The following is a 72089-nucleotide window of genomic DNA, read 5'->3' on the forward strand; positions in this document are numbered from 1 at the left end:
ACATGCCTGAGCAGAACACGCGCGCGTGCGCACGCACACAAACACAGACACGCGCACGCATGCATGTGCTTTTACACACACAAATGCACTCACACACATATAAAGATTTCCCAGTTTCCCAGTTATGTTTTCATCAAAGCTTTTCTTTGGCACTACAGAGCAGCGTCAGTATGGTAATGTGTTGTGCTGCCTGGAAAGCTGTCAAAAAGCTCCCACCTTGGATGAGAGACCACGGTAATTCAACTGGGCTCCTGTCTTCTGTGTGTTCAGGTCTCCTCATTATTCCGCTTTGCGGGGTAATGGCGTCTTGCACTGTTTTATCTGTCAGCTCACAGCAAACTATAGTTTTTTAGCCCTGTATATTAGATGCTAACATCAAAGGCAGCTGTCTTGACACAGGAGAGAAAGAAAAAAATTGTTGCGTAAAAAAAATGGAAACACTCCCGGTAGGCGAAAATTGAATCTCTTTACGTCTAGGGTGATGTGTGTATTGAGAATAGATTTGCTGGTTGGCGTCTATGTGTTTGTTCTCAAGTAAACAGCAAGGCTTGTTTGGGTGTAACTGTCAGGTATATGCGTGTGCCCCGTGTGAAAATGGGTTTGTTGGCAAAGTGGGAGTTAGGAAAAAACAGCAACACAAATTCACTCTAGCTGTCTGATCAATGGGGATTTAAGTTACCAGTGACAACTGCACAGCAGATGTCAAGAGACACAGACCCTTCGCATAGCGTAGCAATGCTAGCCGCATATTCTATCCGCAGGTTTTGTGACTTGTCTCTTTTTACCCAGCTGAACGCCTCTGAAAAGTGATTTGTACAGGCACCGGTTTGATCATCTGAGCAAGTTTCAAGAAAAGTGTGCCTCCAAAACTATAGTCTGGCACCATCCTGTTATCCCCCTCCTCTGCACTCACCTCTATTTGGGCATGTGGGGCTTTTGCCCCCTTGGGTGGTGGCAGACTTGTATACAGTATGTGTGTTTATTGCAAGTGTGTGTAACATGAGGTAAGTTTATAGGAATAGATGAATGTGTGTGCATGTCTGTGTGTGTGTGTGTGTGTGTGTGTGTGTGTGTGTGTGTGGTGGGGGTAGGGTTCTTCAGAAGACGCGGGTAGAGCAAATTAAAACTCACCGCAGGAAATGAGCGCCCTTGGCACTCCTCTTCCCAAGCAGCTGCACACACCCCAACCATCATCTGCCATTTTGACACATCCACGGGGCGTAGCAGGCAGCGACAAGGGTGGGGTGAGGTGGGGTTGGGGGAGGCCGAGGGGTGCCAGCGCGACACCCACGGCTGCAAGCATCGCCGGGCCGCAGCCTCCAGCCAAACAGGTGTGTGACATCATGCCGCTGGTTCCTCTTCGGGGGCCCGGGGAGCTGGCTGGGGGACTGGAGCAGAGAGGGGGGTGTGGGAGGAAACAAAGGGAGGTTAGGTCTCTACCTGACAAGCTCATTGATAACGTTTGGGACAAGAGCCCTGAAGTCGATGGCAAATTGCCTCTAATGTCTCCCGGAGATCACGGGCCAAAGTCAGGTGCTGGGCGCTAAATGGGCTCATTAGTTATGATTTTTTTCTTTCTTTTTTGGACTTTGCAAGGAGTTTTACACACACGTACACACATACATGCACACGCACACACATCAGAGATAGTTGAAGCCAGAGGGCTTTTGCAAACTTGGGACGTCATCATAACTCAAGACAGGGTTATAGCTGAGCCCAAGTGTTGAGACCTTTTCCTCACAGCTTTTGTAGCACTTACACGAGACATTTTCGGTTTGGAGTTTGACTATATCAACAGCTGAGACATGCAGAGTTACACCTGGGGAATACACAAGTGAATTCAAAAATGATCTGAAATCAATCCCACACAGGAGGTGAACACTGTAATTTTTTTTCATCAAATTTGTAACCAGAACAAAACTTTACACAGAGATAAATGAAATCAGCACGTACCTATTTAGAATTCTCAGCATGTCTCCTGCATACACCCCTCTTCACACTTCAGTCGAATCCCCCAGCGACAGATCCTGTAACAGAGGAGAAGGAGGCTGTGAGTAGCCTGGGGGGTTCCTAAAGGCACCCGTCTGGGACCTGCTTCATAATCAGTGGACAGAGAGGATAGTGGTGGTACGGCTTCCCAGAGCCACTCTCTCCCCCTGGCTGCCCGAACTCTGTTAAGCACCCCAGGGCTACCTGTTAAGGTGTTCCCCCTGGTCCAGTCTCTCTTCCTGGGCAAAAAAACTCACATGTAGGCTGCTGTCATGAACACGATCTAAGGTCTGACTGCATGAAGGTGTTTTTGCGTGTACGTAAAGGTGCATTATGTATGTGTGACCAATGCGTGCACGTATACAGATACACAGCAGGCACACACACACACATTTCAAGTGTGCCTCTACACATCTTGTGTGTGATTTCTTGCGCTATTAAGAGGAGGTGTATTATTGTTAGTTGTCAAGGAGACATTGCAAGGGAGCTAGAATTACTCACCCACATGGACATAACTGCATGCCAAGAAATAGCCTGGACAATACAAGTCTCTCTGCAGACCTCTTTGGCCCTTATCAACAATAATAGTTGTAAAATGGCTCTAATTAGTCTGCAGTGAAGTTAAGTGCTGTAGTCCAATAACAAATGCTCTTCTCGATAATAAGATAAAAATGCATATTAAAAAAATATTAAAAAAGACAGCAGCTAAGAAATTACAAACCCTAAACTTAAAATTATATCTGTGGCTGTTGGATTTTTATTTTTTTAGCTTCTTAAAAAAGTACATTATGACATGTTGTCTGGGATCTGTTTTATCTGTCTGGGTTTTTATTGTAGTTACTGTAGGTATATGTAACATTGGCTGTTTCTGTTTCCATAGTCAGGTAGAATATTCCCTTGACTATGCCTCGGGGTATCTCCTCCTTTCCGCTTTTCCACAGCAGACCTCAACATCACTGCTGTTGTAGATGCAGAAAACTGTGTAGTGGTAAGCAACCAGGGAGGCAGGTCTGGGGTTGCAGCCGTGGACTTTCTAATTCAGGCCCTGGCCAAGGGATCTGGGAGACATCGTCGATTTTAACAAACACACTGGCCATTTCCAAATCTGCCTTGTGTGCTCAGCCGTCCATGGTTCTCCAAGATATCTGGAGGAGAGGGAGGGTGGGCGTGAGGCTTCTGGGAGGAGGGGTGTACAAGGCAGAGAGAGCCAGGACTGTGCCGTCTCTCCAGTTTGGTTTGGTCCAAGCACAGAGCCAGCTGGCCTCATTAGGACTTGATGGGAGGCGGGCTGGCATGAGACGTGCACATGCATGCACACATCAACAAATGTAGTGTGAAGCGTGGCCTGATGCCCGTGAAAGACCCACACGAAAGTTTTTTTTTTCTCCCCCCCCCCCATCTTTCTTTTTTTTTTTTTTATTGAGTGCACAGTGGCTTATGGGCAGAGAGAGTGCATGATGTGGGAAAACATGATCATTAGTTTATGTCTCTCTTTAAGGTGCTGTCTTTACCTGGCTCACCTGGGCGATCACAGTGCGCTTGAGTGCTTGTTTGAGAAAAGAGCGAACCATGAACAGGGGCGATGAGGGCTGGGTTGGATGGAGTGGAGTGGGTATAAAGGGACGAGAGAATATGATTCATGGTAGGGTGGGTTCATCACGAGAGACGGCCACTGACCTACAGTCTGAGGGCCACTGGACCGGAACCAAGGCCTTGTTCCGACAGAGCGAGTGTAGCGTGAGCTGTGACGGATGGCGCCGGTCTGTTTGAGAGCCCCTGAGCAGGTGTGTGTCTCGCTCACATCTGCAGGCAAGCACAGTGAACCGAGACCAAATGGCAGACGCATGGGGCCCATCGAGTACCTGTGCACTGAGACACACTAATGATTATGGATGCAGGCCTATTAACGGTCACATCTGTAAGGGAGAACAACAACCAGCGCACTGGGAGTGAGTCAGCAGTTTTAACTCCCCTCTGAAACATAGACACGCTGGTGTCAATGTTGGGATAAAAACTCAAGTCAAAATGCTGCCTTAGCCTGAGCTCAGGTACAGACCTTACCTCTGCTCGGGCTCTGCTGAAAATGAGGAGGCTCTCTGGCCTCCTTGAGAGAAGACTTCAGGAAGTTTACTTGTTGAACTTGAAAACTGATACATGCTGAAGGACACTGTAAGTAGCAAAAAAAAAAAAGGAAAGAAAGAAAAAAAAGGCTTCCTGTTACAACTCAACACTAAATTATCTAATGAATTCATCAACTTAAAAACAGCGTTAAATATTCATTCTAAGAGTATAGGTAATAAATTAAATATTACTCATTGACTCATTATTTAAAAATGCATAATATGATTTGCATAGTTTTATCCTGATAGGAAATAATAATGGGTAGTTGTCTTGTAGCGTCTTTCATGACGGATGAAGCTTGCGTCTTTTTGTTCCCTCATCATCCCTCTATCCTACTTGCTTCTCATTAAAGTTTTAACGGAGGCTGTTTTAATTGTCAATCCTTTGACAGGTTGATAAAAGCAACTTGACAATTAAGTTCATTGGCTCTGCTATGCATATTAATTAGGTCTTATTTGGGTTTCTATTGTTATTGGAAGGAGCACTCATGGTGTAGCAAAATGTCATCCATTAACTTCTCTCTTCTCAGAACTTAATGTAATTAAGCTTGCTATTGTATGACTACGAGAGGAGACTCTAGAGAGAGGAACTTTTAGTATTCATTGTATAAATGAGTAATGCCATTCCTGTGACACTGCAACAACGCTGTTTCCCCAAAAATCAGCCATTCACAACTTTATTATCTGTAACAAGTGCTGCCTGCTCTTGTTTGGTTAATGAACAAAGGGGGCTTGCTTTCATGTCGCTACATGTGTGTACGCACATGTGCGTGCGCTGCATGTGTGTGTGCGCTTGTGCGTCTGCACATGGGTTTGTTTATGCCTGTGCAAAGCAGCGATGAAGCGAGAGAGGGAGCGCGTGTCAGAGGGGAAAACGGGGCAGGACATAAAGGGTGCGGAGAGGCTCGGCGTTGGGAGGGAGGGGAAAGAAAAATGAAGTAGCGCTGGGGTTTGAGGTGGGATGGGTGTGTTCTAGCAGATTACCCAGTGCACCTTGCTCAACTCTGCAGGCCCACACACTCACATCAAAGTGGTACCCCCTATCTGCCCGAGGCTTAGTCGGCCCCTGTCCACCCCCCGTGTCACTCCATACATCCTCGTGTTCGTGTTGAATAATTGACAGTTCTGTTTTACATGCTCAGCATTTGCCAGGACATGGAAGTGTGGCTCCAAACAGGGCATGACTCTGAGAGGTGCCGCGTGTTGGTTTGACTTCATTAGAATGTGCCCTACTAATGCTCTGCACGCACCCTGAGCTGAATACCATCAAGCATAATCCACAGAGGAATGTCTGTGGAATCAACAAGGTGGTTGCGGTAATAAAGATGCGTTTTTGCTGCGCTTTTATCGCAACTTAATTGTCCACATAGCTTAAAGAGTTTCCCCTTCCCACATGTGAGCAGACAGCAGGTTTCATTTCCAAGCCAGGTTTATGAAGGGAGCAGCACCTCCCTTCATTACAATGGGACTGTTTCAGCTCCTTCTTTGAAGATACTACGTACTGTCTGGTGTGCACTTACATTCGGAATCTGCTGAACTTGTTGGATGTCACTCAAGACTGCCAGAATGGCCGTGCATAGCAAAGGACAATGACTGCCATGGGTATCTGAAGGGGCTAGAGTGTTTGTGCCAGGGCGATCTCTGAAGTCAAATAAGCCATTATCAGTCTGTCAAGCCAGGTCTCATTTCAGGTCTCTTAATAACAGTTAGGCAGTTTGGTGAAGTCTCTATCAATGCCCCAGTAATTGCTTTTTACAACTACTGTAGAGAAATGAGACAAAGAACTGAAGCGATAAAGCATGGTTGCAACAGGGTGGTGAGATTATAATCTCTTCTTGTGTTTGAACTGAAATAAGTAAAACAAATCTTAAGGAATGCATGTGGTTCTGACTTTGGATCACACAGGTCTGTACGGAAACTTAAGTGTAACAGTAGGAGTGTAGTATGGTATAGCCTAGTACTCAAAGCAAAGAAGGGAAAGGCCTGGCTGTTCATTTGATAGTTTACCTTGACCCCTGAAGTGTGTCGCTCACACCCCGAGGGCTTGGGCTGGCAAAACCTTTCTCAGTCCCCCCTGGGAATGATAATCTCAACGTGGGCGTTTACCACGGACACCAGACACAACACCATTAGCCACAGCTCCGCTGCTGCTCATTAGGACCCCCCGATCGATATAGGCGGCCACAGAAATCGCCAGCGCTGCGGAACCAGCTATCACTCTTCAGAGTTATTATCGTAAACAGCTCTGGCCAAGATTTAGGGCAGTACCCCACTTTTGCTGCTTCTATTGAAAATAGAGGGTTGGGAGGACCATAACAGAGTGACCGAGACCTTTCTAAGGACATTATATTGTATGACTTGTTCTCAAACTTTGTGCTGTGTGGAGTCATTGCCTTGCTATAAAATTAGAAGCAGTCAGGAATCATTACAGTGTACGCTGCGCTGTTCTCTGGGGCCTGGTATTATGACATGGTTGAAGCAGAAAAACACTGACACAGAGGAAGTTCACTCATTACTGCAAAGATATCTGAGCTCTGATGTCTCCCTTATTGAGTGTCAAAAATAAAGGATTCAGTTTAAGCACAGCTACACAATCTGCTGAGTTTGCAAAGCAACTTTCTTAATGGCATATATATGTATATATATATATATATATATATATATATATAGGGTTAAAAAGGGAGCAAGTAAATGTAGAATGACTGGGTGCTTTCAAAATGTTTCTCCACGCACGCTCTGTTTGATATCAACATGACAAGATAATTTAATTATTTTCCCATTCTTTCCCTTGAAACACGAGGTGTGGAGACATTAGTCACAGGAAATTGTAGATGAAAAGACAAAAAAAAGAGGATAACCCATTGGTTTCTGGCAGTAGGAGAGAATAATATTGAGGCAAAATTGTGAAAATAAGAAAAAGGGGAGATGTATTGATTTTTGGTGGAGCCAGGGAAAGAAAAGAGAGGGAATAAAGAAGTGCTCTTTGGCCGATGTGTCCAAATGATGTCTCAGGGGAGGTTCTTAATGGTAGGGGGAGGGGTGGAGGGGGGTTAAGGGGGTGAGGTGGGGGTGACGGGGGCAGGTGCCTACCCTGACTAAGGCATGGAACTGCCCTTAGGCTAGGGCTAATGGTATTGGCTGAGCTTACTTTAAGCAGCTCTTTCCTAATGGCCAACTATGAGTGTGCCACAGGATAGACAGGTATTGATTGGTTCAAATGCTCTTGAGTTGACAAGAACTGAAAGTCCCTCAAGCATATACAATCTTGCAGCAAATTATGTCACATGGAAAGGTGATTAAAAACAGAAGCTTGGAGCAGGCACACTCATTAAAAGTGTATATAATATTTCTCTTGTTGTCCTTGTATCACTGTCTCTTGTTTGTGTTTACTCTTTTTTTTTTCTTTTTGTTGCAGGGATGAGGGGGGGCAAAGCGTTTGTCTCTCTGCTGTTAGTATGTGTTTTCTGAGAAATGTCTGTTTGTACAATGTGGAATTCCACTAGCAACACAGTTTTCAAGCCTATTTTCCATCATAGGGATCCACTGCATTGACGGTTGAACCTCCATTGCATCAGTCAAAGCGGTGCACACATTGTAGTTATGCACTTCATCAGCTGGGCTCAAAATTGTCATTTGAGCAGAGTCAAATGGTCAGACACTCCCCCTCCTCACCATTTAAATGTATGCAGGTGTGACGGTTATATTCACTTTTAAAAAAGGTGCAGCATACGGGTATAGTATACAGAGAACAATGCCATATATTTGCTTTGTTGTCATGCCCCCCTTCCTCATACACACATACAAAAAATGCTGTGTACAAGATTTTCTCTTATTCACAAGGGGCGCTTTCTAGACTGCTTGAGGCATCTGCTTTGATTGCATAATTCCCAAGAGACGAACAACACAAAACAAAAATACTGACTGAATTCAGACTTATAATATACCGAACAAATAACATACCAGCTCCACTCTTCAAAACCATAGTTCTCTAAAGAAAAGGAATTGGAGAGTAAATTCAAAGTTGAAAGCTTAGCTCTTTCGTGGTGAATGCAGGGATGAGGGTAAAAGATGAAACAAACTTTTTCTCCTGGCTGAAAATGTGCAGTATTACTAAAACAAATAGGCGATAGCATACACATTTGCGTACACTTAAACTTAAGAGGCACATATCAGAGATACTATAAAACCCTTTTTAAGCCTTAAATGGTGCAGATATTTCAGGAATGGAAGCCGAGGAAATGTATTATGATGCGGGGGTAACACAACAGGTCCTTTATGTCATCTGGTGCTTTGCCAAATGTAGCATGACAGTTTCAAACAAAGTAAACACTGTTGGTGAAATGAAAATTAAATTAAATGACGGGTCCATTTTCTTCAGGAAAACTCAAAAAAAGAAAAAAAAAGTAGGGGAGATTTTCTGCATCCAAATGATACGGCTGCTCTCAAAGCTCACAGTTTTCTTCTCTTTCGATTAAATGCTCTTTCTCTGGCTGTTTGTGCTTTACAGTGGAGTGTGCTACATCGCTACTTTCTTCTCTACAGGGGCCCCTGGGCTCCCCAAGCAATAGGAGTAAATTAGAGTGCACCTGTTCCAGCTCCAAGATAAGCCATCTCCAGAGGATTTCCTCTGAGTAAAATGAAGTGAGTGAAGAATAAACAGAATATCACAGCATTACTCCGCCAAGGTGAAGTTGCTGCTGCTCTGGGGACACGGTTCGTTTTGCACAACACCCAGCAAAATATCCTCTATAAACCTCTGGATGTAAGACTGTAGGAATGGTCTCTGCTCACAGCGGAGAGAATAGGTGCTGCACTTTTGTGTTCCAACCAAGGCAGCGCGTCTGCTTCTCAACTGTATCTACTCACAACCTTGACTTGAAATGCTGTTATTTGTGGTCTGGGTTTTGTGGTTTGTTTCCAGCATGTTTTGACTCTGTGTCAACACATCTGCGATAGTCAAACATCAAACCACATACTTTCCCTTTTTCCGTTCCTGTACCGCTGCCAAACATTTCTGAAAGTATCTAATTAAGTCAACTAAGAAAATTGTCAGTACATCTTTCCCCTCTTCCCATCAGCTTAGCCACATGAGTAACTCCTTGTATGTTTCTTAGAGGAAATAAAAGCTGTAACCCCAGTGTGATGCCCAAAGACCACTGACCGTAGATGTCTAGAATGCAAAATTCACTCAGTTGGTTTACACATAAAAGCCACGGATAATTAGAGGAAAAATGTAATTCATCATACGTTTGATAATCAGTCTGATTTGGTCTCCTATCTGCACTAGGGCATTCAAATAACCCCCCTACTATTAGCACCCCTCTCTCCCTCACACCAGTAGTCTGTTTTACCCTCTCTTTGTTCCCCTACAACACATTATCATTATTGTAGCTAATTGCATGGTTTGCCTTGAAGTCGGGCTGGAGACTCATGATCTGGGGTTGAAACGTGGACAGGGATCCAGTCTTCTCCACAGCTTGCTTTACTCTGCTAATTGCTGTTACCACAGGATAAGGCGTGCTCCTCGCTGTGGCCAGCCGGACAAGGCTGGAACAAGCATGGGGTGGGTTGGGTGGAGGGATACTATCACACAAGGGTGGTAAGATGTGGGAGGGAGAGCCAAGGGTGGCATAACTGACGTGGGATGGGTAGACCAGATTGGGGAGGGAAAGGATAGCGGTTGGAGGTAAGCGGGGGGGATGGAGCCGGTGTTAGATGTAGGTCAGCAGGAGTGGAGAACCCTAAAGATTACAGTTGGTTAGTGCGACCCCTCTCTGACAGGATCTGAGACCTTATTCCCAGCAGAGGTGGAGCCTGGCATTTGGGGAACCCAGCTATTAGTGAGGCTAATAAAGCCCATGCAGAAAGTTTTGAACCTCCAGTAGCCCAGAGACATTGTCCTGACATGAGTCCAAAGGCTGAATCTTAGTTAATATAAACCTAAATGACTAAAGAGAGTCTTTAAATGACTGTTAATTAGACAGCCGAGCCGTGCTGCGGAGTAAAACACATCTATAGGCACCCATTCTCATTTACAGTCTCTCTTAATAATTGTTTTTACGAGCACCTCTTTTTATTATCGTTGTTTATTAAAGAAGAGTAATTTAAAAGATGAGTTCATCTAACTCTAAAAATCTGAAATCTCTCTGAGCGCTGACAGTTTCCTAATTCATATGGGAATGTTAGTTTTACACCACAGTATCAGCTTCCAACTTTAAAATGAGTCAGAGCTCCCCGATGGGGTTTTAGAAAAGGAAATGGAATCACAGACATAACGAGTGACAAAGCCTCCATCACCTCATATAAGATCTCATTCCATCTGTGAGAACTTTGGGTCTACCCTAGAAAAATAATAAATATCCCCCTCTCATGGCTGCCGCTCTTTTTGTTCAAAAGGTGTTTTCAAGACCAAACAAAAGAAATGGTGTCATTAATGATATATATTATGAACTAGGGCCTCTTAGAACAGTTTCCTACAAATGCATGGATAAGGGGTTGATCTCTCTCCTAACAAAGGATCTCTAAAATATGAAGTGAAAAGCTACCCAAGATGAAGCTGGTAAAGAAACAAGCGAGGAAGAGCCTATTTCCACAACACAAACAGATTTCCTGGCCTTTAGCAGTCTCTTACTGGGATACTTTGAGACATATCCATCAAAACACAGCTGTATTCATTCATATTTCATATCTCCTCCTTCTCCCAGTGCTTTAACACTGTTCTTTGATCAAAGGAGAGAAGTCGGATCACAACAGGAAGGTTCCCTGCCAGCCAAGAAGGAGAAGGAAGGCCAATCCACTACTGTACATGTTACCATATAGCTAGCTGTAGTTGAAGACTTCACTCAATGAAACAAGGGGAGAAAAGTAGAATAAAATAAATGAATGTCTTGCAAATGCAAAACTAAGAACACTTCAGAAATTCATGACTTTCCATAGATGAAATACGAATTTCCACATTTTACAGAGAGCTTAGTTCTCGGCCGTGTGCAGGCCTGCTGCAAAACCGTGCAAAATAAAACACAAACTCAGACACTCGGATCAAAAATGAGCAATTTTCGCAGAGTTTGGGATGATTGAATGAAGCCTTTGTTAGATTTAGAGGAATAACAGTTTCTCCAACTTAAGTGATGGAATTGCTGAGAGATGGGCATCCAGGAGCTGGTTCAAAACACACAGCTCAAGAGTGTCACCATGTGGAGATGAGGCGACATAGCAAAAAAAGGTCCCTGAGCAGCTGTCTACACAAATGCTTTACCTCAGAACGTGGCTCTAGAAAAGCATTAATATTTTCATTTCTTCTATTAACCTTTCCCTAGTTTTTAAAATACATTTTCTCCAATTAAATTTCACCTGTTTTACATTAAGCCTTCAGCCACTCTCTTTACCTGACGTCTACCATATCAATTCCAAGACACAGCCGTTCCAAAGACCCTTTTCAGTAAGGCTCTGGGAAAAAAGTGTTTGAAGACCTCCCTGACATTTAGACTCTCTCTGAAGATGACTTTGCCTTCTACTATAGCCTGCGGGAACATAGTAAGACCCACACTAAACTTCAATTGATATGCAGTGCCAGATTCCTCCAGGGGAAATTATCATTCTGTTCATAATAAGAGCCACAACAAGCACCTGGAAAATGACTTTATTATACACTCCGCTTCAATAAAAGTTTCCTATGACCCATCAGAAACACACACGGTGCAAGGGGCATAATAGTGATGAAATGAAAACTATATTATGCATATGATAGAATGCTTATTTGATGGTAGGCAGCGCGAGGATGCACATCTGCTCGGATGTGCTTGATTGGCAGGTGTGTTAATGCTGCGCCGTAGCCTTGGATGGAGGTGCTCTGAGACCCCCTTTTTCCTGAAGCCATTATCCAAATATGTTCTGTTTTTCAAACAAATGAATGGCACAAAAATCAAAGTATCAAAAATGTATTGCCCTTCATAATGGAATTCCCTCTGAGCAAGGACATGTAACAATGGGCCATTCTCAGCTTCCTGTGCTTTCCCTCTCTATGCCAATGGACGTGACCTCCACTGCTTTAACAATGGGGCATCCAGCAGCATAAGCACTTGGCTTCTCTCGCCGCAGCCACTACATGCAGTAAAGCTGCTTTCATCTTTGTTGTTATATTTAAGGATGACATCCTAGCCTGTCGGCCTCTACTATTGTCTTCGCCGTGATTATTTTCTATCCGTTGTTTAGCCCCAGTTGTGGCTCTTTGATGAAAAGGTCGCCACTCAATTGGAAAACAGTCATTAAAATGCGGTGGGTACTATTCACCAGTGTGCATGGGGGAACCAACTCAACTGAGCTGGTTAATCAAAAGTTAATTATATAATTTTCATGCAGATGAGGGAAACATTCAAATGAATCCCAACTCTACAATCATTACAAAAAATAAATAAAGAAATAATTCTAAAATGCTATAAAATGTTCAGGGACCAGGAGGCTGTAAACAATATGAAGTTTAATTTGAGGTAAACAAAGTGAATATCCACCAGGGGGTCTGGGAAGGAGAAAGTGAGGTTAAATCAAATTTGGAAACATAGATACCAGCAGGTTTTGTTGTCCTGATATACGTGCAATTAGGCAGGTCCTTGATGAGGACACTGGGAGGGAGAAAGTTGGCTTTCACGGCAAATGCTTTGGGATTATTTAAAGGGAATTTATGGGATTTTATGTTTTATCTGTAAACATTAATTATCCCCACAAAAGTGTACCAAATTGAATAAAAACAGTATTTTAGGAAATGTTATAAAAGCACGATTATCTTTTATGAAGATGTTGCAAAATTACTGAAAACGCCACGAAGCATAAACTCAAGTAAATCAATTCAAGGAAGTCTCATCGTGACTTTCAGAAGAAAATACCCAGGATAATAGTTTCCCCCGTAACTTTGTCAAAGGAGCTAAAGTATAATATAACACTTCAAAAATACTTAAGTCTTTCCTCATCAAAGGAAATGATTGTGCTATGCAAAGTACGACCATGAATATTAAACCAATGACGTGAAGTATCACAAATGAACAAGCATTGTTCTGGAAGTGCAATGGAATGTGGTTTAATTTCTCTTTAATTCTATGTGCTTTTATAATGTTCACCTTTTCCCAGTTGTGCCAGCGGGTTTGGGTTCATTGGTGTGCATTACAACCACGCTCTAACAATGCCGGGCCTCCCCGGTGTCAGCACAGTTCATGAATCCTAGCCCCTTATGCACCAGGCGATTAGTATGGTGCTCTGTCTGTGGGGCTTTGCCAGAAAATGAGTTCTCTTTAAAACATATGCCCCCTGCTGATTCTTTTCCTTTCCTGATATGAAATTCCAATTTTTTTAATGAACACCAATTTCCTGTACAGAGAGGGGGGAAAAAAAAGTTCTACTCTTGGTCTGTTTTGGATGACTGCAGTTATCCTAAATTAGCAGAAACCAGTCGCGGACATTAAAAGCAGAAAATATTTAGGTAGGTGTCTAATCAATATTCAAGTGTGAGCAGGAAAATCAGCTGGTGAGATTTTCCATATTGCATATGCAAGTGACTGGTGTGGCAGAAAATGGAATTACCAAAACTGTAACAAATTCAATTAAGTCATTGATTTCTAATAAATTGGCTTAATCACCAGCTGTTGTCATGCTAAGATTGTTGTGTCACAAGTTTGTCATGCTTGTCGGTCGTGTCTGCTTTACAAAGGCAGCTGAATCTATTTAAAGGCTTTAAAAGAGCATTTTATATCATTTAATCTCCAATAACAAGATCAACAAGATCTATAAAAAACCACACTGAGCAATACACAATTAGCTAATCTGGATTTTAAAGTTTATTACAGTTTTACAAGGCTTTAACCACCGATAACAAATAATTAACATCTGCGTAACAAATGATTTGCTGAAGTCACCATCTTGTTGCCGGGCGATCTTTCCCTTGTGCTGCTAATAATGATGTAGCTCTTCAATTATTAGGGAACCTTTTTTTTTCGGTCAAAGTGACTGGAATCATCATTAATCTGAAGAGATTAAAATTAAACACAAGTCAGTCATTCGAGCTGCTTCTTTAAATATTTAATCTAAAAATATTTCAATTTGAATTGATATGTAGGCGCAGTTGATACCAAACAAGAGAGAAAAATTTGCACTACATCTATCACCACTCCCAAAACTAAAAGGAGTCACACCCATATTCTTTCATGCAAAGAGGGAAAAATAAAAACAGTCACTGAGCAGTTTGTATATTGTCATTGCCGCTTTGGAACACACTGGCACACAGTGGTGTAGTGTACATTAATATTGTACAATTGAACTAGACATTGGTGATAAATTATGCATAATAGGCACTTACTATATTGTATGGTCTAAGTCTCTCTTGGGTTTGGGCATTTGCCTCATCGGGAAGAGACACCACCCCTCCTGTGCCCATCATCTACGTAGAGTAAAAGAGAATTCAGAAGATGTACCAATCTGATCCCATTAACAGCAGGTTTGAAGTGTTTTAGTCGTTCCTGTTACATTTTGCCCTTGTTTAACATTTCATTCAGTTCCACATGTAATAATTACTCACCCTAATGGTTGCCTCAAGCTCTCCCACACTTCTCTTTCCACCTGGTAGCCATCCATAGGACCAGTGCTGGGACAGGGTGACCTGAACCACCAACGCCAGCAACAACACCTGCATTATAACTCTGCTGCCTGCTTCCATTAGAACTGCAGGGGAAGCCAAAACTGTAGTAAAACCCCCCAAAAAGAAACAGTAATGCCACAGTATCCTTACTCACAGCTCCTTGGCTTGCAGAGCAGGGACTGTAAAGCATCACCAGACACTAGTAAACATTTTAGATAGTAATTAAGGAGAGGAGTACTTTTAACTTAATGAACATTGAACAAATTTAAGTGACTACTGACTCACCTCTGTATTTGCCTTGTTAGCATGTGTCGCATTAGGCAGTGGGGGGATTTTATAGGTGTTGTACAAGGCTGCTGTCAGGATTATAATCCCCATCTGCAGGTGTGACACATTCACTGACTAATGGGACACAAAATACTACTAATGGAGTTGGCTAAGTGCTCAGATATGCTGACATCACCGCGACAGTTCACACAGCATTAAAAATATAACAACAAACATCACTGCGCTTGCAGTAAAGAGGCAGACAAAAAGACAACATTAAGATGAACTCCGATGTTCTTTACCATCAATTATTTATTGGATTCAGCTTTCAGAAAACAACGTTCAAATCCATACAGATGGAAAAGGCAGAAACATCACTGAAACAAGATGCTTGTGCATTTCTAACATCTGCAGCAAGGTCTCACTGTCAATACCTTTACTTCATATTATTTCTTCTGCATGACAAAAGATTAAAGTCAACATTGCAGTAAACCTTAGTGATGATCACTGGCCACTAGTATTTATGTACAGACTAAATTAACTGAAGAAAATGATCAGTGTGACATGTATGAATCAATCTTACAAAGTTACGATAATGAAAGTACAAACACAGTAGAAAGCTCTTCACCAAAACTCCCGAGCATACTGTTGAAAAATAATTAAGTAGAAGCCTTGCAAAAATATACGCTTTGTTTTTGCCATTTAAATATGAAACCAAGACAACTGTAGCTATTACAGTCAAAAAACGCCAGCGTGTGCATGATTCATATTTTGCCCGAGCATTGTTATTTGAGATCAATGCTTTCTTCTCGCTTCTTGCTTCCTGTGAATGAAAAAGGTTTAGCTGCATCAATTATCAGCTGTTTCTACTGTGTTTTTCCTTTCTTTTCTTACACACTTATATATATAATTTATATTCTGAAAAGTGTCTCTACAAACAGTTAGCCGATGATCCATACATGAGACCACCATTGAAAAACAATGCATTTTTAAAAATGTATATATAATATCTAAATTAAACATACAGTAAACATCTGTCTTATCTTTATTAAAATTGTGTCACTTGGTGACAAGTCTTTCACGACTAGAACTTCTAATCAGTATGGCACTGCATTATGCAAACATGCAAAAAGGTGTATAAAAATGTTTTTTTTAAGTAAAATGTGACTGCAATGATACATTTGAATTCATGTAATAATACAATATTTTCTGCCTGTTCCAATGTGCGCTAATTACATTTTGCAGAGTCAGGCATGAATCCACTAAGTAATATTGCCACAGGCAAAAAGAAAGTTGGTGAAGTTGAATAATATTGCAGCAGGCAGCAGCTGTTAAGTTATTCCCAGACAGAAGTGAGGTAATTTGCAGCGTCTAACAGAATGAAATGTGTCTGAAATTTTATGTTTTACTTTGAAATAAAAGTAGATCATAAATACTAGTTACACATACTGGTCAATATCATTTTTGAAAAAATATTATTAATTGTATCCTACTTTATTTGTGAAACACACTTTTTTGCTCTTTACACCAATTAAACATATTAAGTGTGCAACATAAAGAACAATGTAAACCCAAGGCATTGTGGTCAGTAACTAAAATGAAAAACTGGTGCACTGTACAATGCACTGGGTATTTTCCAGGTTAGAAAATACCTATACACACACACACACACACATATATATATATATATATATATATATATATATATATATATATATATATATATATATATATATATATATATATATATATATATATATATATATACATATATTATTTATATATGTTGATAATGTTGCAGTTCAATTAATACTCCCTTTAACAATTCTAAAATGTTGTATTTTTGCATTATAAAATTTTTTTTTTTTTTACAATTTATCCAAGCCATTTAGTAAAATTACTACATTTTACAATGGGGTACTTGAAGATCAAACATTCTCATAACAGACAGACTTTTTTGTGGACCACATGTTTTCAGTTATATTAAAGTATATTACACCATTTAGTTTAAATCTGTACTCAAGTGCAAAATACTAAAATTGCTTGCTTTAGAAAACAACATTCAGAAAAAAATTGCATATGTTAATTTGACACAAAGCATACAGAGCATTATTACACTATTTGAAATTGGCGTAGTCTGAGAAAATGTCAACAAAATCCTGGACCACTCTGTAGCAGAAGTCGTATTGCTCCTGCAGAGAAAAGCGAAAGAAAAAGTGTCACCGTGCAGAATGATTTCAAACATGTTTATGCACAGCAGGTTTGATGTTATGTAGTTTTTCACCTACCACGGTCTGAACCATGTGTGGTCTCTGCATGCGTAAACTCTTGACTGTCTGAAAAACGTCCAGGAGGCCTTCAGCTTTCACTCTTTCCAGAATGTTACTGAGGGCTATGAAGGTCCCAGTCCGTCCTGCACCAGCACTGAGGTCATTAGGACAAAAATATTAGGAATCTCATCATAAAATGTGGACATTAAAACTGTGCAGAGGAACTACAGATAATTATGAAACACACCGCAGAAGATGAACAACAAGAAAAGGAATTCTAACAAACATTTCTTAAGAGTAAAACTGCAATGAAACTCTTGTAATCTCACCACATCCTTTTTCCATTTAACTAAAAAAAGTTAGCGGGAGAAAAAGGTGACCTCTGTGTAATGGTGCTAATAATTATCCCCACTTAAAGAGAGGCTAATCCAAACGCTAACACTAATCAGTCTGGAAGCTCAGTGTTTGACTGAGTCAATGTTTACAATGATGGTGGGATGGAGGGAGAAAGACAGAGAGAGACAAGGAGTGAGCGCGAGAGCGATGTGCGATTTGGAAGAGAAGTGCAGAGAGACGTTAGGGATTGCAGCGGGTTAGCCCCATTCCCAAGAGACAGAGAAAAAGCTTTAAAAAGCCCCTCTTAGACAAGTGGTGATGAAGGAATAGAAGAGAGTGATGACACCATTTCCTGTCGTTAGCTCATCTTATCAGATTAATCATAGTGGGAGTCAGAGGAGATTTCACTTTGAGAGGTTTTAATTGACTGTGAATCAGTGGATTGGATCAATCCCACAGGGGCATGCTGCTTTAGAATCACTTCACCTGAAGCTAGGTTCTGATCAAAGCTTTCACAGCTAAGTCTTTATAAGGGATCACATAAGTGGTTTAGGCATAGAACACCAAGCCTACTGAGGAGAGGAAAAATGTACAATTTATTGTAACAGACATTTGTAGGAGCAAAAAGTAGGGAAAATGAAATGGGTTATATTAAAAAGCACGAGTGGACAGCCACAAAGTGTAATATAGTGTATATAATTTTCATCTGATGATGTGCACCACGCTGCAGAATTCTCAAATTGAAGTTCCTCACCTGCAGTGCACAATTATGGGACGGTTTCCAGACTGCTGCTGCTGCCTCTGCACAGCGGCAATAATGTCAATCATCCCTCTTCCCTCGGCTGGTATTCCAATCTCAGGCCATCCGTGGAAGTGGAAGTGTCGGACATGTTGTGACTGCTTTTCCTGGTGTTGGGAAAATCTGATTGTTATTTTCATCTAATTAAAAAATGTAAATGGAATGAAATGACATGAACTTTAATTTGCTTTGATGATAACAGCACAAAGAAAACAGGGTGGGAAATTTGTTCAAGTGAAATGTCAATTTTAATATTGTTAAGTGTTTTAATTAAACATTACGCACTGGTCTGTAGGTGAGAACCATGTCTTTGAGAGTCAAGGTTTCACACTGTGTGTCTCCAGTCAGCTCCACCGTATAATCTCCAAATGTTACACTGCCCTCTGATGGCCAATACCGGTAACACTTTTCCTGGTTGAAGAGTTCAAATGGAAACGCAGTTAGACTACAGTTAACTGGTTTATATAGTGTTTGGTTATTATAACATGGAAATTAATAAAGACAAAAGCACAACACACACTGACAATTATGCAAACTGTATGGAAAATAAAAATGAAAAATTGAATAATAAACACATGGTTTAAATGTTCAACTCTGCTTTTCAACCTGTACTTTTGCAAGAACACCATACTGTACCTGCTCCCTCTCTTTGAGTTCGGTGAGCATAACGATTGAATGGCACCTCCACTCCCACACCATCCTCCAGAAGTCCTCCACTGTGTGAGACAGTGGGCCCTGGGTTGCGATAAAATAGTCCTTCTGCCTGTAGCCCTGGAGGGCAGATCATCTGGTAAACAACACTTGAGAGTGCAGCAAACATAATATTTTGCATTGTTTGTAAAGGAAACAATGAGCTTTATATATACTTCTATGGGAAATCTATACAGGAGGTCGTGAGGGAGTGCTTACATCAATAAAGGAGGCATTGATGTAGTCGGTGAACTCCTGTCCTCTTTTCACTGAGAGTATTACTCGGTTGAAATCATCTGCAAACAGAAAAAAGGAAAATGAAACTTTTCACAAGTGATTCCTAATAAAATAAAACTTTGAAAGGGCTGACGAAAAAAAAAAAAAAAAATCCTAGCCGAGCTAAAACTTTAGCTGTGTTATTAAGGCCAAACGCGCTGCAGTCTATATCTGTTTTCAGTGTAAAAAGTTGTACCCAGGCTTACTTTTCCTACTCCAACTGCAACATAAAGTAAAGATAGAAGCCCAATTTAAATGTTACTGATCACAGAGACATGAGCTGATTATCCAGATATCTGTGTACGGCATCTATAAAATCACCAGCAGGGTGATACTTTGATGTTACTTAGATGTGATGTATTATGAAACTGTTCCGAGTATGAGTGAGTCCTTACACGGAATGATCTGAAGCACACGGTTCTTCTTCATGTTGGCAGGAAGGTTCCCAGTTCTCATGTTCTCCTTCATTATGCGAACGTTGGTCAGCTTCTGAAGGGAGAAAACACGCACAGACGGAAATGATGAAAAAGTACATATAGAAAAGTACAATGCTAATAAAGCTGGTGATTTCTTTTAAAAGCAGATGACGCTGGAACATTTCCATACTTGTAACAAGTAAAACCCAAGAAGCTGGACAAAAAACATTAAGGTAGAGACGAAGAAGAGGTGAAGAAGAGGCATTGGGGAATAATTCCTTCTAGTGTGTAGGGAACTGTGAAGATACTTTGTAGCAAAAACGTGAAATTTTCACAGAGCTACAGTAAATTCTATGAGGCAGATGGTGGTGCCTTATAAAGTTTAGTTGATCCAAAGCATTGTTATTTATGTTACTACTGCCAAGAGCTGCACCCTGGGCAAGTTTTCCATGAAAATATACCCATGCAGGGCGCAGGGTGATGGAGACGATTCATTACTGACTGAAATGTTTAAGAGAGAGCTTCTTTCTTCGTACCCTGAACTCCTCCTCCAGGCCCAGCCTGTCGTGGGGAGCCCTGGTGTTGTGAAGCCTCTGCAGATGGCCCTCCAGAGAGCACACATCTAGCTCTGTATCTCCATACAGATAGTACTCCAGCAGAGCCTGGTAGATAAAGGAGTACTGCATCTAAGAAAGAGGAAGACAAGAAGACGAAGTTGTAGAAGTAGTTGCTTTGGTTTGCCAAACTATTTCCCACTATTTTTGCATCACAGACATTGTTGTTTCCTATGCCCTCGCTTGTTTATGCCACGACCAGAGCAGCGAGTTGAGCTGTCAGTCCAAGGTACAACAGGTCGGAAAGGGTCAATACTTACATCTGTCTGGATCAGTTGACAGCGCTGTTCTCGTATTCTGCTCACAAACCCAAAGACATCCACTCTCTGTTCTATGTGCATCATGTCGATCATGCTGTCAATGACAATGAATGTCCCAGTCCGCCCAACCCCGGCACTGAGGAAACACAAACAAGAAGCCTCAAGGTCTTCTCTGTAACAAACAGCAAAGTGTACAGAACACCGAAAAATGTGTTTGGAAAGGGTTGAATGTAACATTATATTTACATGTGCAAGAGCCTTCACAGGAGTGAATGTATACATAACACAAACGCCTGAACATTTCATTTTCTAAGCACCTTTTTTTGGCATACGCTATTATATTTCTCTCAACATAGAAGTCAATTGTGAACAGCTACAACCATATGTAGAAGTACTTCACCTCTGAAGCCCAAGCACAGCCCTAATAAATTTACAGGGGTCATTTCAGCAGACGACACCTCTGGGAGCACAGAGCTTGGATTCCATGGTGGGGTGTTGAGGTCTTTTCAATGGGCCCCATTCAAGAACAACAGTTCCACCTCCCTGAGCACCTGTTGCAGCAGTTGCTACAGTTGGCTGCAGATTTCTTTGGTGGGGCTTAACACCGGTTGGTCAGGCAACATATACACACCCTATGCAAGGATTTTTATTCGTCCACAATGGGCTTAACTGTAGTTTTTATTAAATTTGTTACCTTTACTCATAACTATGAGCACTGAAAAAGTCTTTCCTGCACCCTAACAATGAAATGCATCAACTCACACTGGATTTATATAACTGTGCTCAGATGCCTTCTTCTGGCTTCCTTTTTACTGCACATTTTACCTGCAGTGCACAACAATAGGTCCAGCGTAGGATGGGTTGACAGCTTTGACCTTCTTGAGGAATTTCAGCATGCCGATGGGTGAGAATGGCACTCCGAAGTCTGGCCAGCTGGTAAAGTGAAGCTGGGTGACCAGCCGGGGAGCTCTGGGACCATCGCTGCCCTGCTGTGAAGCAAAGACGCACAAGGTTCATATCGGTGCATAAATAATGCTTTGAAGGCACAAATAAGTCATCTGTCTTTTTATTTTTTACAAAACCAGCCAACCACAAACTGATACCTACTAGAAAAGGAACTTCAGTTTTATTGATTTTTTTGTCATTTTGCTTTTTGGGGTAGAATGTAATTATTAAACACTTTGCCTCACTTTCATTTCTCATCGATACTCTAGAGATCAGAATTTCATTCTCTTGAACACTTGGTAGCTTTGTGTTCTGAGAGCTGAATGTTAAAGCACCCAGTCTGTCAGCTTGTACTGAAGAGCTACAGCAGTCACAGTTTTTAGAGTCAGAGAGGATATCTGTGCTCGTCTAGCTTCAGATGGAGAGGGAACAAAGTGAATTTTGGAATCTGAAGGCTTCGCAGTACACTGAGTTGGCATCCAACTCGACAGTCAAAAAGACAAGAAAAAATACAGATACTGTATGTGTATGAATTTCGAAAGATAAAATGACGGAGCCAAACACTGCATATTAATACAGTTCTCGCTGTATTTTAAATACACCTACATATTTATAATTTATGCTGTGTCTGTTATCTGTAGCCTTTGATATTCTCTAATATGTTTCCATACTGGTTTCTCATTTATTTATTATATTTTGGATCCTATTAACGTTTGCTAAAATGCTCCAATTTCCCCATGGGGACCATTTTTGCACCATCTCAACGCAGCTTAGTTTCATCTTCAATATTTAATAAGAATCTAGCAACTACACACATAGGTTGTTACATTATTACAGTAATTAAGAAGAATATTAAGAATAACTTGTAAAATTACACTATTACTTTTAAACCATGTGTAGATGTTTAAATAAAAGCAGTAATGTAAGTTTATTTTTCTTTTCCTTACAGTAGAATATTTAACAGCTGCGAAACCATATCACACATGCGCACCAGTGTGTGAAATATACTCCTGGAAACACCTACTCTACCAGGAATTACCACAAAGATGTTTTTCAGTACTTTGGCAGGTGTTTATACACTATATGCACAAAAGTATTGGGTCACACCTCTTAATTTGTGAATTCGGGTGTTTTCAGTCCCATTGCCACGGCTGTATAAAATCAAGCACCTCGTCGTGAAGCTTTTGCAATTTCTTCCCTCCTAGATATTCCGCTATCACGTATAAGTGCTACAGTTTAACTACAAAGCAAATGCTAAGATGCATAGTGTGTAAAAGACTCCAACGCTGTGCTGACTTTAAAACTAATAGTTTCTAAACCTCTGTGCACTCTGTGCTTCGTGCCATGGTTTACATGGCCCAGCAGCTCCTGTAAGACTAACGTGCAGGTGGTCAGTACATTTGTAGTATATGTAGATTCACATATTTTACTTACATATTGAACACAGAATTTTCTAATGGTGTAGTCCACCAGTACAATGACATCCTCTAACGCCACCCTGATGTTCCCGTACATCCAGCAGCCTTTTTCTGGCCAGTACTGATAACATTTTTCCTGGTAATGGAGAAAAACAATACACATTATTTTTGTGGTACTGGAAGGGAAATGAATGCCTCTAAAAATGCATAGGAGTTCATTTGTCCTTGCAATTGTTGCTATAGACATGCATCTATTTTGTACATACTATAGCTACATATAAAACTATCTATTTGATGTGTGCATTTTAACAAATTCAAAGGCACTCACTGCGACTTTGTGCTACTCTTTCAGTCAATAAGATCTTCACAATGACGTTTCAACTCATTAAATACATTCTCAGACTAATTATCATGAAGCCTCCTAGGATCTTATCAACAATTATTTCATCATTGATCCCCATTGCCTCTATTCTGCCCCATCAAACCTGCTGTTGAGCGCTCAATTGATCATCCCTTTGAGGCTAAATTTAATGCGATGCTAAGTAATCTGCTGGGTGACACTTTGCATGGATTCTCAGTTAAGAGAGGGGGTCGAATAAATTATGTCCATGACTTTGGGTCTTGAGAACTTAAAAGGGTTTTCACTAAACGTGCATCGGAGGCATGGGGACTTTAGATTTCTCTAGAATAATGCAGTGCAGAGAGAGAATACCTCCTTCCTTTCTTTTAAATTCGTCAGCATTACTATAGTTGCTGTTTTCTGTTCCCAAATCATCCGCCAGAAGTCAGCCACTGTCTCAGGTTTTGGACCTGAAACAGAACCAAGAAATGTAGTAAAACCAAAGTGAGAATGGTTATAAACTTGGGTAAGATGAGAGAAAATGTGCATTTACCTTGAGCTGCAATGAATTTGTTCTTTTCTTTATAACCCTATGGTGATAAAAAAAAACCGAAACAGTAGTGAATGAACATTTTGATGAGGATATTTATTCACTTTATAGCTTAACATAATTACTACTCACATCTATGTAAGATGCATTTATGTAGTCTGAGCACAAGTGTCCATCGAGATGACTTAACACCACCCTTGAATGATCGTCTGTGGAACAGAGGGGAAAAAAGGTAAATAAAAGTGGTTCTTAATTTTCATTTCAGCCCACAGCACGTTTCCTTATGTTGGCTATCAATAAGTCTGCAAGCCAGAGGGCTTTTTCAGAAATACTGTCTTCAACTGCAGAATATAGATCCTCACTCACATGGTAAAATATTTGGATATCTGTTTTTCTCTCTGTTGTGCTCTCTGCTCGCCTCCTCAAAGGACCCATGGTGGTAGTAACACGGCAGTGACTATAAAGAGAGAATCCAATCCTCATGAGATAAAAATAAAACCAAGGGTACAAAGGCTGCTAACATATAATCTTAGTACTGTTTTTGTACACTTTTTGCTGTATGGTTGCAGAACAAAGATCTCAATCCACACCAAATAAATGCATGCTTACATTGAACTCTTCTCTGAAGAGCTTGCCATCATCTGCAGAGCGTATCCGGTACTCCTCCTCCAATGAGTCCAAAGGGATAGGGAAGTACCTCTTGGATGGTGAAGGAGATCTGGGGAGGAGGACCACTGTCTGCTCTCCTGTGGTTAAAAGAATATATGGTGGTCAGACTGCTAATGTCTCCCTGTAGAGAACATTACAAGCTCTTACAGCACCTGCAAAAACAAGCCTGATAGCTATTAAGATTTCCTACTTCAGGGGGTATATCACGACAGAAATGATTTCTTAAGCCATAAACATGCCGCTGCTGCACAAAACTGTCTTAACTTAGAATTTGGCCTTTCTGTTTATTTATGTCGTTTTTTTACTTGAAGTGAAACTTCATATGGTTCCCTACAGGGTAAGAGCCTTCACAGCTACTTTGGACTCCAGATCGTGAAATCTTTCTTGTCCATAAAGAGATTGAATTTACAAACCAAATAAAAAAAGACTTAAAAAGCAAAAAGGTTGCTTTATATTTTCATGCAGTGGTTATATTGAGTACAGCACAGACGTACCTTGCTCCTCCAAGAAGCCGTTAGGAATTTTTTTATCCACTGAGGTAACCAGAGCTTTCCTGTGGTTTTTGAACCTACAGTAAAGACAGGGTGAGAGGTGAAGAAAAGCACAACCATCTATTAAAGAGGGAAAAAAAGAGCTAAGTTTGATCTCTACAATGGTGCCACTAAGCACATAAGTAAACAACAAATACCAAAACCAATATCAACCATCTCATAGCACCAAAGCTGCTCCTCCTCATGTTGTTGTCAGCTGGCTGGTCAGTGAATGAGTGTCTCTGGCATGACTTGACCTAGCTGTCTTTGTTTACTGTCTTAGTGGAAGAGCAGCTGTTTATCCATAAGCCATCGCTGACCGCCTATTTAAAAACCACCCCACCCCGATGCCCCGACTTGATGTATTCACCCTGATGCTCACGCACATACACGTTAAAAGCGAGCTGGAATGAGTGAGAAAGTGTTAATGTGTATGTACAGATTTATTCACCTCAGGCAGTAGATTGTCAGCAGGACAACGATGATAAGAAGAAGGGATAAAACCAGTGTTGAAGGCAGCACATGTGCACCCTGATGGGTGGAGTTTCCTAGATAAAAACAAAGTGAACAAAGTATATTAGATTACAACAAAACAAGCTTTTAATCTAGATACTATATCAGGGATGTCAAGGGCTACATGTAGCCCACTTTGATCCCTTTCTGTCAGTGTGAAGACATTTAACAACACATTTAAAGTGCAATTTGAATAGTACATCTCAGTTTTTCTACTTGATAAACAAATGTTGGTTTAGTAAATGAAATAAATGTGTCATTAGGAATAAAAAAAAATAAGTGTAAAAATTTTAAAAGTTCTGGTAACTCATTGTCCAGACTCTCCTGTAATTTCAAAACTGAAAGTAAATTATGGATTTTTTTTTTACTGTTGACCCATTGTAAAAAGAAACAGACATGTGTATAGTACAGTAATGAAAAAACAGAAACTCTTCTGTCTTTTATCTATTATTAATCTATTACTTAACTACTTTAGTGTAGCATTAATGGCAATGGGGAGGTCTTCATGAATAGGAAAAGCTATAAAACTTATGAAAATACAATCAAAAGTCCAAAATCTATGCTCGCCTTCACATTTTCCAAAGCCATCCAGCTGGCCAGATTGGAGTCTTTGCTCAGCTGATTCTGGCCCCCGGGGCTTACTGTGTGTTTGACAACCCTGGACTATATTAAAGAAATATACTGCAAATACATTATTTGCACATGAAGCAGAGCTTAGCTCGGTTTTGTTCTTCAAAGGTTGAAATCAACTTTTTTTTTAACCTTTAAAGATCACTCATTCACAATTTATTTTTTCCTTGTTTTATTTAAATTTAATTCAAATTAATTTGTAAAGTGGTTTTAAGGGCATTTCCTGGACTATTTTTTACTGGAAGTCACTAATCACTGTCTAGAAATAGTCAGTGCAATTTTGTGCTCATCTAACTGGTGCTAGTATTAGATTTGACAGACAGATGTGAAAATGATCAGTCCATCTAACTTAAGAAAGAACATTATTATGTGAAATGTGAATCTTTTCTTTACAGCATGACTTTGTACATTTTTGAAACATCGTAACTGAAGCCATAAATGACAATGGCACATAAAATAGTGTAAAATATAGGGTAACAGAAAAGATCAGCAATATATGTCTCAAGTTTGTTAACTAAGGCATAAGGTACGAGATATACAAGATCGAGTAAAGGTGAATTCAAGTCAGTTTATCTAGTTTTCCTTTATATGTGAAAAGAAAAATCGTATCCTTCTAGAGTCTGGCTTTAACATTTTTTTCTTAGACAATATAATTGCTCAGTTGTTTCATCAGTTACCTGCAGTTTGGTTCTCATGAGAAGAATTATTCACAGGAATAGAGATCCCAATCAGAAACAACACCATTGTCACTGTGGATAAAAGAAAAAAAACCCCAAAGCAGTCACTTCAACAGAAAAAAACAAAAAAATAACAGAATAAATCCTGCAATTCTACACAACCTCCACTAGACGGCACCAAACTGACATGAAATGCACCTACAGCTGGATACAAAGCATAGAGGGCACAAAGGGGAGCTGGGCTTTGAAGATGTCTCTCTGCTGAGCAGTTAAAGTACTTGTGGCAAATCTGCTTGCTGTCTTGTCCTGTCAGGCTGACTTGAAAGAGCAGCATCAAATAACCTAATATTCAGACATCAAACCAGAGAGGAGGCTTTAACCCACAGGTGACAGTAACCATATACCCTATGGACCTAGAGGATTTGGCAGTGGAGCTGAGCTCAAGTAGTATTTGTTGGAGACCATCTTGTTTTGCTGTGCTCTGTTTGATGTACAGCACTATGCAAAGCTTAGCGGCAACAAGACATACGTGCTGTACTCACTGTACTTTGTATTTTTATAAAAGTAAGTTCATGTTGCACATTTAAATAGGTTACACTTCTGCCTCACTGAACCTTCTCCCATATTCTCCATCTTTCACCGTTTCTTTCTCCGCTGAACCATAATTTTACTCTAAACTATATTCTAACTCTTTCCTTTGGCTTTATAGCTGAAAGCTTTTAGTGATGTATTTGGGGCAGAGTGCCACAGAGTGTCCTTACAAAAAGGAAAACAGTATGTCAAATTCCTTACAACTTCGCCAGAATTAAATTAATTCCAACACATTATTTCTGTCTTTTTTTTATCTACAAAGTACCAATTTCTCCAAAATCATATCCATTTCTTCTTTCTTTCCCATCCTCCAAATGAGAGGGTATAAAAATCACCGAATAAATTGGGCAAATGGGGCAAATCTGTCTAAATGGCTTTGATGGAATAAATGGGAGAAGCAAGAATTGAGTGTCCTAATTTATCCTCTGTTCTACCTCCCCGTCTTGTTATAGAGGCCACAAGACTGGATGGAATAATTCATTGTGTCAATTTAGTTCTTCTAGAAATGGGTCATCTAGGGGCCTAATTTGTGATGTTTGAGAGAATTTTTTGCACATAACCCAAGGGGGTTTCATATAACTATGGCTCCCAAAGCTTTTGTAGAAAAATGAGCTACATAATAATCTTCTAACAATGTTCCCAAAACAAAATGTATGCCAAAACCTATAAAGTACTATTGGACAACAAATAGGGGGCTGTGTTTTGTTTGTATTTCAATTTCTCTCTGCAGTAACACGCTACACAACACCTACGATCGAGACACATTTACACAGAAAGTTGAGGCTCTTGTGCATTTTTTTTTAACCTGAATAATCCCCGGGAAGACAAATCAAATAAATCCACCCAATCAATGGCCCAGAAGCCTGACTGTGTGCAATGCACATACGCTCACTGCCTTTTCACATGTACGCATGCCTGCACATAATGTACGCCCCACAGCCAAAGGCAATGTGTTGCATATGTGCAGCACTCTGTCGAAGGAGCCACTTCTCTACCCAGTGTTAACAAGCTGACAGTGCCAGCACCTGTTCCCCGCTCTCCCCCACGAGGCAAGTCACATTCACTCACATCGTACATCCCGCAACTAGATGTTGTAAGGCATATTGCGCGTATGGGGGTCACCGCACAGGTCATTGCATATCTGTCATAGTCTGGCAGCTCCTGTATATACAGCCAGGAAATTGAAGAAAAGAGTTTCATTGTGAAAAGATGTCAAATGCTCTGTTACCTTGAGCAAAATCATAAAAAGAAGAAACAGTAAGTCATATCTTTCTGTATCACTAAAGAGAAAAGCAGAAGTGGAAAATAGAACAGTGTGAATGAATTTTAAGATAAGATAAGCAACTCTAGTGTGACCAACAGAGGAACAGCACATCTTACATACTGTACTGACATGCTGTAGCATTACAAAAACACATTTTTAACTTTTTAACCTTACGGCTGGCGATATATTTCATAATTAGTAGACCCAGTCATTTAACCCTCATAGAAAGGGGAACTTGCTAAACTTTGTTGCCTAACCCAATTTTAAATAACTGATTGTGTCATTCCTAGCATCGTCCTAGGTATTGCATCGTTCACTCCAGATGCCTGCTTTTTCTCTTCAATGAAATACTTGCAGCAGTGTGATTGCTTCAACCTGCAGCACCTGGTTGACATAAATGTTCCCAGGAAATAAAATTATACCGCATCACTTATGTTGGGAGTGCAGACGCAAATCATCCCATCCACGCATGATGTAATGCAAAGACTCAGAACGCACACTTCTTGGGCTCCTCCTTGAGGGCAATATTTTTGGGCATTAGTATGCATTATTCATCAGTGATCCACTTTGCTTTGTGAGCACAAAGGAGACGATGATCAGCACATGAAAATAAATGTGTGTGGCAGCTGCAGAAACAGACCCTGCTGGATTTCAGCAGTATAAACTTCAAATCACTCCCCTCCTGGAGTTATGATATCCTGTTTCCAACAATAAAACAAAAAAACACACAAAACAAAGAAAGAAAAACTGTTGCTAACCTGGGTAAGAGAATTTCCTAGTTCTGTTATCAAAATGATTGTCTTCACTCTTAATTAGTATTGTATTTATTCTCACAGCTGTGGCCAGGCAACGTCTTCTTAAATAAAACAGCAGCTGTATTAAGCCACCACAAATATGTTCCCTATTGTTGCTGTTTATTTGTGCAAAGGCTGGTGAAGAATTTTGCATATTTTAAATAAAGCAGAGCATCACAGCTCGAGGCTTACCATCTGACGTCAGTTAAACTCCTTTTTATAAATAATTTATTATATTCACAGATCAGAGGGAATAAAATAATATGAAGGTTTGAAAAAATCTGATTTTCTTATTTGTATTGATTTCTATAGATAGATACAGCAACTTCAAAATTATTTATTACAGTCCACATTTCCTAGACCTGGCTCTGGGGTGGGGCTTTTGTGACCCTCTCATGAACAGGGTAACTTGCTCGCTTTATTGGCTTTCTTTACATGGGGGTTCACTGAATTTGTCTTTTTCTGGCCCCTCACCCAGGAACAACTTGCCTTGGGAGAGCCTATCAGGAGCAAATTGCCCCGAGCGACACAGCTCCTGGGGTTACTAGGGTAAAAAACCTCCCCAAGGTGGCAATTCAGCTACAGCCACAAGCTGTGACTATAGGACTGAGATTCCAGAAATGAACAACCTGCGAAGGGTGTCTGGGCTCAGTTTTAGTGATAGGGTAAGGAGCTCGGTCATTCTGAACGGGTTAACAGTAGAGGTGCTACTCCTCAACATCAAAAAGGTTGAGGTGGTCTGGGCATCTGACCAGAATGTCTCCCAAGTGCCTTCTAAGTGAGATTATATCTCTCGCTCACCTTGGGAATGCCTCAGGATCACACCCAGATGAACTGAAGTAGGTATCCTGGGGAGAGGGAGGCCTGGGATTCTCTGTTTAAACGTCTATATATATATATATATATATATATATATATATATATATATATATATATATATATATATATATATATATATATATATATATATATATATATATATATATATATATATATATATATATATATATATATATATATATTTATGTGTGTGTATTGATTTGTCCTGACCCAGACCCAAATTGTAATATCTGTCAACTGTAATGTCCATTCATGCAAGCATAATGAGTTTTAGATTATTTAAGTAATCATGTTTCCATAATGTGATGCTGTGCTGCTATTCATAATTATGGGAGATTGAGTCTACAAGAAAAAGAAGAGAAAAGGAGTAAAGATACATACAAATTAGTGTGAGGCCACTTGAATCTCTCAAATCTTTTAAGGCAGTTTCTGAGTGTTCACACAGAAACTGAACATTTCATTCATGCACTTCCTCTGTCGTCTAACCTCTGTGGTCACTGTTTTTGCTCTGTTATTTTACTATATATACTTTCATTCTGCACTGGTATGAAACAAACAATACATTTCAGGTGTTTATTTCTGTGTAATCTATTCAACATAACAGCTAATTGGACTGAGCTGGCATTTACAGGAGGTTTTAGCAGACAGTCTTTAATACAATGCCACTATTTAAATTTGCTGACGTCAACCATGTCTATTGTTGCACATACAGTATGTGCTACTCAACCCTGATTGCATCTCTGCATAAATCAGCTTTTATAGTCACAACACATCTGTTTCTGCTCATACAGCTTTTCTTTTCTTTACCAAAGTCAACACTCGACTTTGATTTCACTTGATTTCTGTGCCGTTCAGCTCAGCAGCACACTGTCAATGTCAAATGCATGTAGAGAAAATTATTTTAATCCAAATGCAGTCACAGCCTAGCCACTGTGTGGTTAAACAAGGCTAACAGCCTAAAGCCTCTGTGACTATACTTACATCAGCATGCTTTAACATGACCAAAATGACAGCATTAACTTATGTGCAGCTCTCTTTCGGGCTCGACACAGCAGATCATCTCCCTCTATTTCACCCTATCCCTAACATCTTCATCAGTCACAGCAAACCTCTGCATTTCCTCCTTCCTTACATCCATTAATCTTCACTGAGGTCTCCTTCATTTCCTACTTTGATCCCGCTTTTGTCTTAGTTTAGTTTTGGCACTTTAACAGCCAATATAAGCCGCACTTTTCTTTTATACCATTTGACTTCATTTCCTGCATTTGGGCTCCACACATGCTATACTGTGACAGTTTTCAGGGTTTTTATCAAATACAGTTAACTACATAATAACCAATCACAGCAAGGGCCCTTGCATTGCCTCCCAAAGTACTCTCCAAATGCCTCCAACTGATCCAATTAAAATCAACTGTAATGTATAGTCTGCCATTTGGAGCATAGCTAGCATGCTGGCATTTGTAATTAGTACTATGAAAGAAAATGTGAATGCCTAAAATGTATTTGATGTCAAGGATGTTGGGGCATTTCACTCATAAATGACTTGTTTAAGCATTATTCACCCCAAATGACATTCGGATCAACATTGCCTCTGGACACTTACAAAGTATAGCACTTTCTTCTATTACACTGGGGTCATTTACTTTTTAACTACAGTTGACACTCTATATTACAACTATGCAGTCTGTATGCCTGGTTAACAAATAGCAGGTACACTGAGCTGACCCTGCTGAAAGCTTACTGCCACCGAAAACACCACTGCTTTGAAAAATGCATGCATTTGTAAATTATTCAACATGTTCCATCAATGACACTGTATAGAGGGCATCTATGGCTGTTTGCCAGATGCAGTGCTTATTGAACTATGTTTTCTAATCTGAAACAAGAGAAGTGCTAGAGAAGAGCAGTGCATGACTATATATTTGTACCCAACACAGTTTAAAGTGTTTAAAGAATATGGATAGTATTTACTGCAAACTTAACTTTTTTTATAAGAAATATAAAAACTGTTCATAAACAAAAACAAAAAAAATCCAAATAGATAGCTACATCCAATTGTGTCTCAGTTTCCTCAGATCGATAAAAATTCCAAGATAGATTCACATTGTGTGCTCGGCATAAAAGGATAAAAAGGATAAAAAGATCTTTTTTGGTTTCCAGGGAACAGAAGAACAAAGGCAGTGCAAAAAAAAAAAGAAACGAATACCAGAAACAGCCACCACTTCCGTTGTCAAGCGCCAAGGAAAAGGATGGAATGAGAGCACAAACACATGTCAGTAAAGTGTGACAGCAGAGAGGCAGGAGACATGAAAGAAGAGATGAGATGAGAAGAGGGAGGAGAGGAGTTGAGCTGCAGGAGATAAATGTCAAGATTCTGGGTTCACAGATAACAATCATAATGGAAGACATCCTTACTATACAGAGGTAGTAAAAAGAATGATGCTTCACAGGTTTGGGGAAATCACTGCCATATCTTTAAATGCAACTTTTCAAAATACACCTGTCACAGATTTTTATAAAACATCATATTACAACAGCTTTTTTATCAAAAGGATGTTAACCTAACAGTGGGAATCTTATTGTATCTTTATCTCAACGTTTAAACCATGTTTATAGCTCAAAGAAATATCGCTGTTGCATAGTAATGACTGAAAGAATCAATTTGGAGAAACAATTTGAAATTAAATTAATCTCATCTGCAAAGAGGACACAGTCATCATTTAATTATTTCCCATTAATAAATTGAATTGTAATTGATCCTCTTAAAGATAATTGACCTGCTCTGTGGTCAGATGCAATAAAAGACTTACACTTCCAAGCAAAGCCACACTGATCTGCTTTCAGCTGACTCGTCAGTCCATACCAACCATGTGGTCCTAGTTCCTTTTCCTTTTCTCTGTTGGCTTTATGGGGGTTTTCTACCCAGTCCTTCTCCTACACATCATTTAAGACACCGATAACAGTGTTGAATCAAGAGATCACAGAGGTCGTTGGCAGTGCCTGAGGTTACTCTCAGCTTTGGATCAAGTCACAAGAGAAAACCTGGAAAACAAAGCAGAAATACAATAGTTAGACACGTATTAACCATCCTGCTGTTATGCAGTATGTACTGTAATATATTCTTAAACAATAATGAATGTAGCTTTTCTATGACTCATGTTTTACAGGTGACTCAAACACATGAGAAATGCACGAGTGCACAATAAAAGGCAGGGTTAATGAGTAGGGTTTGCATCTGTAAAACACGTCAGAGAAAATGAATATGCATTGCATTTAATCAGCTGAATGAGTATATGTATGTGCAGCTATCTTTACTGTGCATGCCCAGCATTCATATACTGTATAGTCCTCTCTTTTATAACATCCTACTGCAAACCAAAACTGTTAAGACGTTATTGATTTCTGACCAAACATATCTTCTTCAATTCCAACAAGGTGTTGGTTACAAACAGGACTGTCCAATAAAGCTGTCACCACACACGGCCTTGTACCCATCCACGGATGTGCCTACACAATAATAACCGCCACACAAAATGTGTTGGAATTATTTCTTTACTGTTTTCACAAAGATATAAAAGTGATGATATTCTATTGTCCTGAAGTCAGAGAAAGAAAACATGGCCTTTTTGCGCACTCACTCCTACTTTCCCAGTATTCCACTGCCCACAGGTGTGAGACACAAAGGCATATTGTTAACACTTGCCACTGTAACACAGCTTAATAGAGCACAAGGAGAAGAGATGAATTAGTCACCTTATCCAGCTGGATAAGCCCACTCAGTCCGTCTGAGCTGCGGTGAGGAAAATGAATGAACAAGGTTTGGAAAACACCTCTTTTACCCCTTGAAGTAGGAGCAAGTTTTCCAAATGCTTTACAGCTGCTGGCATTTTGACTTGAGAACTGCAACGCCTTTGTATCTGAGACTTTAGTAATCAGTAATGGTTTTGAACTGCATGTCTATAAAGATGGAAGATCTTCAAGAAATACACCATAGTTTTTCTGTTTTTTCAAGGGACACAAATGCCAAATTAGTCCACTTCCTGAACAAGATAGTGTCACAAAGTAACTTACATTTCTGCTTACGTTTACAGTATTTTAGCTGACAGGTTTGTCATTGCAGTGAACATTAATTTCCCACCACAGATATTAAATTTGTGAAAGTGCGTCTTTAAGGCTCTATAGGCCTTATATATGGCACTAAATTATGTGCTATATTGTTTTAAAGTCCCAAACGGACAGACTTTTAAATCTATAAACCTTGGGACAAATTAAAAAGAATTTTTATAACTTAAAAGAAAGAACTGGCAAATAATAATATGTAAATATGTAATAATATGTAAATAATATGTCAATTAGAAGACTGTGTTCTTATAGCACTCCTAAATCTGTATTTTGCTGGCTGGCATTTCCAGGAGAAGCTCAATTCTGGAGACATTCGGTGACAATACAGCTAAAATGAGACTGACAGATCATTTCAGGTAATATGTTTTTGCCACTTTAAACCAGTTAGTAGATTTGATTTGATCCTGCCTGGTTAACACATTCGAATCTGAGCTCCTTGGGGCTCTCTGGTAGAAATCCCAGCTGTCTATCTATAAAAAAATACTGTTTCAGAGGGTTTAAGAAAAGTGTAGTTATTAAGCAGTGGTAAAAAAAAAAAAAAGATATTAATAATGGATAAAAATAGGTGCGTGTTATACTGAAGTTATACACTCTAAAGAATTATGTTGGGTTTTTCACAATGTTAATATATTGTTATGAATGTTAAAAAGCCTGAGTTAAATTATAATAGGTATGAAAAATGTATGAAATGTGCTAAGTTATTCATACTGTATTTCATGTGTTTAAAGGTCTCTTCGGAGATAGTTAGGCAATCATTTTCAACTTTTCAGCCTTAGTATTTTGGTCCTTTCAGCCCTGAACATTCAGTCCAAAGAAAAGCGAGACATGCTCAGGGCATGAGATTTATTCCAGGCACAAGCACTTTCTGTGCCGCTCTGCCCATTGACTAACAGAGGAAACATGCACGTCATTAAAATTTGATGTGAGTGCATCATCACCCAGCACTCTGTGATTCAATCATTAATTCATACCACAACGGGCAACCCTGGGAACTGTAGCTAAGCAGTTTTGAAGTAAATAATCTGTTCATTATTATCATTATTAGTAGTAATAGTAGTAGTAATAGTAGTAGTATTATAATGTGATGAAAATATTTATAATCCCCATTCAAAAATGATGGGTGCTTTTCACATACTCTCGATTTTAAATGATCATGCTATTTAAATCCTGCTTTCCTAAGCCATTAATATAAAATTGATTGCTTTGATATCTGAGGCCCATGTGGTTCCCTGTTATGATGACTCCTTGATTTCATGTTTAAAGCAGGTCTTCGGAGGGCATATAACTGTCTGCAGGCACCTTCATTCATAATGCTTAGTGTGGAGAGCCAGCTGAGGTTGTATTTTGCTAGTTGTCTGTTGGAAAATTTGATTTCACGCAGATCACACAGCCTGTCTGTTTGCAAATTTGATTTCATTTGTGTGTGGGGCTGCCCACTGAAAAACTGCCAGGACGACAAGACAAAACGCTGATTTTGCAGCAAGAGAAAAAGGAAGTTAGAATGCCTCCTATGTGTTTATTTAAAGCATAGCGAGTTTGAGACTTTTCATAACCTCTCTGCTCACACTAACCATAAACCTTTAACGACTTGTTCACTGAGCATGTCAGTATTGCCTGAGCCTCAAACACCAGAGCTTTGAAATTAGCAATTACTACCAAGGGAAATAGCTGTGAAATATTATTTTTATACACCCATATCAGAGAATGAGCAGAGTAATCTCCAGCCTGCAGTTTGAGGACACTGAAAGTGACACTTCTAGGGCACAGTATAGGTAAAACCAGGGACAAGAGATGATAATCACTGCAATTACAGCATCGCCACTCGTTCTTCTGCTGCTCAGCCAAGGATAATGAGTTAGCTTCTTTTACTGGAGTCCACTCCAAGTGGCATAAAGTGTGAGCAAACAGAGCAAAACTGCTTTAGGCTATCATATACTTAAAGCTCAACTTAGAGCGTACGGTACATATTGCTAGACACATCATTTTATTTAGCTTTCAGCTTCATTTTAACACACCAAACTGCTCATCTAATTAATATGGCTCTCTTTAGATTTGCTTTATGCAGGTGTATTCTCCGACTCCCTTACCATGAGAGTTGCCTGAAACAGTCTTTGTGTTTAAGTGTGTCTCATTAAAATGAAAAATGGCTTTCTTCCCCCACTAACAGACAGACTGACAAGGCTAGCACTTCCTCTTCTCACAGCAAGCTGCACCTCAAATCATGGTTTACTTAAGAAACCCTGAGTGAGCATGGCAAGTAGCTGAGCTTGAAATAGACTCTGTGATTATATCAATTCTATAAACAAAAAACAGATTTGAGTCATAAGATAAATTTGAGCAGGCTTCTTTGTTTAAAAATGGTCTGTCAAGATGCAGACCTCTTAATAAATAAATGTGTATAGGTGTGCCTTAAGTGCATATGTAAGAATGACAGTCACTGTCATTCGACACACGTCATCATAATCATGACTGAAGAGAGTGCGGTCATCTACACACAACTGTAATGTTTTACGAGGTTATGAGGTCTCTTGCAACCAATTGGTCCAAAAAGCATCTCATAGTGCTAAGTGCACACATGCAATCCATAGAATGAAATATAAGCCTCTGTTATCAGTATAAAATATGATGTCAACAGCAAGGTTAGACCATTTCGATAAGAGAACAATAAAGCAGCTGCACAAGCGCAAGATAAAAAGAAGTTGGACTTAAGTAAGGCAACAAAGAAGGGTTGCTTTGCACAAATCCTCACTGGTTTCAATATATATATATATATATATATATATATATATATATATATATATATATATATATATATATATATATATATATCGGCATGAATCACAGGTTTTCTCTACATTAAAAATCATTATCACAGACTGTATATAATAGATTGATAAAGTACCGTAAATCTGAAAGAGTTTCCAATGGTTAGCAACCTCAGCTTCTTCAATCTATGACCTCAGTTAAAGCTTTCCTGGGGAACTTTTGAACTCAGCTGCTAGTTTCAAGTATTAATGTATCCAACATGATGTTTTGTTTTGTTTTGTTTTTTTGTAAATTATAATTGCTAAAGTCCAAAAAAGTGACTAAAGAAAGGCATTCTTCAGTATGATAACCAAGTCATTACCATACAAGCACGTGTCTCACATCACATGACACCAGCGAAACCCCAAATTAGGTTTTACAAATTCCAACTGAGAGAGCGTCTATGGCAACCGCTGAATTGGTCCTCAAGGATGTCACTTTGGCCAAACAATAACAGAAAAGTGGATAATGTTGTAATATTCACTCAACAATAACATGTTTTCTACACATACAGTTGCCATATCAGTGTTCACCACTTCAGTTAATGTTCAGCTTTATAACCAGGCATCCGTTTCATCCATCCATGCAAAACACTTAACATTACTTTCAGCTACGCAAACCTGTTTTAAAAAGGCCAGAATCTACCATTTTTAGCATCATTCTTACCTTAGGATACTGAAAAGTCATCATCGGCAAATTAACTTTTTTTTTATTAACATGTGTCTAACTATAGCTCGTGTATTCCCAAGGTGAAAAAGATGTGGGCTAAGTAGCTTGATACTCACCCAACAGATGGGGAATGTGAGGTAATACCAAAATTCCCATTAGCTTTTACTGGCCCATTTAATCAGGGATGGAACTGGAGGTTAAGTTATTGTGAATGAGGTTATGGTGAATGAGGGGCATTTATAATTCATGTTTGAACACAAGGCGTTTGAATCAGAGTTCCTTAATGCAATTATAGAGACCCTATTCTCTCATTCACCCATTTAAACAGTACCATCCAAACATCTTCACCAGCTACATAGAAGCTCCCTGCCCGTACTGTGCTCACTTGTTCTTGATTCCTACTGGAGCATTTTCATATTAGCTCACAATTAGCAAAACAAGCTATTTAATTTCGAAAATGTCATTTTAGAACTCAAAATCAGAGCACAGCACGTCCTTTCATCAAAACAGCCACATACAAAACAGATCAAGCTACAGCATGGTGTGCAACTGCAAAGGAGCTTAGAGGCCTGCCTACTACTGCATGTGTACTCATCCCTTTATATATATATTTTCAGTCTAGAGCAGCGAGGATGCTGCTGCAAGTACAAAAATTGTGACTGAAGAATTACCTATACGTAAAATATCTAAATAAATGATTAAAGACACTGCAGATCGCCGTATAATGAATATAAAAGAAATTATTTTATAAATACATATAAATCACATGGGGCATCCTGGTGGTAGCAGGGTGCATGGTATTGCTCCACTAACCCACATTTACTGTAGTCCATGTTGCCAATGTTCAGGAATGACACCATAGAAGAAATATAATGTCCAGTCTCCGTGACCTGCGAGCGGTTCCCCTCTCTGGATTGCTGCTCTTGCAGATGCTTTTTATTATTTTTGCATGATGCACAGTGTGATACACACGGGCAGTGGGATGCACGCAAGCTACGCTGACAACCGGGAGCGGATGGAAAGCTTTGCTTAATAACCGAGAGTAAACAGTCGGTGTTTACGCATAAACACGCAAACGGAATAAAAAAAAAAAAAAAAAAAAATGAGCCTGCCTGGTTTCGCTGTTTTTCAGCGTATCTTACCGCGGTACTGCGGTGACCTCGCCTCACACGTAGCGGCGGCTGATATCGGCTTGTGTCGTTCTGCACGGTTCGTCCGGACCCCGGTCTCTTCTTATGTCCTTTGGAGAAAAGCACAAAGCGCACTCAGTTGTGGAATCATCTGACAGGATCCGAAGAATGCGTTTAGGTTCCCCTGATGATCATGTTTCTAGCAGACCTCTCTGAGGATGTGCTTCCCCCTCCTGCCTGTCTACATGCGCTGAGCCGTATTATGGCAGCCAGAGTGGAGACTGGAGACCCTCCCCCGGGCGCAGAGCAGTATCAGGTGGACGCTCAGCATCCTTCACATTCCTGCATCACTGAAGGATAAAGGGCAGGCCTTTGCATATAAATGCTCAGCCGGCCTTAGTTTGTCTCCTTCCTTATGGCACGTTTTACGGTTGGCATCTTAGGCTGATGTTTGCTCAAAAGAATGCTCTAAAAGCCTTCCTTTAGTATTCTTCTGAGGGTTCTACATTAGGAGTTCAGAAGTGACCTTATTTAACTTTATGTTTCTACACATTAACCTCGGCTATATGACAAAAGGTTTATACATCTTAGTTTTTCTCTCATATTAGCAAGTCATCCAACACTTTATTTCAGGTTTTTGTATAAAGTAATGGAACACTCATGAATAATGCATTATATTGAGTTTATGTGTACACTGGGCATGGCATTTACATGTAGATGTTAGTGTACGAATTAATATTGCATAAATCATCCCTAATGTATATGTCTTCAGCCCACTGTTGCTCAGCAAATGTTTGCAGTCACATTGCGTTAACATTAATTCCTGCACAGCAAGTGGCATTTGCATGGGAGTCATTATGACTCATGAGCTCCAAGGTAAAAATTTGAAGGGCGTCTGGGTAAAGTGTCCCTCAGACCCGTAGATTTGAAGGTAAATTCCAAGTATGCAGAGGCTGTTGAATATTATGGTGATAATAATGACCTTTTGTACATATAAAACAAACAAACCATTATGTAGACATACATATATACACACATACGTGCATATACATGTATACATAAATATGTATACGCATACATACACATGTGCAAACAAGATCAAAAAAATCTACATTATAAGAATTAGTTGTGACCAAAAATGTGCCTCTTAAAGATTTTCTAATGGAATAATCCTCTGTGGCATCATAACGTGAAAACATTTAATATAAATGGGCAGCTTTGCTGACCTCTTGTGGAAGGTATATAAGTTAATAGAATAATAAGTCTTAAGCTATGGAAAATGAATTCTGTCAATAAATGTGTTAATGATGTGGGATAAATAATAAATGATTATGGAGTATCTTTGTTTTGAGGTTTGTCCTTCAATTTTAAAGCTGCATTTGATGTGTTAATAGGACTTGTAGACAGTCAACTGAGGGCTGACAATAACACTTTAGACTGGCTCACAAATTAGAGGAAAGCTATGTGGCAGACCTGTTATAAAATCTGTGTCTCCAGAAAATTAGCTCGTGCTTTCCAATTTTATATAAACGTAATTTTAGTTTTGTTCATTTCACTGAAAACGATTCCACTTGCTGCATTCAGACTCAGTCATACTTCATACCTCCAAAATGGAAATGGCCACAGACACGTTCGCTTGGATTGAGACAATTAACATTGTTCTGGGTGGATGCCTGCAGAAAAATATGTAATGTAATATACAACTTCTCTTTAGAATAGAAGGTACAGTTAAAAAAATAGAGCCTTTAGTGTTTAGATATAAATCTATAACTAAGCAGATGGCAAAATATATAATTAATAATAATGCACTTCATTATCTTTATGCATTTTATGTTACATATACATATTACATATAATGAAAACAGATTCAACTGCTGTGTAATTCTGATGACTCATTTATTTTGCAGGATTTGCAAACATAATGTAGCTTCTGAACTGAGAATAAGTTGCAACTCTGTTTTTGGAATAATCATGACAATTCAAAAGTTCCAAAGAATTGAAGAAGCTCTCATTTCATGTTCTTTATGCATTATCATCTTAAAGGCATTTTTAATATATGTGTGCCATTTAAACACCAGCCGTCCTTTTGAAATGTGTTGAACACCAGTTGCACATGACACATTCAGCTGGGGGCAGTGTTGCTCTATAAATTCTGCATCGAGCACTGCTAATGCTGAGCCGTGCTTAGTGAGTCATTAAGACTTGTGTGTGTGTGCAACAATGACCCAATCACTCAGATTTACTTAATCACACAATAATATATTTTTGGTTCACTCCACAGAAAGTAAAAGAAAGCGATCCAGCTGTCATGCTCTGTGCTCATTAACCAAACTGAACTGTGTGTGAATCATGAGGATTGTGTGCCCAGATGTTAGTTGCCACAGAAGAAACACTTAAACCACTTCTTTTTTTTTTTTTTTTAAAAAAAGGAAGACTGATCCTTTAAATATAGCTACTTTAAAATTATTTATTTGTTTCATTCTCATTAAGTTTTATCACTTGATGGCCTTTGCTCTGTTTCGGCTTCTCTCACAAAAGTTTGCACCTTTACAGTGAACAGGACCGACGCTTTTAGCGAAGGTCATTTTGCGAGTGGACAATGAGACACTATGCTGTATGTACATTCACTTCCTCAAGGATCAGGAGACCTTTAGGGAGGAAAATGTTTCCCACCTGCATGTCAAATAGATTTCTGTCCCGAAAAACACCTCAGTCTGACCTTCATCACTTCTTTTCACCCCATGTGAAGAACCGATTTCATCACATCATGACTTTAAGCCTTTAATATCACAGTTTCTTTTTTATTTCTTTAGATTGCTTAGTTACAGTGTTGATTTCGTTCATTCATGCCTAACACGGGAATGCTGCTTGCAGTCCGTGGCAAATCCAAGCTGCACATCTTAAGCGGTGTCCTTGTACTTGAAACATCTGCAGCTTGGCACTAGCGGGCATATTGTTCTGAAATAGGCCATCGTGACAAGTTGTTCACTAGTGACCGCTGGCAGTGATATAAATTTTTCTTTCTGTCCTGCCTGTTGGGTCTAATGCCAGAGCAAGAGAAAAGGTGCTGCTGTGAGCTTTATGACAAAATGCTTTATCCCCCATTAACCTTCACAGAGTGAATATCAGGAGGGGATTTCAGGTGGAATAAAGCACCAGTGTCAATAGGCAGGTGTGTTGCTGAGCTCAAGGAAGAAGACAGGCTAACATAAGGCGCCCTCCGTCCTTCATTTCTCCTTTTTCTTTTGGGGTCATTCCTTAGCTGGGCGCTGACAGCAACCACTGATAAGAAAATGATTAAGTATCATGGACTCAACCACAATCCAATTCACATTCCCAGCTGCTCTGCAGACTGCAAAAAAGCTGCATCAGAGAATTTTTTTTTCTTCACAGGCTAGAAGTTCTAACCGTTTCTTTTTAAAAAAAATTTGTCTTCATATAAGCTTCATATGTGTGTACGGCTGCCTGACATACTGTAAAGTCTGTAACCTATTTTCAGTACATTGTGTTTCTGAATGATCCACAACTTCCAGACATGATAGAGCTGTGAAACCCATATCAGGATCAAAGAAGTCAGCGAGACAATTCAGGATAAACTCGCCAAAGTATCTGAAATGGATTAGTTTTGGCTCACCTACTCTAAAAATCAAACACATAAATGCACACGCTGTGTATGTGTTTGAACAACAGATTTAGTCCACAGGGATCAGCAGTCAGCTGTAACAAACCTTCCCCACGTGAAGCATCTGGGCACCCATGGAAATGGCAGCGCCTGAACAGTTGATAGGGACCAATCTGTTTCCTCATCAGGACTCTTCATTAAACTTGAGCAGTGTCCATTAGGCCTGTAATCCTCCTCACCCACTGCTACACACAACCTTGAGGTGTAACACTACACGCTGTTTTAATAGCTCCCGAGTTCTCACCGAGGTATACTTACTGTCAGATGAACTGCTGCTGCTGCTGGACTTCGTGGGAGAATAAGTTGTTTCGAAACGGGATTTAAGAACAATTCCTCACAGAGTCATTTGTTACATTACAGCCAATCATAGCCAGTAATTTAACGTATCCTCACGATGCTCGTCGCACAGTGTGAATTTTTCTACTACAGAATGTGATCATTTCTCGCTCACCATAGTAGCTGCTTAATTGAGCTGGATGTGCGTCAATGATTTCACTTAGAGGGGATCATCAAGATTCAGACAAGCACCTGGTCTTTTATGTGCCTGTAGAAGGCTGGCAGGAAAAACGATTACCGGCCTCATTTGTTCTCTATAGACATTTGTGACCTTTCCAATTGGCACATCCTCTTACGAATATGACAGCTTTTCTTTCCCGAAACCAGGACTGATCTTGCATTTAATATGCACATAAATTGCATTTTTGCCTATTGGGGAGCTTATACATACTGTACAGTCAGTATGGTGGGGCTTTTTGACACTGGATGTGTCAGTTAACGATGAAAGTTTCTGGGAGTCCCATGGTGCACTCCTTTCAGCTCTGATGCTATTGTTATCCAATCAAAAGATTTCTACTTGTACATGCACATGCTTATATGCATAGTTTACAGTCCATACATATAAATAACTGCAAAAGTTAATGTTCAGTGTGATGAATATATAATAATAAGTACTAGCAAGCAGTTTGAATACAGATTTGAAGAAAAGACTGACCGAGCATCATATGAGCAGAGACAGAAATGGACTTTTAGAGCTTTCTTTGCACTTTAAAATCCACTGAAAACTGCTAACAGGAAGCTGCAGAAATACAAGTAATGAAGGAAAATACACACATGTGAGATACAAAGAAAATACAGCTTTTACAGTCCATACAAAAGAAAAAAAAATGGCAGTGTTTGTGCAGTGTGGCTAGATTGTATCATAAAATACATTTTTGCTGAAGAGTTTTGGACAGAAGCAAAGGGAGTGATTGCCAAAATCCTTGTTTACCTGAATGGATTACCTTTCAGAGAAACTGTTAGGATGTGCAATCACTGAAAACTATCGGTGCAGAATGAGCTGACAGGATGATCAAAATGAAAAGCTCCAATATTGAGTGGATGTGTGATTTGGAAGTGTTATCATCCTCCTCAGGGGCCATGGGATTTACAGTAAATGTTGCAGTTTTTTAATGATCGTAAGTTTACAGTGTCATTCCACTTGTGTTGTGTTTATCAACTAAATAGCATTAGGTATTACTGCTTTTATTCGCAAATGCATTTAGTTCATGTTGACTCAGAATCATAAATTACCATTTTTTCATCTCTTATTAAGCTTTTTCTTGAAGTGCACACACTCAGGATTTTTCGGTGATGAAAAAATAGGCTTTAAATATTATTAGAAACTTTGATTAAAAAAAGTAAAACATTGAAATCCATCAGATCTTTTTATTTGACCTTAAAATAGAAGAAGTGAATGGCATCACAGCCAAGAAAATGTGGTGTGAGGCTGACCTACAGAGCACAGCTGACAAGCCAAATTACAAGCATGATACAAAAAACTATGGCTTGATGAAATGCTTTCTTTTTTTCCCCACAGCACAAGAGAAAAGAATTCAATTTGAGCAGGTTAGAGAGAGGGATTCATCTTTCCGAATGTGAACAGAGAGAGAAAATGCAGAGGAATACATTTCAGGCACATTTTTGTCTCTCTGGGAGTGTTAATGCTGTGTGTTGTTGCCACTGTTTGTTGTACGGTGCCTGAGCTGATCAGGGTCTGCTGCCTCACAGATATCTCTGGTGACAGCGTTGTGAAGACTGTGTCTCAGATGCCCACATGTACTCTCATACACAAATAAAGGAAAGCCCACACATTGAGTACAAACACGGAAAATGACTTCATGGAAACAAGGACAGACACGCGCGCACACACAGAAATCTCACACGCTGTGTTTCAGTATTTAGACTCCTTTTTCTGCTTCTTCTAGTTGCCGTGCTTTTGCATGATGGATTCTGCTTCAAGAGTTAATCCCAAGACTTCTTTAGTCATTTTATCCTAGGGCTCTTCTGTCCATCACTGCTTTCATGTCTTCAACCAAACTGGAGCCCAGTCTAAAACCGGGCCTTAGTAATGATGACCAGCGGCACAACAACCATCTGTAATGTGTCCACTCCTCCCTTTAGGGACCCGGAGAAGGATCTGCTGTCAGTCTGGCAGGGAAAACATCTGTTCCCATTAAATTACTGTGGCCCTGCCATGCAAGTTATCTCTACTGCACTCCATTTTACTGCCTGAGTCCTCCGCCTGTCGACAAGGGGATAAAACAAGATTAGTTAAATGACTGGGAACTGGGGAAGTAGTAAGGGACAGAGGGGGGAAAGGAGAGAAAAAGAGGGAGATGTCTCTTCCCTTGTCATAAGCTCTCTTACCAATTAGAAACTGGGGACTGTCCTCGAGTGAAGTGAAGGAGGGATATAATCGCCTCATCTATCAGCTAACTTGTTACCACATGGCCTAAACTCATTAAAGGAGTAACACAGTGAGTGGCCTCTGAGAAGAAGCTTGTCCATACGGAAACTCTCTAAGCTTTGAGGTTTTACACACATATAGATGTTCAGACATTTGCAAACGCTGTACTGCTGCTCAGTTTCGCAGCTTTGTGTTTTTGCTTTTAAATCTGTTGTAGTAGCGATGAGGCTGCTGCTGTTCCTGCTGCAGTGTTTTGGTACTGTACGACTGATGGGAAATGAGTCAGTCACTCGTGAGAACTTGCACCTAACTATGTGGCAGATAACCATAACAGGCAATATTACCTCTCTAAAGCTGTGGCACATCCATTTTTATTCTTTTTCTTTAAAAGGACACATACATAAACAGAGGAGAATCATTTGGACAGTTTGTTCAGTCAGCATGAATTAAATATAGCAACGAAAGGTTTGTGTGTGTGCTCTCAGTGACTAACCTTTGTATCGCATTTCATTGTAGTTTTGACATTTTCATCTGACAGTTTAAAAAAAAGGCAGAACTGTCCTGATGTTTATGCATCTGTAACATATTCTGCTTGATGTGAAGCAAAGCAGAATATTTTTTGGATATGCTTTTGTTGTTATGTAAATCTATATCCTGTGTCTTCACACACACACACCGGGTAGTCAACAAATACAGATGTGAGCCAAATTAAAGGTTGCTGTCAGCTACTAATGTAATAAACCTGCTTGAAACCCTTACTAAACATTTATGCTGTCATAAAAGATTACTGTCCGTTGTTTAATAACAACAAATATCACTATATGACACAGACAGTGGTATACTTTTTTGTGGAAGATTTTCCCACAGCTCTCAATTTAATCAGCAGTTAAGAAATTGGACAGAACAATGCATGTCTTTTTTTTTTGTCATGTGAAACGGCAACTGGAATATTGACAAGGGGAAACTAGAGTGCAACATAATAAAGTATAAAACTGCTGTGTTATTTGAAATTAAAACTCAGTGACAGCAAACGCTGCAAACAACTGCATGTAAAACTGTGCTTTTTTAGCTGTGGAGGGAGTGAGGCGACTCCTTCAAATCAAGGAACATCAACAAAATGAAATTATAGATAGATAGATAGATAGATAGATAGATAGATAGATAGATAGATAGATAGATAGATAGATAGATAGATAGATAGATAGATAGATAGATAGATAGATAGATAGATAGATAGATAGATAGATAGATAGATAGATAGATAGATAGATAGATAGACCATCTCAGTTCATGGTTTAAGTGACTGTGAATGTGACTTGTTGAAATCAGGCAGGCTGGACTTAGTATTTCAGAATATATTGATCTACTGGGATTTTTCTGCATAACCATCTCCGGGGCTTACAGGGAATGGCCAGGAAAAAGAGAAAATATCCATGAGCTGCAGTTATGTGAATAAAACTATTACACAGAAGCTATGCAGAAAAGCATATCTGCAAGTACAACAGCCATAAGTTGATGCAGATGGGCTACAGCAGCAGAAGACCATGCCAACTACCACTCCTTTCAACTAAAAAAAAGGAAATAAGTTCACGCAGGCTTACCACAACTGTACAGCAGAAGATTTGAAAATGTTTCCTGGTCTGATAAGTGTTGATTTCTGCTGTGACAGGATAATAATGGACTGGATTTCATATAGCGCTTTTCAAGGCACCCAAAGCGCTTTACAATGCCACTATTCATTCACTCTCACATTCACACACTGGTGGAGGCAAGCTACTGTTGTAGCCACAGCTGCCCTGGGGCAGACTGACAGAAGCGAGGCTGCCATATCGCGCCATCGGCCCCTCTGGCCAACACCAGTAGGCAGTAGGGTAAAGTGTCTTGCCCAAGGACACAACGACCAGGACAGAGAGCCCGGGGATCAAACCGGCGACCTTCCGGTTGCAGATACGTGTCCCAACCCCCTGAGCCACGGTCGCCCATAGGATAGGGTCATACTTTTGCATTACATTAAAAGCTTGGATCCATCCTGCCTTGTAACAGTTCAGGCTTGTGGTGGTGGTGTAAAGGTGTGAGGAATATTTTCCTGTCATGCTTTGGGCCACTGAGTACCAGTTGAGCATCGTTTAGGTTGCCACATAATGTCTAAGCATTGTTGCTGACCTCTGTGACCACTCACCTTCTGTTAAAGTTCACACTGCTGAACCTTCTTGCAAAACCATAGAACCCTAATGTTTGTTTGCAGATTCAAGCCGACCCTAATATCTTAGCAGTGACTATCTTCAATTCGTATTTATCACCTGAGCTGATAAGCGGCAGCACACAATATAAATGTTTCAATAAGCAAGAGAACAGCATCTTCGGCAAAATCTTTCTCATATAGCTGAGTTGGAATGAAGTATTTCATAATAGTTAATAAACCTTATAATTATTCAGCGAAGCTCAGCGGGTGTCATAAAGCTAATAGTAAAAACCAGCAGTGGCCATCATCTTTCACCCACACGGTTTAATTCTTAGCACTGTCTAAGTCTGATTAAAGCACTGCAGTTCATTGCTATGCTTTTCAATACAATAACTGGGAGCTGTGATAAACAACTTTTTAATTGCAAATGCCTGGAGTGTGACCAGTGTCAGAAGTTTGCATTTTGTATTAGCATGCATTTCCATTGCAGCATGGCTCGCCTCACCTAACAGATGGCGAAATGTATGCCTGGGCTATTCAAGACATGAAATGCTGCTTAATTAATTTATATAATAGCCCGTTTGGTTTACTTTTTCCACGTTTTTCCTCTTTCTTTCTCATGGTTTTGTTTGAACTGTAGCTTTCTTTGCTACATGGGCTGCATTCAATATAGTTTTTTAAGAATGTGAGCACAAGCATCACTAAATATTCATTATGTAATCATTATTACCATCTTCAACATCCAATACATCACAAGCTATCCCTCCCTCTCATGAGCCCATAATTGGGGTCTGCAGTCTAGTGGGCTCTGGGAGACTCTCCGTCTCCAATTGGTTGATTGGTCTTTGGTGTCTTTGGTGCTGAATATTGATTATCAATGATCAATTACCCTTTAAATGTGAAGCAAAATGAATGTGCAAAGACAAAGAAGAAGCGGCTCAATCTTTCTATTGAGTTTTAATCACTGTGACAAAATACTGTTTTGCCCCCATTTCCATGTGTGAATAAATCAATGATATAAAAAGAGAGAAGGCAATCAGTCTCTTTTCTCACCCTGTCTCCCTCTTTCTCTCACTCGTCTCCGTCTCTTCCTTATAAATTGACTGGCCTATGACTCCTTCCATCACTGAGATTCATTTTATAGTATACTTTTACAAGAAAGATATCTTGGCTTGTAATAGGACAAATATAGATTTTATAAGTTTGCAGTGTCTATGTGGGGAAGCGTCCTCCCCTGCTGTGATAAACACCGTTTTGTAATATGCATTTCACCTTGAAAATGTTTTGCTGCATCATCACTGTACCATAAACAACAATTTGAAGCAGCCTTATCATTCCACTTCATAAAAAATACAAAAACTGAAAATAAAACATCGGGTATCTTGATAACAAAGCCCCATCCTGCTTTCAGCTTTCATGAATATATGTATTGAGGGAAAAAAAGACAAAAACTGTTGTGTAATACAAGGACATTATGAAATTGCCTTCACAGCAAACTAACAAATGGCTTCAGGCCCTTTATGCCACACAGTGCGATGCAGGACATTCATCTGGCACACATGCATATGTAAGCATAGATTTTAAAGCATGCGCACACAGACCATCCATGCAAAAACTCTCTGTCTCCCTGTTCTCATTTCAACAGGATGCCGAGGAGGAAAACTAAAAGAGAGACTCATAACCTCTGCTGTGGCTAGTCTTTGTAAATTGTTCCCTTTAAATTATTCATCACCAACATATTTGTCAGCCAGATCCTGGTCTGCTGTAGAGGCTTTTAAATATTGAAAAGATTTCACATCTAATAACAGCGGCGCACGAGCTCAACTCCAAAAAGTAACTATTAGGCAATCCGTGACTCATACACAGGTTTTGTCAGCAAAGCTCTAACAGCAGAAGAGGATCCCGCTGCATATGTCAGCATCACACCCAGTCAGCCACAGTGCAGCATGAAAAATGGTAAACAGCGTGAGAGCTTCCCATTGAATCTACCTCCCACTCAGATTCTCTCTGCTTGGGTTTCTGACATTACACTGGTGGGAAACAGGGGGGTGGGGGTCAGAGACACTGTGCCCCCGCACTCAAGAGACCCATGAGTTCAGGACTGGCTCTAATTGTGGTTCCAGACTGGAGGAGGTTTTGACCTTTACTGATTTATTTACACACAAACATCTCTCATCGAGATGTGGATGGTCATCTTCCCGGTGAGAAAAGATCCTCTCATAACTAAAGGCCTTTTCTTTTCTTTCTTTTTATTTTTTTTACGAGCTAACGTAACAAGCACTGAGACACACATGCCAGCATTTGCATGCTCTGGCATACACACAGAAACACAGGCTTACAAATGCGCACACACTGGAGGAGAAACTGAGCAAAGTCATTTGATGTATATATATATTTTTTTACAGGCCATAGTTAAGATGAATTAATTAAATGGACTAGTTTGGGGTTACATTTACATTTTTTCTCAAAGGAACATCTTCCTCAGGACATAATGTTCGCATTTTATTCAGGGCTAACGATAACATCACTTCTTGCACAAGCCCCAGTGAATATATTCAAGGTTGCAAAGAGGTCGTTAAGTAACGCTGTCTATTGGTCTGATGCAATCCCCTCAAACAGGAATTTCAACTTTTTTTTACTTTAAGTCATTTTGTTTATTGTTCAAGTCGACTTCAGGATGAGGATGAGGCCTAACTGTCCTCGCCACAGAATTTTAATTAGAGGCATTCATTATGTTATCTCATTTGTACCCACAGATAAAACCTTAACTGATAATATCTATTATTAAGAATACAGTGCTCACTTTATCTTTCTATCTATCTATCTATATTTAAATTTAGTTTAAAATTTAGTTTAAATATAAAAGAGTAGATGTAAGCAACACAGACATATCCAGTTAAGTTTACGTCTGCTCATTACCAAAACAAATACTAGATAACCTTTACTGGGTCTTACGGGGCAAACATGGCTAAAAGCCACGTTAGCGTTGTCAAGAGTTGACTAGATCCTTTTAAGAGTCAGAAAACTGTTAGTGAAGCATTCTTCTGTGTAACGTCTAGCGTCCCTCATCATGTCCTCTCTGTCTTTGATTTGAAGTTTTAAAAGGTTCCGTGTAAAACATGACCTGACACTTCTGATTAATATCATGGACGTATTGCAATTATCCTGTATTTAGCTGCTGAATCGTCATTAAAGATCGTGTGCTTAATTTAAAAGTTTAGTAAGAGATATGCCATGATGACAAATTGAATATTGGTCATGCAAGGAACAATGTAATTGGATCCGGCAGATATTTTGCAAAAAATGATTAATTCATGAAACTACGGCATATAATGAGATGCAAAGAAACACCATCTTATGCCGATAAAGGCCCGCAAAAGTCTAATTACACAAACACAACAATGAGGCTCAGAACATTAACTGCATCTTTGTGTCTGCCATCTAGAATTCTTTGCAGTCAGTGAAATTAATATTTTATCTGTGGTGATCTGACTTGCGAAATATTATACTGATCCCAGAAATAAGTCAGAGGACACAAACTAATCTGCAAAGCCTCGGCGCAGTTTGGCAGCAGAAATCGAGACAATGTCTCAGCGTGTTACCTGTACAATAGAAAAGTTGTTCATAGAAATTGGATTTTAATGACGCGGCTTACACTTTATTTTGTGTATTGAAATTGGAATTTTACAAACAATAATCAGTCATCTTGCACTGTGGTGCAGAGAGAACAACCTGCTGCTCAATATCAACAAACCTAAGGAAAATGAAAAAAAAAGGAGTCTAAGACACAACAGTATAGCTTAGGTTGACCAATTTATATCAATACCACATGGATGATGTCATGGCCCACCCAGTACAGAAAGCTTACAAACAACTGTTTAATAAAACTATAGAAGACCAGATTTGTATAAGATAGAAAGCATCATAACTGCTGGAGTGTAACAGGTGATGAAAAGTATCCAGAACATCGCTGGCACCCTTTATAATAGAAATCAATGAAGTCAGCGTGGTGAGAAGTCCAAAGTATACTAAAAGACAATGCTCACTCCAGCCACAATTTGTTCACTCAGCTACCATCTGGAAAACAATAGTATCTGCTGCCATACCAGGAGACTGTGGAGTGGTTTCTTTCCTCAGGCTGTGAGATTACTGAACTCATCTTCCACACTTTAGCATTGAAAAATAACTGTGTAGTGCAGTAACTGATAAGATACAATAGTCTGAGAACATTTTGCTAAATGCTGAAATGACAAGCAGGAGCCAGTAGATATCTTACGATTTGTATTCTCAAAAGATTTTGCAGCACTGTATTGTACTGTGATTTCCTGTATGCCTTCAAAATTGTGTCTACAGGCTTAATAATTGAGCCATGAATGGAAATTAAATAATAGTCCCTTTCATTGGTTTTAAAATCTCCATTAGCAAAATTCTTGAGTCATCGCTGTTTTGGCTGTTGCAAAAGTTGTACTCAAAATCATTAAAAATGCATTCTTGATAACTCTGTCTGTTCCGATGAGACACAACCTGAGCAGATAAAATTAACAGGCAATACACTGAGGATTTCTCCAGCATTGCTCACCCACCATGTGTGGATCAGCCACAGGGGACAAAGTGAACAGCAATAAAAGAAGATGAGTGAGGGATCTGGATAAGTCACCCAGGATCACCCCATTATATGAGCTATTCCTTTTTAAACCCTCATCAGCATAGCAGGGATTTCCAGTGGAGCTTTACCACAGCTCAGACAAGACGACAGCCTCCCAGGAGAAAAAAGTGATTTTTTTTTCACTGCCACATGATGCAGCTGCCACTTATCAGCTCATGAAAAAAGAGGCTTTTTCGTTTATAAGATTTAAGAAATACCAGAGGCAACACCTAACATTTAGGTCATATCTACACTTGATTCCTTTTATGTACAGCGAGTGATCTTTAATGTAATTTGCAGGCAACTGTTTATCTGCAAATCCTGAAACGGTGTTGGTGTGTACAGAGGAGAGGCAGAGTGTACAGTGGATATGGAAGACAAAACAATATAAAGCTGCCTGTTAAGGGAGAAAATGATTCTGTCTCAGACTCACTAAAATCTGCAGAGATTTGACCATACTTTCCTTTCCCTGTTCGGATTGTAAGCCAATACATTTTCCAAAATGCGTGAACACTTAAGTGAAAGCTGTCTCCTCCCAGCCTCATCTTATCCCCCCAATTCCCTTCAACTACAATATGTGCTTTATTAATCACAAGGCTGTAGCTTGGATTGCTTGTTCTAGTTAGATGTCATTCCTTCGGTCAACTGGTGTAAACAAGACACACACACACCTTAGAAAAAAAGCACCTGCAGAATGCAGCATTCAGGGAGGATTGAAAGCTATGAGGAGCATACATTTTTTACTTGTTTACATCTAACTTCAGGTGTTAGAAAAAGTTTTGCTTGGTAAGTACGTCCAGCATCCAGGATTTCTGGCCGAACAGAGTTTGCATCTGAATACCTGACTGTTCTGGCTAAATATTTTAGGTCTTCACTTTGAAGAGAGAGGAGCTGATGACCAGACAAAAGTCCTTGCCACATGCTTGAGGTGAGATGAACTTAAGACATCTAACACAAAAGAAAAGAGGCAATTAAATATTGATCGGCCTTCTTGAGAGGAAATGGATGTGGTTGACAGCAGTCAGCAGAACAAAACCCACAGATAAATGTTGCATGCTTCCTTTAATCACGTCAAAAATAATGAAATAACGCTAGCCATCAGTGGAGGGACGTCACTGCAGTTAAGTAACTTAAGAACTGGTCTATTCTATTCCCAAGTCTCTGAAGGAGAAGGACTGCTCTGCTGTCTTTAGTTGCACTTATAAGAAGTTCATGAGAAGTCCAGATGTTGACCAGTACATGTTCTGGCAACTGGCCATTGATGCATCTAAGCATAAGGAATTTGTACTGTCATGTTTCATTCATTTTCCGGAGCAGCCACTGTAAGCATGGATGAAGGTTTGATGTCCTCAGATGGAAGCTTGACAGGGATGCCAAAAAACTTTTTTTCCTCCTATAACAACTGACCATCTGTTTAAGCATGCCACCTGGCTAAAGCTTTCAAATTGAAATGTTGGAATACGATGGGAGACTTACTGCTTTATTTGGAACGGCCTTTATTTGGAACAGTGGGGTTGGATTCAAACAGAAGTACACAAAAGAATGCTTTTCTTTTCTGCTTTTCTAGCCAGCAACTACCAGCTGAAAATCACAACAGGAGTTGGCAGACTTTATCAGCTGGTTTACCAATTAAGTTCCTAGCTGAAAAAGCTGAATGTCCAGCTGGTAATGGTAAAGTGTGGATGTGCTAGTCATGAATGGCCCATTTCATTACACATTCTAATTCTACAAACTAATGTAATTAGTTTGTTTTGTCTTTCTTGGACTAATAGCAGCTATACTGTACAGAATAATGGCTCAGTCACACTACAACCTCCCCTAATAAAACAGGATGACAACTTGCATAGGGTGTGTTAGCAGTGTAGCTGGACACTGTAGTAGCAGCACCATTGACTTTGGAGCAATCAATCAGGGTTTAAAACCAAACCACAGCATGGATCTGGTGAGCGTCCCCAGGCAAGCCCTCAGTGTGGTTGAAGTCAGGTGAGCAATGTTGCCATGACATCCAGCCAGTGAGGAAGCTACATAAATGTAACCAAATCCCTGAAAGAGGTGGAACATAGGCAAAGCAGTGCTAAGAGACAGAGAAACAACTTCCTCTGAATGAGCAAACAAACATCTCCGCTACGTAATGCCCACCACTATTCACACAATCAAAATACATCAGCAATATATGACATATGGATCACAACCTGGTACTGGGTGAATGGAGCCTGGCTAAGTGCTCCTAGCTGCACCATTGAACACTACCAACCAGTAACCTGCACTTCAACACAGAAGGACAAACAGGAAAGCATACAGCATGCCCTCATCACACTTTGAAGTTGGCAACCGACTTCAGGTGGTCACAGGCCTGGTCTCTGTCTTCAAAGCAACCATTTCTAAGGCAACAAATTGCAAGTTCATTAAATGTTCACTTTGTTGGACATGCAAAAAATGTCAGATTAGAGCACAGTTTAATCCATTCCTCACACTTTTGCTGTTGTGCTTCTGATTTTGTTTGCTAAAAACAGACACTATGCTTGAAGTATCACTCTTACGTCACTCTTGCATGAGCAGAATTACAAAGCTTGACAAGTCGGCTCGGCTTACATTGGTTAAGCTATGATTGGACAATTCCTCCTCAGGGCAGCGATTTACTGAACATTCAGTTGCTTACTAGAATAATCTCTTTTTCCCCCTCTGGCAACTACAAGTTTCAATCAGTGTTCCACAGTACACTTTATATTACTAATTCATTTGTCTGAATTGTAAGTGTACAAATTAGACTCTCTGAGCCATTTTAGTTGCTCAACTCTACAGTATGTATATTGAGTGAAAGGAAGAGGGATAATTGAAGCACAGTGGGCTAAACCACAGACTTTCAGAGTAGGAGAAAGGTACAGTAGCGAACCTTTATTAATTCTCTGTCAGGTAAGCAGACCGCAGCAGCGAGACCTGGGTGCAGAGGTAGATGTCATTCTGACAAGCAGCACAGGGAGGAACAGAGTAGCACTGCTGGGATCAAGAAGCACCTGCTGCTCTCAGAAGAGCTCTTCAGCAGCACGGAAATATTGAGAAGGAAAAAAACCAAAACAATAAACATGTTATGCCATGAAAAAACAATTCTGGCTTAGCGTTTTGAGTAGCGCTCCTAATAATGGCTTGAAATGTGTTTCCAATTCTGTCTCTACCGAGACCATAATCACATTATGCGTAACATTTTTGCCTCTGAATACAACTGGCCCTCTTACCTGCACAGTGGGACATCACGATGTGTGCGGCTCAGTTTGCAAATACCAACCCCGCTCCTCTCAACCTCTCAAACACGGGTGGCGCACACACACACACACACACACATCCACGAAAAACATTTCAAACTGTTACACAAACTATGTAATTGTGAAGTTTTACTTACCAACTTGCAGAGAACAAGTTGAGCCGTTCTACCAGATGCATCAATTATATAGAAAAAGTTCAGTTTTATGTTACCTGAGAAACCACACAACAGCCACACACTAGCAAAGCAGAGACCTCACACTTGAACATGGGTCACTTCTGAAATTACAACTTACTGAGGCAATCAGCGTTCTTTCCCCAAATTGTGATTTTCCTAGTGCTGTATATGTTCCTTATGCTTTCTGGACACACCATCTAAGTGGGCTAAGTCCTATCAATTCCTCAGTCTCATCAACTAGAACCACTTCTTTTTAACTCAGCCAGTGGCACTGCACATGCATCACGGCTTCCATACAAATCAAAGTAGGACGCCTGCCAGACTCGTGTCTGTAGAATCCCTAAATGTTACATTAGCACTTCTATCAACTCTGCCATTCTAAAGAAAGAAACAATGTAAGCAAAGGCAAATAATGAAAGCGGGATAATAGAGATAATTATCCAGATTGCATGGTAAAAGATAATTGCGTTTTTATAGTGCTCAAATAATCTAGTTATATTTTACAATAACCATTTTCCCGCAAACCTTTGTAGTGTAGACATGAAAAACAAAGCAAGTTTCTCTCGTGCACTCAAGCTATTCATGACATTATTATAGTATTGTAGTCCTCCAGTGATGGAAGGATTTATATTTTGTGTTTTGTTTTTTTGTTTTTAGGTAGGGGCACAGTAAACAAGACCATGTTCTGTGTCTGTGTGTGGCTTTTCTTCAGGCACTCCAACCTTCAAGCACAGTCCTAAGCAGAGCTAGTTATAATAAATGGTGATTCTAAATTGGCCATTGGTGAACGGTTGTCTGTCTCCCTATATTAGCCGTGCGACAGACTGGCCACCTGTGCAGGGTGTGCCTTATGTCAGACGGGAGTGGGTGTAGCCCAGCAGAGCAGAGCCTTAAATTGGATAAGCAGGATGGATGGACGGATGGATGAACATGGATGAATGGATGGATATTTTCTGGGTCGTAATTGCAATATCTTCAAAGGCTTACTAATAAACTTATTTACAAAAGAACCAAGAGAAATTGGACTGAAAAAGAGGTGCAGTGAGGATAATGGAAATTGGAATTATATTCATAGTAGATGAATCTACATTTCATTACTTACTGTCAATATGCAGTGCCAGTGCAGGGAAAGGGCGCCTGACTTTCATGCAGGAAGTGAGAGCACACATATCACACACCTGAATTTAATATTTAATTTTATAACTTTAATTCCAATATTTCTTAGACCCTTAAAGGGACAGTTCACTATAAAAACTCCCATGGGCTGTATGGTTATTTAAAAAATACATTATTTTGGCATTAGTTCATCATAGAGTCATCTTTCTCTTGCATTTGTATATTATTTCACCTACATTGATACAGTATATGATTATTTTAAGACATGTTAAGGAGACATATCTACTTTGACTAAAAGCTCTTGCAGCACTTGGGAATTGGTGTCTAACACCTTACAGTGTAAATGACAGAATACATGTTAGGTCATTCCTTCAAGTCACATGATAAAAAGACCAATTTCAGATTAAAATCACCAACATATTCACACCAAAGACAGCCCAAATTACAGATATCTGCTCACAATCTACCCTAATAAAGCTAAACATACATTGTAAAGTCAAAATCTTTTCACTGATACCACTAAAAGAGACGATTTGTAGATTAAGATTCTATAAGAGGGGAAAACCTGGTAAAAGTGATCATTAATGGGTGTCCTGTTTTTTCATAAGACACCAAAATGTCTACTATAGACTGAAGTTTCTCAAAAACATTGTTATATTTAAGTAAAACAAAAGAAAACTGGTAGTAAGTTGAAAACCTTGCATTGTTATTATTAGTGCGACTTCAGCAAACATGGGTAGCAAAACAATAAGACAAAATGAGGGCCTGAAATGCACTGCAAACCTCCGGTTAATGGACCCTCATGCTCCATGAATGATTGTCTTTGATAGTGGAGAACACTATTACACACTCTCTGTTTCCATTCTTCAACACAAAGAGCAGGGGAAAGGGGAGCAGTGTGAGAATGAAAAAGAAGAAAAGTCATTGGTTCTTGCTTTAATGCTCTTTGTTCCAGTGCGTTTTAAAATTAAATGTAATGGCGTGCATTTTACAGTGTGTTGTTCATTTTCCACTTTGCCTCTTTATAATACATCAAGTATTTTCCTAGGTATGTTTTTTTTTAATGGCTGCTGCTGTGTACATTTTTTTTCACTAAGCCACATAAAGTAATACATTTAATGATTTGACTCAGACTCTCAGTGATGGATTTTTTGCATCTCAGCAGAAAAAAAAGAAAGACAAAATATTGTTAAAAAATACAAACACATGGCTCCAGTTTTCTTCAGTCTATGCTCAGACCCGGTGCTAGCATGGACTATCTCGAATCAGTGGAGAGTAATGCACCTATAATGCCCCTGTCACGCACCTCTGCCTATGGAGGGAACAGCAGAGTGGAGAGATTGCAAGATGTGTTTAGGTTCTCTGGCTGTTTGGGAAGATGCTAAAAGCATCAGTCATGTGGAATTGCATTAAATCTGGATTTTCTATTAATATTTTTTATTTTTTTTGTAGAGAACTCGGGGAAAGCACGGGTATACAAAAACACAAAGTGCACTCAGTGATGGACTTTAGGTCTAAAAAGCCCAAACTGGAGCAGATTATGATGCCTGTCATTTTACTAGTGTGCTCTGAAGACATTTTTCATTGAAGTAAATACATGTCCCACAAAATCCCCCTGTATTTTGATTTACAGAGGATTTGGGGAGTTCTAAAGGGATTATTCTCCATTAGCAAGTCCTTCCAGGTAAAGAGACTTAAAGAGAGAGTGAGAGAGAGAGAGGGAGATCTGCATTTGACAGGGCTTAAGTGTTTAAGTGTTTGCATTCACTGTATCCAGGACAGTAATAAATTCACTTTTAAGGTCTTATTCATAATATGCAGCTTACGCTCATATTTAGTTTCTGCTAAAATCATTTTATCTTCATACATGACAAAATGTTTATAAAATGTGCCTGATGGTAATTGTATACTAGATATTATACCTTAAAATATACTTAACAGAAACTTGTGTAAAAACACCTAAAATATTAAGATGACCTTAAGCAAGCATCTTGGTAAGTGTTGATAGCTTAAATCATGATATATGTTCACTAATGCTGAATTTGTGCAGTACTAAAACTGCACTACAAGGACACCCTCTTATTACTGTGTCTTACTAATTGTTATCAAAAAGGTTACGTGTTTGGTAGTGTTTGTGTGTGTGCATGCTGTGTGGTGTTCTGCCTCTGAAGACAATAGCCCCAAATTTTTGAATGCATTCTTAGAAACATTTTTAGTGGTATAGAGAGGGGTTGTATTAAAAGTCCATAAAACTTTGGCTCACATCCAGCAAGGTCTTCAACTTAATGGTTTATTGGTCGAAAACTGACAGAAAGCCTTATAACTTAGAGAGTAGGATTTTTAGAAGTACGGGTATTCTGTCAACAGAAAAATGTCACATTTGACCTCTGACCTCTCCTTCCAGGTTTGTTGCTTGATCTGAAGTCCAAATTGATAAAAGCTAAAAGGAGCTATTTAAAACTATGATTCTTACTGCTATTGTTTGTATTGACAACATATAGGCATAAAGGGAATGGGATGTATGGTAATTCTCACTATCATGTTAGTTTGCACCTCTGACCTTTTTTTCAGGGTCAACATTTCTTAAAATTTCTTTCATCTTTAAAACAACACATTAAACTTAACTGCCTAAAATTATAGTTATTCATATTTGACCTCTGAGCTCACTTTTATATTTCAAATCTTTTCTGTCAAGTTCTTTCAAAAATGTGTTATAACCCTAAAGGAAAATATTGTCAGGAGAACGAGAACAAGCTGTTTAGTCAGAAATACACTGTAGTATAATATATAATAAGCTCAAGTTATTCAAGTCCAATTATTCATAAAACAATACTATCAATATTATCCATTACCTACTCCTACATAATGTTTGCGCAATTAAAGTAAATACTTGTCGTGCTACCCTCATTTGATATTTACTGTGCTACAAAACACTTAAATTATATTTAAAGAAAATAAAGAAAAAAAAGCAACATATAGAAAATCCAATACAATTCTTCTGAAAGTAAGTACTGCCCAGAGAAGCTGCCTAGGCAGAGATTTGTGATATCTGAGAGCATCTTGCTACATTTGTATTCTACTGCTAACTGCATATTTGGGGAAGCACAGTTGCCTGGATTGTGTTTTTCATTAAAATATTTTTCAAGTGAGGTGGGGGGATAGCAAATGTACGGAGCACAGGGCTTTAATACTGGAGATCAGAAGTCACAGTTTCTTAGAGTTCTGCTTTTGTCAAAAAAGAAAAGATTATGGAAGAAGACTGAATACTAAGTCAATACCAAGAGTATTCCCTGAAGTGCTGAGTACCAAAAGATATTAACTCATGCTGGATACTTTGAGTGGATTTTATCAGCGAAAAATGAGTTTGTTGAACATAATAAATTAGTTTAGTTCCAGAACTCAATCCAATAGAGCACCTGTGGCATGTGATGGATATTTGCACCACAGATGTGCAGCCGACAAATCTGCAGCCACTGTATACATGTCATGTTAATATGGACCAAAATCCTCACCTCCTCCCAAGCCTCAATATTATTGAAGTAGTGTGGCATCATCTTGACTGAGAAAGAAACAAAAGGCAGCCAACATCATAAGAAGAGCCTTGAATGTCCTTCCTTTCTGAAGAGTACTTAAAGAAATTACAGAAAATCTTGCCTAAAAGAGTTCAGACTTTGTTGAAAAGGGGTTTACCCAAATATGGACTTCCCATTTCCCAAACAAATATAAAGAAATGAGGGGTGGCTTGAGATTTTTACCGCAGTTCTGGAAGAAAAGGTGGGTACGAGCAAGGGGTACTTAATAAAGTGTCCAGTGAGTGCATCTAAATAATAATAATTTTCTAGGAAAATGTGACACAGCAGCATTATTTACTCTTTATGCCCCATAAACTTGGCTAGCAGGTAACTCATATTTGGCTTCTCAACGTTAAGGTTTAAAATATGCATATTATACACAGTAGGCTGCCCTACACAGCCGCATACAGAGTATACATTCCTGGAGGCTTTTCCATATAATACACTAATGGAATTTCTTTTTTTCAAGATCCACTTCAAATATCAGCTTAAAAATTGGAAGTTTGGACTTTGGGGGAAGTTCAGCCCAGATATCCCCAATTCATAATTGATGTGTATAAACATAATCTCCATATCAATGACATTCAAATAACTTTCATGCTGGATTCATTGCAATCACTAAAGGCTTGTGGGACGTTTGTCATATGTGGCAGCTCTCCAAATAGTCCCTTTGTAATATTAGCCACAGGGAGAGGCTGGCGGTTATAATGAAGCAAGCACTTTGATGGCAGTTTAAAGATGTCAATGACGCAGGCGAGGCAGTGGTTTCTGAGTGGTATAGTCAGTTGAAAGCACAGACACACAACTCACATGTTACGACTAAAGTTAGTGCCAGTTAGTTCTACTCTGTCACGCCTGATGGGTTAATAAGAAAAAGAGCTGAATCTAGAATAAAAATAACACAGAGCGCACTCATATTTCAAGGATAACGTTTAAACCAGAGCATAAAGAGTTTTTGGCAGCAAGCATTTAGTTCGAGAAAAAGAGTGAAGAATATACAGCCACAGGTTGCATTTGCAAGTGATGTTCATTTCCCTCATCAGCAAAAAGACATTAGGTCCTTGAACTGATGATGTACCTCATTTCAGTTCAAATGCTGATGAGTTAAAAGTGCGTGAAGCGAGCCATTAACATACCTGCAATTCACAGCATCTTAGTTGTAAAGTGTGAAATTTTCTTAATTTTAAACCATTTATTGTTGTGCATTTTTAATTGGATGTGTCATTGTTTATTACAGCCAGCTGCTTAGAAAAGGCAACTGACTCCCCTTCAACACTGAAAAGAAGATTATTTCAAAACACAGGTGGCATTTGGAATATGAATGTTTAGTTTAATTCAGCCTCATACAATTCTCATCATGAGCTTCGTTTCTGAAATGAATGAAGCGGCCTTCTAATGTGAGAATTCAGCAGTCCTGCATTTAGAGCGATAAGGTTTTCCTCGAAAAATAAAATAACTTGTTAAAATTAGACACCAAGTGACTGCATGTTGGCTGGACTGGCTAAATGTGGTATAATGCTCTGCCAGCACATTAAAAGATAAAGGCTTATGATATACAGCCGAGGCTTGCCTGGCCCTGGTTTTTAATAAGGGCTGGCTATGAGCTGCTAAGATCTGTGGCTGTGCATTTCCTCTGGGACTGTGTTGTGCATCGACCCTATGTGCTGCCTCTGCATACACCAGTGACTGAGTCCTGCTTCCTTTTTCCTCCTCGCCAACCATTAAATGTTCAGCGCTTGGTTGCATTACAGTTTATGGGATGGAGCACAATAATCACTGAAATTAGAAAATGAAAGCATTTCTCTTTATCATTTTTGAAAAGCATCAAATGAGCCACACATTGTTAGCTTTTTTTAACATTATTGTGCTATATTAGCCATTATTTTTGACTGCGGCTTATTGCAGCCGGACATACTCAACTTGCAACAATATATGTTACATGTCATGCTTCTGTTTTGCTATTCAGAACTAGGCCATGTATTTTTTAAAATAATTGATTTTTTTTTTTTTACTAATACCATTTCTTTCTTTCTTTCTTTGTTTTTTTACTATTCCCCAGATTTGTTTATACATGTTTTTTAAATGATGGCAAATCGAGATTTCAGTGACTATGAAGAGCTTAAAGTGATTCTGTTGTGCAGTCTCCACTGAAATCTTACTGAAGGCTTGGCTTGTCAGCCCATTTAAACCTGTTTGGACATTCTAGAATTTACTTTATCACTTGATAAATAAGAGAGGCTTAGCTCGCCTGAAGGGGGGACTGCTCCCTGTGCTGCATAATGTCAGGTACATCATGTCTTTTTAATGATAACACTTGTTTGCAAAACCGCATGATGCTGACCATCATTAACCCAATTCTGTATTTGGATGTGTTGTGATTGTATTTATTGCATCTATGCAAGAAATAGTGTGCAAATTGCAAGAAGATTTTAGAGAAAAGCAGCCTCACAGCCTTGCTCCACTGCTTTTCCAAACAAATCAAAGGAGCTTTGCATTTCAAAACATGTCAGGTTTGGCTTACCTGTTTGTTTTAATTAGCAGGAATTTTAAAACTTAGTTTCCTTTCATATGACATACTTTTCTTTTAAGGAAATACAAGAAGTATAGAAAGTAAGCAGCCCTGTAAGGGACATTGGAGTAAAAAAAAATTGAAAATGTACTTTTGCGAGATCCTGAGTTACATTTGCGCAAAAGTCCATGCACTTCCAGGTCAGTACTGAGACCTTGGAAACAACCATAGTGATGGAAGATACACAACCATGTAATTTTTTTTAGCTTGGCCTAAACTATGAAGCCATTACATCGGTGGAGACACGTTTTTTATATAAGTGAGAGATATCTGAAGAAAGTGTAACGGGACACCATCATCGTGAGGCGTATTCTGACCTCTCTGTCTTTGTTGACTTGATTAACAACCAGCTGCAGTACTCTGGACAGCTTCACCGATAGAAGTACGATTTCCAGGATCTTGCAAAACTTTTGCAGGATCTTGCAAAAGTAACTCAGGATCTCATTTAGTTCATCTTTTCTTTCCACCTTGAATGTCTCTGGCAGGGCTCTGGAATAATGTACATGTCATCTTTACATTCATAGGATCCATTGTACTGTTAAATTTGAGTAAAGATCAATGTTGGTCGTTAAGATATTTTGAAAATTAATTAAAAAAAATATTAAAAGGCTCAATCTCAAATACTCTTTTCATTCTCTATGAAGTATATGAGGGATGTGACCTGTAGAGGTAGGAGGTACAGTGCTGAACAAATTTAGGTTTATGCCACAGCGGCCATAAATTAGTAGTAACACTGGTAATTCCCGACATCCTTTTTTTAAAAAAATGTTTCCATAATGTTTATCCAACAATATGTGCAAGTTTTTTACTTGGAAAAAGATATTTTTAATGAAAAAATATAATTACCCATGTTACCCATGAATTTTAAAATGGACTGTTTCACAAAAAAAAAGAAGAAAAAAGCATATTATTAATAATATCTATTAAGATGACAAATCACATTTATTTACTTGCATTCCTGAATAGAAAAATTTGTTTTAGTGGTCGATTAGTGGTTGAGTCCAGAGTGACAGCTCAAATTTGGTATAAAAATGTGAATTCAGTTTGTTATTTGTCTGACAAATCAATCAACAACCAATAATGTATTATGATTATTATATATTATTATTTTTTGTTTTAAATTAGTTTGAAAGATTTCCCCCAAAAAATGTTTTCTTGATTTTATGGCAGGTGTTCTAATAAATTTGAAAAGCACTGTGTTCATCTGAAAATGACAGGCTAAAGGGAAAAACATATGCTTTCAATCATATGAATAAAACATGTAGCAGTGTTTGTATCTTAAAGACATTGTTGTCTAGTGTGTAGTGACTTTTCATGCATCATTATCGTCTGCACTTGTCAGTGTGATACTGATGTCATTTATGTTCTGTTCTGCTCCACTTTAGGGTCTGTTTTAAAGAAACTTACCAGCAGCTTTCACCTACAGGGTTTATTATTTCTTTATGACTGCTGCTCAAGCTCTGGCCCTTTGATCCCGCTCGCACATCTGAAAGTTTGTGTCTCTGCAGGATCAATAAAAGGTGCAGTGAAAGCTGCACTTTAGCAGCCAGGAGAGTGGACGGCAGAAGTGTCTGTCGAAATCGAAAATAGCAGATGTAGGATGAGAGAGAAAACAGAGACGTTTTTTTAAAACTCCAGACGTCGACTTCATCAGCCTCCATTCTGTCTCATCTGGAACATCTTTGGTGTACAGGAAGAAAAAAGAAAAGATTGACAGATGAATGAAGAAACTTCAAATTCATCTTGAACACTTTTAAACAATTTTAAACATAATTCACAATAATTATTGCAATAAAACTACTGTGTTTGCTTAAGTGTATCAAATTCTTGAAATGTTATTTCAATATAAGCACACTTATGAGAATAAGATTTGGAGTATGCTTACAATTTATGTAATGTCAAGACGCAGCCCAATCAATATTGTTTTTATCCACTGAGCTTTTTTTTTTTTAAAAAAATTACTCGTGACTTCTCCTGTTTTCTTTGAATATAAATCTCCCACTTTGCCAGAGAGTAAAAGAGTCCAAGATGGGGTGAGCTGATCTAACAATCTTGCAGCCCCAGCAAGACCTAAGAGTCTGACATGAATAAAAAGCTAATTTAAAAGATTACATTAGATTCAAACACAGCAAAACTAGAATCAATTTATTATTCATGAATGTTTCTGAATATACCTGATATCAACTTATTTGTGCTTTAAGTTTTTTGCCAAAAGCTTAAAGCAAAACTAAAAAATATACAAAATTACATAAAATATCTGAAAATGTATTAATATGGTACAATTATGGTTAAACACTGACTTCGTTGATACAGATTCATTAATAAAGTAACAAAAAATAGAGGAACTATATTTGTTGTATCCTTTCTCATTTAGCCATGGCAAACACTGTGCCTAAAGCTACTGGTGCTTTATAGCAAACCAAATATTTTTCTTTCAGGGTCTGACCTTTTAAATTTATTATTACTGAAACAATACATTTGAAATTACACTGTATTAAATTACTGGAAATTCTCATGAAATCATGTGCTAATGAGATGAGAGCCCACATATATTATAAATATAAATCTGTTTCTTCATGACATAGAAAGGTGTTCCATACTGACATGATAGCTGCACACATCCATGATGCAAATCTCTAATTCCACCACAATCCAAAGGTGCTCCACATTAATGATCCTGCTTGAAGCTGCCATCAGAAGACTCATATATTTTGGTTATAAAGGGATGGAAATGGTCAGCAATAATATTTGGGTAAACTATGGTCATGGAAAATACTCGGCTGGTCCTAAGGCGCCCAAAACACACCAAGAAAATATCCTCTGCACTATTACACAATCATCGGTACTCTGAACAGTTGATGCAAGGCAGGATGGATCGTTACGCCGTACTGACCCCACCATCCACATGTTACAGCAGAAACTGAGAGTCAACAGAACACGCAACATTTTTCTCTTCTCCTAAATCAGATTTTATATAATTATATAAAAAGACACTTAATCTGATGGCTACACATGTCAGCAGATACGTGTACACATAGTAACACATTTCTACAGTGTCAACCAATGCCTATAGCTTTGCCTGTCTGCCTCTTTTAAAACCCCCGCATGCATTACACAGGAACACATTGTATAATTCAGATGTTTTCTTGAAGGGGAAGCCCTTGAAGTTAAAATGAGTGATTTATGAGCCAAAATACAGTCTTTGGGTCTTGTCAAATGCTTTAAAGTATTATTAGGTTCTTGATTCTCTAAGAGCTCTTCCTATCTTTCCTTTGGTGTGCCAGAGGAGGAATTGATCTATACAAAGAATCATTAAGTTTGACGAACTAATCTGAGTGTTCTGGGAAAGGGCATGCTTTCATCTTAGGGTCTGAAGTGTCATGTTGTCAGGTCCTATAAATTATGAAGGAACACTATGTCCCCTGAAACATATACAGAATTAATTACTACAATGTTTAAGGAAAATTGAAAAGGCAATGATAGCCACCAGATGTGTGAAGCAAATTCACCACTTCTTCAGATATTGTGACTTCAAATGAACGACTACTGGGTGCAGACATCTCTCTGTTTATGCAACACATTGTGTCATGCATCAAAAAGTAAACATACTCTATGTGCACTGTAAACAAGCCCATTAGCCCACATCTTCACATCAGCTCTGTGATGATGTGAAGGAGGTAAAATGTTTAACACTGCCACCGTCTTCATTTAGGATGCATGACGCATGCCAACATTTGCTAATTACCACTTAACATAAGCTCCAGCTCAGCTGATTGGGTTGTCAGCTGAGCTTATATAATGTCATAAAGCAAATTCATACACAAGTTAAAAGTCTTACTTGATGACTGCGTCAGATAAGGGAGCATCAAATGATTGCATTGTATAAGGGCTGCATATGTGCACCACACTGCGTATCATGGGAATCTATCAGGAATGGCTCAAAACAACAAATGGTGGTGCAAGGAGAACATCAGGGCACTTTGAATTATATGAGTTAGGAGATTTACAAGTGCACCAATTTGTCCAACTGTTGAGATATTTTACTTTGTACCAGGCAACATTTAAATCCATGGTTCCGACCTACTATCCTTAAAACTGCTTCCTACTTGGAATTTTGTCATTTTCATTGGCAGGAACCTTGAACTGTTTTTGCCATAAAGCTTTAAAGCAACATCAGTGAAACGGTGAAACCAAATATGTCAATAAGATATTCAATCCCAGCTTTGAGGAACGAGTCTGAGGGGGTAATTTGGGGACACAGTGTACTTTCTTTTTCTTTTTTTGTTTTTAGTGTCTATCTGCTGAACTGGATCCAAGAAGCTTGGCCTGCATCACATTATCATTGTGAAGGCAGTCTCTTTTAGCCATTAACACCATTCTGGATGTAGTATTTAGTGTCTGTGTGTGGGTGTATGTGTGTACACACATGTATGGCATATGAGTGACTGAACAGTGAGGTGATTTGCAGCCAAGAAAAGGAGCTGCAGTGATACTTTCTGGTAAGCTGTGGTTTGTTGGACTTGGAAAGAGTGTCCCTGGCTTAGACGGGGGATCAGACTGTTGTACAATTGATCTGTTTGACTGGAAATCCAAAACCTCAGCAGTAAAACATAGTCACAGTAAATGGAGCAGTGCACTCTTGGACAATGTTGGGGTCTTTATTCAGCAAAAAAGGGGAGAAAGTAAGGCATTACTTATTTGCTCGCAACAAAAATCAATTTCTTTCACTACTATTTACATTTATATTGTATTACTCTGCATCATGTAATCGCCAGGTAATGATAGAGTATAAACTTAAACAAATGCATATGCCTGCATTTATATTCTGATGAGATCATGCACAAGATTTTTGCACGTCAATATTTTTCCGCATTTTTCACAATTTGCTGTAAAAGCGGGTGTCCTGCACCTCCTAACTCAAAGAAGTCCATAAACCAGGATGACCTCAAAATGAACTAGTAACCTAGTTTGTGTAGCATAAACTATGACAGCAAATAAGAGCAATGCACATTAGTCTTGGAATGCATATTCACAAGTCATCTTTGAAGAAGCTACCAGTGGAGCTGGGATTTGTAGAAAAGCTGGTGGAGGGGGAATAAATATTCTTTGGACATTTCAAAACACAGATTATCACAACCACAGAGTTGTATAGTGTGAAGTTGCTGAGTGGTGTAGTGGGAAGGATGCAGCACCTGAATAAAAAAACACACCAACAACACCAAAAAAAACCCAAAAGTGTTACCATGAAATCATGAGACATATGCCTTCTACTCTCATAAAGTCTATGAAAATAAAATGTTAGTTGCTTTGGATGATAAAAGTGCTCTAGTGTTTTAAGACATATCAAACAACACTGAAGTGCAAGCTTTTAAAACTCAGCATAATGTAGTGTTGGTATATATTCGCTGGCTTTTCCACTTGATAAGTCATCAAATGAAGTAAAAATATGTCTATATTTTGTACCATATTTGAGGGTGTCACAAGCAAGAATGTCAATGCAGCTTTACAAAACCAAAACAATGTAATAGGCAAAAACTCAGACATGCCACACTTGTCTTCGTTCTTCATCTCATCACAAATGAGAGTTTTCGGCTAGCTTATTTTCTTGTCTATTTATCCAGAATATCAGATGGGCTTAATGAAAAAACAACCAACCAAACAAATCACAAACGTTCCACTGAGGCCAACTTTCAAATTAAAACATTCAGCTGGCACCTATCCAACAAGAGATCAAAAACACAGAAGCTTCTTTTTTGGCTTGTGTTTTGAAATCAACACCTGCATCACTGACAGTGATAAACCCACCTGACAAAAAAAGCTCAACAAAATAAAACTTCTGTACTTGCACTTCCAGCTGTCTTTCTCCTTTTCATCCCTCAGTACACTGCTTCCAATGTTCAATTTACTGGCTGTCTGCATTTGACACAAACGGCAGCCTTGAACTGCAAAAGAAAAAAGGGACAAAGCAGATCATATCTTGTTGTGTCACTGTGTAAAACATCGATACTTCTGAAGTGAAAGACACACAAATGACACTTTATTTGCTTATCTTGATTTTTCATGATATCACGCATGTGCCTTAATTTTTTCTGGCGTCTCTATGTCACCAGGAAATATACCAGTAGATGCAGTTCTCTGTGTTAACTGTTGGAATCAAAGTTCTGGCCACATTACTCCTCCGTGACATTTAGTACATCCCATAAGGGACTATCACAGTCAACAACAGAACCCCAACAGACAAAAGGTCACATGGTTAAATGAATTCACATTGCTATCATCTACTGTTCTCTTGTTTGTAAGCACTCACTTGCCTAATGTCACTATTCAGTATCACAGTAGAAAATGAGTGTTTTCTGTAGTGGAGTCGCAGTTTGAACACAATTTTAAACTAAATTTAAGATATCAAGGGAAACAATAAAGAAGAAATGATGTTAGCTCCCAGTGTCGATTCGGGGAACATGCAGTCTCTCTACTTTTAAGATTAGCTTTAAAACTTTCCTTTTTGAAAAAGCTTATAGTTAGGCCTGGATCAGGTGGCGACGGATCCTTCCTTAGTAATGCCGCAATAGCTGTTATCTGCTAGGGGCTTCCCGTATTGCACAAGAAGAGTGTTTCTTCTTTGCTTACCTGTTTTCACTATGTGTTAATACCAGAGATGGGCAGTAACGCGTTACTTGTAACGCGTTACTGTAATCTGATTACTTTTTTCAAGTAACGAGTAATGTAAGGGATTACTATTGCAAAAACGGTAATTAGATTACCGTTACTTTCACGTAGGAACGCTGCGTTACTGCGTTACTAAAACCGTGATTTTTTGCGAGAACGTCTCATGACAGTGACGTGGCGGTGCGACGTTCGTGACAACAGCTGTCTGCAGATCATAATATATCGAGTGCGGGACAGAGTGTAGCATGCAGCGTTTAAAGCGTGGAAGTACTGACCTTATTTTGAGTTTGATTCCATAAAAGTGACAAAAACATTAGTGTCCGTTGTGCGTGGGAAGAAAACTACTTTTTACAGCGAAAAAACCCCTAAACTTCCAAGCAAGCAGCGAGTGCGCTACCGACGTAATGTGAAATTCACAGAGAAACTCGCGGATTCTTCCACTGACCGCTGCAGCACACCTGCACCAGGGTAAACCTCCTCCGCCTACCCCAGTCCTGCTTTACAGGTGAAAATAGAGCAACAGGACCGCTAGTCTTTGATTTTATTTATTTTCTGCTGTGTTTTACTTGCATCTATTTGAAAGAGTGAGTGTAAACACAAAAAAATATTTTATTTTATATGCTGGAATGTGCAGAAAATAGGTTTAAATGTTAAACAAATTTCTTCCAGTCAGAGAATGTTGCATATAATTTAATTTTTGCTTGATGCATAAAGTTAAAAGATTAAAACTAATAAAACAAGTTTTAAAAAGAGACTTTTACATTTGATTACATTTTGTATGATGAATTATGCAGAAAAAGTAGAATTGGGCTGAAAGATCTATCGCTTTATCACCTATTCAGGTTGTAAATCGTGTTTTTAAAAAGTAACTAAGTAACTAAGTAACTAAGTAATTGATTACTTTTGAAAATAAGTAATCAGTAAAGTAACGGGATTACTTTTTGGGGGAAGTAATCAGTAATTAGTAACTGATTACTTTTTTCAAGTAACTTGACCAACACTGGTTAATACACCACTTTGCATTTAATCATTAGTTATTATTAAAATCTGGCTATCTGACATATTGTGTCCTTAGTCCTCCGCTAAGCCAGGCAGATGGCTGACCTTCCCAAAGCCTGGTTCTGCCAGAGGTGTCTTCCTGTTAAAAGGGAATTTTTCCTTCCCAGTGTTTCCAGGTGTTTGCTCACAGGGGATCATCTAAGGTTGGGGTTTTCTCTCCATTACTGCAAGGCCCTTACCTTAAAATATAAAGTGCCTTTCAGCGACTGTTGTTGCGATTTAGCACTATATAAATAACACTGAATTAATTACCGACACTACAGATGCTTTCAGACATATATGAATTGAGGCTTAATTTATCAGTTATAATCCATCCATAAATCCAGCTGTCAATGGAAGAGAAGTAGCATACACAGTGTAGAGGTCACCAGTCCATTAGAGGCCCAAAGTAGTTTTATTCATCACAACTGCAAAGTGTAGCAAAGACAAAAACTGTAATAAAAGCAATAATACTTTGTCTGTCTATTTTGGTTGTGGAATAAATATAAATTTTAACATCTGTGAAAGGGAGGAAAACCCTTTCACAGCACTGTGATAAAATGTATAATTTCAGTTCTTACTGACCACGCAAAGTGCTTTAGACTACAAGCCAAATACAACCATAACCATTCATTCACACATTACTTTATTCTATTTACTTGAAACACTTTATGTACCACATCCATGACCGGTTTAGAATCATCATAGCCTGAGTACCTGGAGGAAACTCTCCGAGGCATATACGGTACTGTATATGTGATGGTTTCACCTGCCAGTATGTTTTCTTTTTCTTTTTTTGCCTTCCATGATGAAAAAGCTGAGAGGATTTTTAGGTCACATGCCTCATATAGCTCATGATGTATTTGCCTGTCTGATTTTATTAATACGCCAGCATTTCCACCTTGGTGAAGCGTAAAAATTTACCCTTCCATCATGGGGTTAGGAGTCATTTGTTTAGACAAGTTGTGATCTTTTTAAATTTCTGTCCCAAATGTGTGATGTTGCAGTAGGAAGATAATTCAGTGGAGGAAAGTAAACATTTTACAGCTGTATAAAAAAAATAGAGCTTGACAAAAAAAAAAGAAATGCACTAGCTTTGCATAGTTACTTTGACATACACCAGGGCATAGACACGCACACCTTCTTCATTTAAGCACAAACTAAACAATTCAAAATGCAACACTCAGCTTCATTGTGAAACACTTGCCAGTGGTTGTGTGCATATGCCTGCAGCCTCAGCCAAGAGAAAGCCTATTTATCAGGCTGCTATTTATCAGGCTGCTAATCAACCTGATAACCTGCAGCTGTGCCTG

At 39.1% G+C, this 72089-nt stretch overlaps 2 protein-coding genes across 2 annotated transcripts; both read right to left on the reverse strand.

Moving 5' to 3' along the window:
* Positions 1-13915: 13915 nt before the first annotated feature.
* gnrh3 (gonadotropin-releasing hormone 3) lies at positions 13916-14905 on the reverse strand. Its single transcript, XM_031742255.1, has 3 exons — positions 14671-14905; positions 14452-14532; positions 13916-14119 (listed from the first exon to the last, which is right to left on the reverse strand). The coding sequence occupies exons 1-3, from the start codon at positions 14806-14808 to the stop codon at positions 14072-14074; spliced, it is 267 nt and encodes an 88-aa protein (XP_031598115.1). The 5' UTR covers positions 14809-14905; the 3' UTR covers positions 13916-14071.
* Positions 14906-16810: 1905 nt separating this feature from the next.
* On the reverse strand, positions 16811-39443 carry LOC116322235 (receptor-type tyrosine-protein phosphatase epsilon-like). Its single transcript, XM_039621905.1, has 22 exons — positions 39354-39443; positions 39158-39255; positions 33230-33461; positions 26931-27002; positions 25562-25658; positions 25075-25148; positions 24521-24657; positions 24278-24368; positions 24044-24120; positions 23915-23951; positions 23734-23831; positions 23038-23157; positions 21484-21647; positions 20659-20794; positions 20321-20470; positions 19764-19857; positions 19312-19388; positions 19039-19173; positions 18688-18813; positions 18358-18509; positions 17286-17421; positions 16811-17189 (listed from the first exon to the last, which is right to left on the reverse strand). The coding sequence occupies exons 4-22, from the start codon at positions 26995-26997 to the stop codon at positions 17115-17117; spliced, it is 2043 nt and encodes a 680-aa protein (XP_039477839.1). The 5' UTR covers positions 26998-27002; positions 33230-33461; positions 39158-39255; positions 39354-39443; the 3' UTR covers positions 16811-17114.
* Positions 39444-72089: the final 32646 nt, after the last annotated feature.

This window comes from Oreochromis aureus, linkage group 13, assembly GCF_013358895.1.
Source record: "Oreochromis aureus strain Israel breed Guangdong linkage group 13, ZZ_aureus, whole genome shotgun sequence".
NCBI classification, from domain to species: domain Eukaryota; kingdom Metazoa; phylum Chordata; class Actinopteri; order Cichliformes; family Cichlidae; genus Oreochromis; species Oreochromis aureus.

Excerpts from the sequence above, each read along its gene's own strand:
- gnrh3 (XM_031742255.1), bottom strand. The coding sequence starts at position 14,808 with ATGGAAGCAGGCAGCAGAGTTATAATGCAGGTGTTGTTGCTGGCGTTG. Across the intron at positions 14,533-14,670 it reads AGCTTGAGGCAACCATTAGG|ATGATGGGCACAGGAGGGGT; the intron begins GTGAGTAATTAT and ends TACTCTACGTAG. Across the intron at positions 14,120-14,451 it reads GACTTAGACCATACAATATA|ATTAATGATGATTCCAGTCA; the intron begins GTAAGTGCCTAT and ends TAATCTCTTCAG.
- LOC116322235 (XM_039621905.1), bottom strand. The coding sequence starts at position 26,997 with ATGGTGTTGTTTCTGATTGGGATCTCTATTCCTGTGAATAATTCTTCT. Across the intron at positions 25,149-25,561 it reads CTGACAATCTACTGCCTGAG|GTTCAAAAACCACAGGAAAG; the intron begins GTGAATAAATCT and ends TCTTTACTGTAG. Across the intron at positions 17,422-18,357 it reads CCCATAATTGTGCACTGCAG|TGCTGGTGCAGGACGGACTG; the intron begins GTGAGGAACTTC and ends TAATGACCTCAG.